At 35.3% G+C, this 61,593-nt stretch overlaps 2 protein-coding genes across 5 annotated transcripts in view; both read right to left on the reverse strand.

The window, feature by feature from the left end:
- Positions 1–7,320, reverse strand: part of INVS (inversin) — a 44,702-nt gene extending 37,382 nt beyond the window's left edge. Inside the window, exons 1-2 of one of the 2 annotated variants that reach the window (XM_026843039.1) lie at positions 7,219–7,320; positions 3,559–3,668 (exon numbers count right to left, since the gene is read on the reverse strand). In XM_026843039.1, the coding sequence (XP_026698840.1) occupies positions 3,559–3,581 (23 nt within the window). In that variant the 5' untranslated portion in view covers positions 3,582–3,668; positions 7,219–7,320. The remainder of the gene's footprint in view (positions 1–3,558; positions 3,669–7,218) is intronic. The other variant, XM_026843040.1, reaches the window with a different exon arrangement.
- A 2,755-nt stretch (positions 7,321–10,075) lies between these two features.
- On the reverse strand, positions 10,076–58,676 carry LOC113476993 (inversin-like). Of its 3 annotated transcripts, none has more exons than XM_026843046.1 (7): positions 58,603–58,676; positions 56,595–56,764; positions 48,788–48,954; positions 18,159–18,332; positions 13,466–13,633; positions 11,049–11,108; positions 10,076–10,212 (listed from the first exon to the last, which is right to left on the reverse strand). In XM_026843046.1, the coding sequence occupies exons 2-7, from the start codon at positions 56,698–56,700 to the stop codon at positions 10,189–10,191; spliced, it is 699 nt and encodes a 232-aa protein (XP_026698847.1). In that variant the 5' UTR covers positions 56,701–56,764; positions 58,603–58,676; the 3' UTR covers positions 10,076–10,188. The 3 variants fall into 3 exon arrangements, with proteins under 3 accessions (XP_026698847.1, XP_026698848.1, XP_026698849.1); XM_026843047.1 differs by lacking the exon at positions 58,603–58,676 and adding an exon at positions 57,032–57,191; XM_026843048.1 differs by lacking the exons at positions 11,049–11,108; positions 58,603–58,676 and having other exon boundaries at positions 56,595–56,721.
- Between the last annotated feature and the right edge of the window lie 2,917 nt (positions 58,677–61,593).

The following is a 61,593-nucleotide window of genomic DNA, read 5'->3' on the forward strand; positions in this document are numbered from 1 at the left end:
TGAAAAAAGCAGGTTTGGTTATCTTATTTTATTTTTATATTTTAGTATTGACTCTTTTTTTAGTTTCCCCATGTGACCCCAAAATAGCTCTATCACTGCTCTGGTAGGATGAGAATTCCTTGGGTATAAGGAATCAAAAGCTTATAATCACAAAGGTGCCTAAATACCTACAGTCCTATTGATTAGTTTGGATTTTTTTTTTTAACTACTACTTATTCATCCCCCTAAAGAAATAGGAAATTTCTCATTTTTCTTATGTTAATGTGACCTAAGATCCTAAGTGCTTCGTGAATTTGGGATCATATCTGAATTATCATTTTATAATAAAAAGGTCCAGCCAGAAATAATGAGGAATGGAAGCATTAAGACTTCCTCACAAACCAGCATGTGTTTATAGCTTTGTGTACTCACACTGACCACCACTACATCTCAGACACAAACGGCTACTCATTAGGCCAGCAACTCAGCACCCTACCAGTACTCTTCACTGCTTGAAATCCTGCAAAGTGAAAAGCAGTATGAAGGCTGGACCTTTTCAATACTAAGGCACACATCCTACAAACATAAATAAGTAATTTTATTTTTCCATTAAGTTTTAGTAAAGCAATGTTTCTTTCAACCATTCTTTTTTTTTCTAGAGTTTTTAATGGGAAAAAGTGGAATAAAATCTATTAATGCTATATGAGTTATTTTCCAAAATGAAGTTATCACAACTTGAAAACAAAATGAAATTAAATTAGAACAGGATGAAACCAGAAAACAGAAGTATTAATCAGTTTAATTCTGTAAATATTTTGTCATGGAAAAATCACACCTATTTTATCTCCATTAAAAAAAAAAAAAAGTGGAGAAAACAAAATAAAAAACAACAAAGCTGAAAAACAACAGTAAAGGAGAGAAGTAAGTTGGATCATTTCATTCTGTACTATCAAGAAATTCTGAAAAATACTAAATATTATTTTTGAACATTCAAAAATAAGGCAGGGGTATCTACATTTCATATACTAGATCATTCTATACAAGTATGTGAAATGGAAGTACACTGTCTTGGACATCTCTGGGAAATTTCAGAAAAAAATTATATATATTTAGTCCTGCATTCTGCATACTAAAATCAAGAATAATAGAGCATCTGCCTTCACACAGGAAGTTCAAAAATTTTAAAAGGATATTTATTTGGATCTTCTGTGGAATATATTAACCATCTAAATTTCAGGCAATCTATTTGGGTGGTTATATTAGGTAACTTCTAGAACTTTTCTTTCTATAATAATCGGGGATAAACTAGTCTTAGAGACAAAAACATCATATTAAAGTAACACACAAAAACAGAGCAAGAAAACAAGATACTCAGTTAAGTAAAACTGAATGCAATGCAAATATTCATAATAAACACAAAAGAACAAACTTTTTTCTTCTCATTAAGGTCTAAGATACATCGCATTTTAAGTGAGAAATATACTATGCCTATCCAGACTTGGGTGGACTGAACAGAATGTGGCTCTCAAACCATAGATATATAGATGCTACTGCCAAAACAAACAGGGATGTGTCTCCACTCCGTTGTTTCACTATGTATAAGGAATGCAGTGGTGGGAATTATGCAAGGATTTGTATGTAATAGAGAAAAAAAAAGCAAATAGTGGTGCTCAGAAACAACTGGAATTGTAAAAAAGAGAGAAGCTCTGGACATAATTTAGGCATGCATGAACAGGGGCTCTTGGATACATTGTCAGCTAAAAGAGGATTTCAGATCTAAATGAGAATCTCCTGTTTGATTCTTCCTGTAAGATGGGAAACAGTACATTCATTGTGAGTAAATAAGATTACAAAATAATTTCCCCATGAAAACCTAAACAATATCATAGTTTGACTGACAGATGGGATCAAAAAGCAGCAAAATAATGAAGATGTTTCATACAACTGAATCAAGCCTCAAGAAAGAAAGCCAGTATGAAAAATCATTTTTTAGGAATATATCAATATAGAAAAGGAAAAAAAAAAGATAAAAGCATGTGGAGATAATCACCAGATTGTAAATAAAAACATTCTTTCTCATGAGTCTGACTCAAACTAGAAAGGCTTTTACAACATAAATATTTTAGGCATGTGAATCAGATCCAAACTGTACATACCACATAAAGGACAATAATCAGCATCAAAAAACAATTTGCTAAAAAGGTGAAATTATATACAGACAAACGCTCCAATGAAATCCTGAATTTAAAAAGAGATCTGTATGGTCATACTAAAACCACTTCAAAAAAACTCCACCAAAACCTCAAAACTCACTCTCAGAAGGAAACAGAAGGTGACAGTTGTGACATTAATACACTCTGGTCAGTTCCCTCTGTCAATAGTACTTTTGGATTTAACTTGAGTGGTTCTTAAGGGCATTAAAATTTTACTTGTTTTATGAAAATTAACATGTTGGCAAGAAAGACCCAAATTAGTATTCCTGTTAAGAAAATGCTGTGATATGCACTACATAACTACGTTAATTAGGCACTAAATAACCCTTTTTGTAAAGGGAGGTTATGAATAATACAACTGAAGAAAACAGAGATGGGAGCTCTCAGTTTACTGTGCATGGCATAATTCAACTATGAGAGTGTGGCATGAAAAAAGCCTTCTTAAATTCCAGTGCTTGAGAACTACTTCTATAATAACATCTATGACCAACAATCATTAAACTGCTGAGTTTTATACTGAGCTTTACCACATCTGATCTTGCTCTGGAAAAAAAATTATCTATTCTACCAAAATATAAGAATTAGGCTGCTTGAGAAACCAATTTTCTTGGTTGTCTGGATTTAAAAAAAAAAATTTTTAAATACTAAAAATGTTTAAAAACTTTAAAATATATGGTATTCATGAAGAATTGTGACAAAAGGTGGAACAGGTTGCCCGGAGATGCCCCACTCCTGGAAACACTCGAGGTCGGGTTGGACGGGGCTCTGAGCAACGTGATCTAGTTGAGGATGTCCCTGCTCATTGCAGGGGGGTTGCACTAGATGACCTTTAAAGGTCCCTTCAAACCCAAACCATTCTATGATTCTAAGGTACTCGCTCTTTAGGCATGCTTTATGAGACAACAGCTCATTCATAATAGCAAATACTCATAAGTTAATCACCTTCTTGAAGGCAAAGACTAGTTTGACTGGTACTGAAGCAGCTGTGTAAATACTCATAGAGGTGATCTTACTCTAGATACCTCATAACTGCTTAAATTTTGCTATAATAAGTCTTAAAAGGTGAAAGCACTGTAAAATAGTAGGTGCCACTCTGCTTTCTAGTGAAGTACCTAAATGACTATTGTGTGTTCTGATGCAAACATCTAGATCAAAGGGCCTTTCTCTGTACAGGAATTTGGGGGTTTTTAAATTTATTTTTAATACTTTGAAATTAACCACATTTATATCACATAATATAGGAAAATTCTGAATTAAGTTTGTGCAGACAACACTGTGTTTATATGATTTTAGAAACAATTCAAACACTTTGTTACATTAGAAATATTTCAGAAAAATATATTTACTTCACATATGTGCTACTTACAGCAAAGTTGCTCTGTGCTGCATAATGTAGGGGTGTTGCACCTTGACTATCAGATGGGATAGTTCCAAACTTATTTCTTTCTAATAAGAGGTGGACAATCTGTGCATGACCTGAGAAAAATATTATAAAACCAGATATGTATTGAATTCTAAAGTTAAACACTTCCCTATTTACCAATAGTGTTTCAGTTGACACTCTGTATCCTTATTTTTGATGAGCATCTGTAAATCAGAATGACCCATGAATAGGAACATGTGGAAAGATTTCCTATTTCTTTTAAAAGGCATCACTAGAGCATTTCCTTAAACAAGGAAACCAGCAGTAGCTGGTCAGACAACTGTGATATTAACTTCGCAGTGAATGAGTTGAACATTTCCAGAAAAAAAATCTGATAATTCAGTTGAGATGCTGCACTTGAGTGAGAGGTCAGTCAGAAGCAGTAAAGTGAACACAGACTGATGATCATGAGCATTTGTCTATCTACATTAAAAGGTAGGCTAAACCAACATTGAAAATTTCATCCCACATCACACTGTTCTACAGAAATTAAGTGTAAATTCTTTACTTAGGTTTCATTCAATCAAAATTTCAGCTGAAGAGGTATAGCAGAATCTGGAGGCTAGTCTACTACCTGCTGCTGTATCTGCAATAAGTAACAAACTGACACATGCAACTCCTTCCATCAAAAAATATTAAGAGTGTTTTTAGATTAAAATCACAACATTTGGGGGAGATGGGTAAACGTTACATCTGCTTCACAGAGAGGAAAACAAAGACATAATATAGGATACTGCTACTAAAGATCCTTTCATATGCCCTTTCATATGCTTTCTTTTGTAGGCATATGCAGCTCACATAATATCTTTGGTGTTTTAGGAGATACTATAAGGCATAAGTCCATAAAATCACTCTGATTTTACAGGAGAAATCTCCCAGTATCTTGCATGTGGGGAAAGCAATCAATTTTGCAGCTTGTTACTTTGGCACAGTTGACTTGAATTATTTTAGAATAAATGAAAAAAAAAAAAAAAAGAAAAAAAAAAAAAAAAGTAGGTAAACCTTTCTACTAGCAGTAGACTTTTTTTTAATGGAAACACTGACAATTACAGAATTAAGTTGTGTAACAGTTATGGTCTGTAGCTTTCAAAAAACCTAAGAGATAAGGGACTAGGCAAGCCTTTTGTCAAATGGCATTTTCAATCTTTATATGTATAGTAGTACTAGAAACAAGATAAAATGGTCAACTTGGGCCAAAAAGGATGAACAGCTGTGCAGAGATTATATTAATTTAGGGGCTTTAGGGTGTACAGGAAGGCTCTTCTTTCAGCCATTAAAACAAGCCTGAACCCAGAACATAACATTCTGCCCCTTCCTATCAGAAAACCACTAAAAAGAAGGGATGTAATGTTGCTATGCTCTTCCCATCTCAAGACTGTAAGAAGTGAATTGAGGTGCACCAGAAGAAGTTGATTCTGAGTGCAATTCTAAGAGAAAAAAACATAGGAGTACCATAGGAGTACTGCACCTGGAAAAAATGTTGCCTGAACTTTCAGGAGACACAAATAGGGAAAGGGTATCTGAACTCTTATCAGGAGAGGAAGCCTAGCTAAATTATCAATGAGAACGAATGCTTGAGGGAGTTGGAAAAAAAAATCAGTATTGGGTGCAACAGTAAATAAATTTGTGCAAATATGGATCTCACTTGGACACTAATGTAAACGTTAAAACTCAATTTTTGAGGTCAGAAACTGTCCTTTCTGTAATAATTCTTATTAGAAGAGATGTAACTTGGCTGAGACTTATATCTACACCAAAGAAAAAGGTAACAGGAGCAACAAAGCCCTAAGATGCAGTCACGTACAACCCATCACTTTTAACAAATTATTTGTGGCTGTATTCATGCAATACTTAAAACCTCCTACTGTTAATCCATTTAGCAACATTTTGAATTCTTCAAAATCTATATACAGCATCCAGTATCTAAAATAAAACCAGAACACTAAAAATTAACCATGATTTACCAATCAGAAATTCCCCATGGGCATATGCCACCTAGAGACCTCATCAAATTCACAAAGGATTCTGAAGGTCTTGGAATGTCTTTCCCCTTTATTCCACACTGATTAGACAATGCATTTTTCCAACAGACAAAACTACTCTCTTCAATACAATCAATTTCAAAACATGATAAATTTTGCTTCTTGGACAGAACTAAGTGATAATAACTATTTCTTTGGTAGACCGATCCTATGACACTTATAAAGTTTCACAATTTCTCTGTGAAAATTCAATATTCCTACTTCAATGTAAACCTGAGAACACTCTTTCTTTTTTTTTTCTTTTTTTTTTTTTTAATAAACATAATCAACCTACATTTATATCGTCATTGGAGTTGCAGTAATTCACTCCAGTGAGCAATCTGATTCTCTTATTAGCATGCTTTGTCTGCAGTGTCCCAGAGGGTCATGGGGACAAAGCCTGTTAAAAGGGGAGAGAGAGTGTTTGAAGATTCTTTCTTTTGATCTGGCACATGGTGTTTATTTTTTCCGCCTGCACATAGGAGAATAGAAAACAGGAGGTCAATTTTCTCAATCACATTATTTTTGTGCCTGTCATTTTATGAGTTGAACTTCCTTGTATTTATGTATTTATTGTATATATATTTTTAAATATATTTATATATATATATGAATTTAATAAGATTTTCACCTGGTTTGCAAAGGTCCAGTTTTTTAACCTGTAAAATCAAATCATGAAGAATTCACATATGCAAGATTATAATTTACAGAGCATCTGTATCTCAGGGTAGCAATCTGAACAGAAAAAAACTTTATCTGAATAAAGCTTCTTGTCAGATCTGATTAGATTGTCATAATATGTCTGATTAAGAGCTTGTACTAGGAGTAGGAGAAGTGTCAGCTCTGCCATCTTCTTGCTGTTCACGTGTGCTGGCATTATCAGATTATCTATGTTTTCTCTGCAGGAATCTTTTTAAGTCACTTGTCTATTTTAGTAAAAAATAGATAATATAATCCTTAAATATACTTAACCAGGCACATGTAAACTGTAATATGTCACAACAGTGAACAAAGGAGTGATGATGTCACTGTCAACCCTCTGTGTTTTGGAGCACTCATTTCTCTCAAACACCTCGCAAACCCTATGTGACCATCTCACATATGGACCAAGTGAGGGTGCTAGCATCAATCTGTATATTAAATATTAGTAAAGTTTTCTTTTTTTTTCAGATAAAAAATAAACAGAAGTTCTGATATTTTCTTCATACACCACAATGGATTGTCTTTCATACATGCTGGGGTGTGCACACCCCACTCCGGACACCACTGCTCTAGAGTACCAGGTTTTCTTTAACCTATGAACAAAGAACATATGCAAGAACATCTCAATATGCTTTAATTGTTCTTAAATTATGAGCACATATAGCCTGCTTAAGTAATGCATTTTACAATGCTTTGGAGAATCTAAAGCTAAAGAAACCCAGTCTACACACAAACTTCTAATCCTGGTCTAGCAAAAACTATTATTGTTCCAAAAAATTAGTTAGCATAACACCAGGATAGAATTAAATAAAAAACAGAGACAAAAATTAAACACTACAGTCAATTAATTATTAAATTACTTCAGTATTGTCCAGTTTACCAAGTAAGGCTGCCCAGTGAAGGGGAGTTCGAAACAAGTTGTCATAAGATGTCACGTTGCAGCCTTCGTAGGAGGTTAGGACATCAACAACTGCTACATTCCTTAAAAAAAAAAAAAAAAAAAAAAAAAAGTTGAAGAGAAAAACTGTTTTGTTTTTTTTTTAGTCTTAAGGAGATAAACTGTTGGGTTTTTTTTTTAGTCTTAAGGAGATAAACTGTCCTTGTTCAGTATAATATAGCTCTACAACCAAATACTTTTGTTACAGTATAGGCTATTTTCAAGTATTTCTGACGGAATTTTTTTATACTTACTTGATTACTGTACAAGACCTGATTTTTGATACATATCGTGTAGTTTTATCAGTCTGTTGTACAAGTGGCTCCTTACGCAGTTCTTTAAAAGACTAACTCAGGCTCTTGTGAAAATAACTAGATCTTCTTACTTGATTTTCTAAGTCTGAACACAACATACATATCTTCATATTTTTCTCCTAGGACACTCCCCTTTTTGCACAAGTTTATATGTCTTTCATGAATATTTTTTTAGCATTTTAAAACCACGAGTCTATCAGAGTATTTCTAAAGGAGATGTCAAGGTCTCTGACAGGGTAGAAGTGAGTTAGAGAGTACTTCTGATGAATGCACCTACTTGTAATGAGTTTAATTTTGAATTAAAAAAAAATCTTTTAAAGTATCATGATTAGTCATGTGATTATATAACATAGACATTTATAGATACAACTTGACTTTTCATCACATTTTCTTAAAAAGCATGCTAAAATACTTTCACATAAGGCCCCTAGCTATATAGCTTTGTATTACGATAATTCCCTCATCAACTTTTTTCGAGACAGATTTCTCTTTGTGACTTTCTTTCTCAAGCAAAGGAATAAAACAGGTACAAATGAACACCACCTTGGCATTGCAGAGATCTCCAAATGGCAAATACCATAAAGGCCCATGCAATACAAACTTTAAACTTTCCTGAAAAAACAACTATCTCTAAAGAAAATGGTAAACAATAAAACAGTAGAAAGTCAGGGACACCAGACATCTAGAGCAGAAGCAGAATGTCAAAATCATAGCTTAAATAAACTATAGAGAGTAAGTCTGCTGTTCTGTCTCCCAACAATTCAGAACAATTCACTGAAGTCATGGGAACCTTGTGCAAAAGAAAAAGAAATGTCGTGCTGAGATTTTTAACTTCCAACACGCGAGTGGATTTTAACTCATGATAACTGAGAAAAACAATTCTCCTGAAAATACAGAGTCACACTATATCTTATAATATACTTATGAAAGAGGGCTGAGAGACTGTGATCAGGTGCAGCTTATTAACATTTAAAGCAAGTTCAAGATCCCTTTCTCACTAAAATAACTGCAGTTTTTCCTATTCACTAGGTACTCAAACAGGCCATGAAATCACTTATATTTGCATTATTTGAAATGCAGTAACTAGTACATAGAAAATGAATATCTTAAACATTGAGAACAATAAATCAAGAAGCAGGAAGTCAGGAAATTCCGGAGTTATGGGTTCTATCCAAATGTTAATTGACCAATGTTATATATTCTATATGTTCTATTTAATAGATAAAACCCCAAATACATTTAGAGTTATATTTAACCATACTTCCTAAATACAATCTGGCTAAATTAATACTGCAGTAGTAGCCCCAACTCTGCAATGGCCCAATTCTTTGTTTCTTACTGTCTTACTTTCTAACAGTGTCAACTCAAACCTCCTAATAGCTGATTAATGTAAGTTTGCTAAAGTTAAACATTTACATACTTTACATACTGTATGTAAATGCTAATTAAGTTGCCTGTCTCATATAAAAATCTGCATCAGTTTTAGATATCAGTAGTTAGCCATGTTTTGCTAAAGAAAAAAATAAACATACATTAATCATACTGTATTTCATTACTATATCTATCCACTAGTTCAATAACAGACAATCTATTTAAAACATAAAAAATTGATAAATATGAATCTCTTAACTAAAAATACAAAGTTAATATTGTTACATGTACAAACCACAATAATCAAAGCACAAATAACACTTCTTTTAATAAACATTCAAAAGCATATATCTGAGCCATTACAGTGAAAAGTGAAGTTTTATGTTCTTCCTTAGCTTTAATAATTCTCAAGAGAAAGCTAACTGGTAATAGGCTTACTTTCTGTCTATTCAAAGAGCTCAGCAGGGGGAGTATACTGCCCACTGCAAAAATTCAGAAGTGATCTTTATGAGAATCACTCTTAAGAATGACTAAAAATCAATATTGACATGCACAGAAGTTATTACTGAAATTCTAACTTCATCAAAGGAAAACCTGTTTGAACAAAATGGACAAACAAGAAAACAAATGTTTCTTCACTTTACCTATAATTTATTAATCTAATCTGGAAAACTCATTTTCAAGCCTTCTAGACACACAAAAACATCTTCAATAAATGACTCGTAAAACTCCTGCCTCAAAGTCACTGATGTTCCCCGGAACATATGCCCATAATCACAAGTGTTACTTTTGCAGAATGGTAGAGAATCTTTTAATGACAAAGGCACTATTTATATTCTAGTCTCAATGTATTCATGTGTTTTGAAATTTTTGACCATTTAAACTAAATTTTTCTAGGCCTCTTTCTGCCTACATTCAAGAGTATAATTTCTTTGGATTTTAAGTGGGTTTTGTGTAAAACTAGCTGTAATTAAACTGTCATAGTATATTAATATTTTAAGCACAATACACAGAAGAAACAGAAGCTAAGCATTTTTCTGCAGCAATTAGAACAATGGAATTGTAGGCAATAATGGAAAGTGTTGTATAAATAAATGTCATGTCTCTTACCATGAGGAATAAATAAAGAGAAGAGATACAAAATAGACAGACAGTACTAAGCAGTTGCTTCCATCATATTAATGGAACCTTATTCTGTTCTTTTCTCCTTAAATCTTCCCAACGTTTGTCATGTAACCAAGCACTGCTGAATCTGGAAAGGTGGAAAAGGAAGTTGACCATGAGAGGATCTCCAGATTAGAGTTTCTCTCTACTTCACATGTTTACTTTTGAAATATGTCACAAGTTCCATTTTTGCTGGATTTCAATATTAGATATAACCAATTTGTGCATAACTGCCAGCCCTGCAAACCCAACCTGCTTCTTCGGAATTCAGTTGAGCTCTCTTCATTATTGTTTATTTTGACAATCCCAATGAGCTAAGTACTGTACAAACATCAAACAGAAAGATGATCCCTAATTTTATGAATTTATAAACAGAAGACAACAAATGGACACATCCAGATGGTAGAGCACAGAAAAACAAGACAGTATTTTTCAATATCATAGACTGTGGTCTCAATAAAACCAGCAGCTTTTGTCAAGTTTTTGTAAAGCAACACCCGAGAATTCCAAGTAGGACACTAGAAACAAACGGGGGGAAAAAGATATATTAAAAACTAGAAAAAAAAATTTCTAGGGAATTCTTCCAGAGTGTTAAATACAGCATGAGAGAAAAACCAGCAATGTTTTTCATAACTTAGTCAGCAGGCAATAAAGGCTGCCAACGCAGATTGACCAGCAGTAGATAACATATCTGACTGCTATCTGAGCACTGGCACATAGCTTACAGCTTATAGCCCTCTATCATGAGGGCAAAGACAAATAGTTTCTGTTGGATGTGATATAAAAAATGGAGAGGCAACAACGACACAGTCGTATACATTTTGCTCTGTTATCACTACAAGACAATATTCTCATGAACTTAGAAATGCAATTATGTAAGTTAAGACACAAGATGACAGAAATTTTAACTGTATGGGTACGTACATTAGAAATATCATGCAGAAAACTTTCTAGCTTTTCACACTCTAACCTGGATGTGAAGACCTAGAGAGGAATGAGAATCAAAGGTGATGCTTGGGCACTAGATCTGGAACTGGGTAATATGGCAAACAGTAGCTAAGAAAGGAAGGGAAGATTGTGAGCTCTGCTAGGTAGATATCTATCAAGACAAGAAAGTACAACACTTTAGTTTGGAAAGAAGACAAGGATTAAACTCAGAGGTACCAGCACAAAACAGTATTTATATCCAGCAACAGATTCCATCAACAGATTGATTACCTAGTTAACAATGTTTCTGTATCATCAACTTTTATAACATATTCTGTAAGCCAAAATACTATTTCATTTAAACTTGTTTTTATCTTACTCCAACAATAACCATATATAAGTATAACTATTTGAATATAAACGATTCAGCTGATGTATAAAAAAGCCTAGATGGAATCAAGAATACCCTCCTTTAATTGTCAGAGTTAAAAAAAACAAACAAACAAACAAACAAAAAACCAACCAAAACCCCTGGACATGAACATGATTCTGTATTACTTAAAGAAAATCTTTGAGAACAACTTCTGTAAGGAGACACGAATTTTTGACCTTTTGTAGTGCATCTGGCTGGGATGGAGTTAATTTTCCTCACAGCAGAAGGTATGGTTCTGGGCTTTGTATTGATGATTAAAATAGTTGATAACACTGCCATGTTTTGGCTATTGCTATACAAGCTATTAGTGCTTGTACAGCATCAAGGATTTATCTTTATCATGCTCCTCCCTCTTCCCCTGCTCACCACAGTAAGTAGGCTGGGAGTAGGCAAGAGACTGGGAGGGGACAAAGCTGAGACAGCTGACCTGAATAAACCCAAGCAATATTCCATGCAATGTCATGCTCAGCAAAAAAAGCTCAGGGAAAGGAGGCAGCAGGGGGGATGCTCATGGCTACACTGTTTGGCTTCCCAAGCAACAATTAAACACGCTGAAGTTCTTTTTCCACCTTCCTGGGAGTGGCTAACATCTGCCTGCTGCTTTCCATACTAAACTGTCATTAACTTCATCCACAAGTCTTCCTACCTTCCTTCTATTTTCTCACAAGAAGGGAGTGAGCAAGTGGCTGTGCAGGTGTTAGGCTATTGGCTGGGGCCAACCCACCTCAACTTTTAAAAATATTTACCTTGACTATCTAATGTTTGAAAAAAGTCTGTATTTGAATACAGCAATCCTTACCTACTTTTCAGCAAATTTATTTCTCTAGCATGGCACAAAAGTAGATAGTACATATGAAATAAAACTTTGTGACAAAGTTCTGCTTGTGATAAATTATTTCACAACTGAGTCCAAATTACAAATGTCTTGAATAAATAGAAGTAACACGGAAATAAAATTATGTATTTTAATAAATTCTCTATTTTAATAAAAACATTAATTTAACACTGGAAAGTTCTCAAAAACTATTTTTATAGTAGAAAAAAAGTATCAGTAACCGTATGATTATCAATGTGATTTGGAGAAAAGCAAAGCAAATTTTCATATGCCACACATACGTTCTCAACTTGCAAGCTAATCAGGCAAACAGACTTAAGTCACTGTAGCTAGCTTACAATCAATATTTGTCTAGTTCTGAAAGACCTTTCAAAGACAAAGATATAAAGATATTGTTGTAATATGAGAGGAAAATTCAACTGAGACTTCTCTATCTTTCCATGCTAGTGAAGTTCAGAGATTTCCACAGAATAAAAATCAAGGTAAAAATCATACTGAGTCCATTATTTATTGTACTCATTTACCTGTCAGTATAGAAAATGAAGTTGAAATACTGCAGAAAAAGAAAATATGCCATCAAGGGAAAATTAAATCCGTACACAAAAATATTTGGAAAGTCTCTCAATAAACTGATTGTGGGTTGACTGGTAATTGAAATATTTACCAGAATTCTGACTTGAACAACCAAATTAAATTAGACTTTTCAGTACAGTTGACTAGAAGGAAACTTTCAAATAATGAAGAAAAGACACACAACAAAGAAATCAGTGTACAAGATGAAACTGAGATGAGTAATATGATGGGCCATTTTAATTAGGTGAACTTGCAAGCCCTTTCTCCCTCCCTTATCACCCAAACAAATAGTTACACACATCAAACTAATTAATAGAATATAGAGTCCATGAATTAGAGCAAAGATATTCACCCACAGAACTCAGAAGAAACCTCAAGAGAGCTCAAGAGAGAAAAAAATATTAAAGGTGACTTCCTACGAAATTCGGGATATTAGGAAAAGCAAACAATTTCATTCTCGAAAAGTCAGTGGACTAACATGAAAAATTTCAAGAGAATAAAAAACATTTCTATCAGAGAAGTTGATACAGAAAGTATTTTTATATATATATATATAAAAATAGAGTTTCTTACCAGAATACATTTCACTGTGTGAATTGCACTAGGGTCCTTGTTGTTAGCTGCCCAATGAAGTGGGATTTTTCCTTCAATATCAGGGATTCCGATATTTGAATCATGTTTTATGAGAAGTTTCACATGCTCTGGGTTATTGTAGTAGGCACTCCAATGCAATGCAGTTTGCTGGAACACAGTATTCACAAGTTTTACAAACACGTTGAAAAAATAATACAAAATGAAAATTAAAGAACCTGAAATATGATTTAACTATGTTTACACAGAATGAAAGAGACCACATAGTACAACTCTTCTGCTCAAAGTAGGGCCAATTAGAACAGGTTGATCAGGAGGATATTGTCCAGTCAGATTTTTAGTTATCTCCACACCATCTTACATGAGACCCACACTGAGAAGCCCTTATTATTGGAATATAAGTATTTCTGGTAGGAGCTTAGTTGCTTGGTATCTTCATATAAGGATTTCTTGAACTATGGCAGAAGAATGCTGTTCATGCTACTTAGCCAGACAAGAGAGCAATGCCATCAGATGCAGCAATTTTAGACTTGAAGAAAACTTTTGAGCTCGGTATTAAGCAATCAAGTCCAAGTTAGAATGATCATCTGAAGCAGGCCTCAGCACCACAGCTGCACTACAGAACAAATGCAGTAATTAGTTTGGTCCCTCTTAAATGTGAAAATCTTTTGGAATAACACAAATTAATGGAGAAGCATTTAAGAAGATTACTCTCCAGTAGTGGAAGATGGCACTGAGTACTGACACTGGACTTGGACCTATCTTGAGCAAAGGTTTTGACTTTCTGTACTGTCCTTGATCACCCAGAATTCTGAGGTTGGATATTACTGAATCTAAAGCCCACTGACTAACCCATGGCAGTCCAATAAAACAACAAAAGGCAATCCATGCTCCTATTGCCAATTCCTGACCGCCAGTAGCATTTTTATGGGAATTACTGATGTTCATAATTACAAAAGCAAACCAATGTCTGTGGGGTTTTTAAACAGCAAAGTGTTGGTACATTAACAAGTATTTTATTTATCAGGCACACATCTCCCAACTGCCAGGTAGCAGAGGGTTGTAAGACACAGAATGAATTTTATTTCCCATCTCTCTGCAAAATTTTACAAGTCACTTTTCTTTGAAAACTGAGAGAAATAACTGCTGTGGGACATTTTTGTATAAACCTATGATACCCTGGATTAACATTCCTGAATAGTGAGATAGAACGTGTGAGTTCACTATCATATCCTTAATGTCTCTGTAAAGGAGGGAAGCAAAAAGGAGCTTATTTGTTGCTTTAAGCTGTTAGTTTAGTACCATGGTAACATAATATGATAGGACAACCTTTTTATCTATTTGGTAGTTCACTGAAGAAGAGCTCATTCTAAAACACAACTAGAGGGGCTGCAAGGAAAGGTCTGATAACTGGCACCATGACATACAGCCTAGCACCATAAAGCAAGTTCAAACCATCACAGCCTGTCGGAATTTGAAGTGGAAAAACTTCTAGCAGTAGAAATCTGTAATAGATTAACAAATGTTATTTCTTAAGTGGAGTTGACAAATATCCCTAGAAACTGACAGATGCAATGAAAGCGAAAACTTTTGATTACCAGGAGGCCAATGCAGCCTTGGCTACCGGCTTTTCTCACCTACAACCTGCTTTTCAGTCAGTTACATCTACTTCCATGTAGGCAAAAGACAGTTGTTCTCCCTCATGTTCAGGAATTATATTCGACAATCTTGATGCGCACAGTTGCAGTAAGGGAAACAAATAAAGTATGTGCCCAAGTGGGTCAAACGTGTTGGGCTCTGTCCCCGAGACCACTTTTCATCAACCTGAATTCCATTTTTGCTACTGTGACTACTCATGACATGAACGGCAATAAAAGTGCTCTACACTTTGTGGGAAATCTGGCAATGCTTTAATACTGCCTTGGAAATCTGCTAAACAACAGGCAAGGTTCCTAAAAGGTTTTGGCTGATTTCCATATACCTTTGTTAATTAATTAACATGGTCAGGAAGTCAGCATGACCTCTCCAGAATGACTGCTGTAATTATAGTCAGGGTTTCCATGATACATGTTAGAGTATCCTGGAAGGCAAACAGCTGATTGCTAGGGCACAGGCTGGCTCAACTCCATTGTTCAGAAGGGACAGAAGATTCATTTGATGGAAACTGGGCTTGCAGCTGCTTCCTAGATGATAAAATCAGATAACAATTTCAGGGTTTAAGCAGTTATATCTCTAGAAAGTCCAGTCCCCTTCTCTTACTATGTCCTCTTGTGGTAGAATGAAATTCCACTACATGAGATACAGAATGATGATTTCCACTAAGACCAACCTTGCCAAGCTAGTACATTGGTTAGCAGCTGATCCAAATAGATTTGATCAGAGCAGTCACATTTGAATCAGTGGTAGATTAGTGCCTGGTTGGAAAGAGTTTCTTCAACAATTCCAAGATCACTTACAAATCGTAAGAAAGAGACCTTCCTTCTCAATGCTTAAAAAGCCTCCATCATCAGTAACAGTTACACTTATATTCAAATACCATGCTTACCTTAACAATGGTAGTTACAGAAAATTGTTTTTCAGTCTTCCTTTTGCTATCTACATTCACAGTGTCTCACTTTTTGTTACTATATCCTTGCAGAAAAAGTTAGGCTTTGGGAGAATTCATATCTCTGGGTTCTTTGAAATAAGTGTTTTTCAGATTTCACAATACACAAACTGCTCAAGCACATGAAATTTAAACCAGATATTCCCAGATTAAGAGGTCTGCAATAATTACAAGAAATCTGTCTACTAAAGGCAATGTGGTCATCTCCCAAACGGAACACGCATTAAGCATGCCAGCAAGAGGGATGAATCTGTTCTGTTCAAAATGTGTGTGGAAACACAAGAAATCCTTTACCTAGAATATCTGTCAGGACTGTGTCAAAGTTCCATGCCTCCTCATACCCTACTATTAATGCTAATGGAAGCAACTGTTTGATATCAGTTCTAAATCAAGCATTGCTAAGCACTCAAACTTAAGAACAACACTAATCTGAGCACCTCAAAAAAATATGGTTACCATATGCTAAATAATCATCCCTTCTTTTAAAATGGATTAGTGTGCTATTACTGTGGACTCTTTGTATGAAGAGTAATAGTAAATGAGAACTGTACAGCATTTCCCTGCTAAGATCCATCATCTCTTCTGGATGGTCACTTTAACGATAAGTCATTTTTAACAAACATCAGTAGATTATTTCCTGAGGCTCTTCGAAGTCATTGTGCTTCTGAAGCAGGCTGGTAATTTTATTGATGTGGTGGACCACGATGTGACTTTGCAAAGGGACATGAGACAACTCATGATGACATATGCAATACATGATATACCTGGAGATGTCCTGGCCTTTCTAGCAACTGTTGTCACTACAGATACAGAAAATTATTCTGAACAACTTTATTCTAAGAAGATAGTAACATAAAGCTCTGAAGATGTTAAGATCACATTTTCTCCCGAGGAAGTCTTCGGTTTCACAAAACAGATGTCAAAGTAACTAACTGGTGCTCTGCTTCAAATGAAAGTCTCATGCCAGAATGTCAATCAAGTTCATCATCACATCCCTCTCACTAAATGATGCACTCATGGAAGCAACAGTACATGCGTATTGATAGCAGACCTTCTACTGCCAACTGGTCCATTTAATGATGATAATAATAATATCAACAATAACTTGATACTTTTCATTGTCCCTGTTAGAAAATCTTCTTGACAAATGGCATCACATTCTATCCCAGGCCAAAATAGTCACGTAGACTAGTAGACTCTAGAAATTGTCCCTTTTTACTTACAGAGATACAGACAAAAGGACAACCAGAGAGATTTAGTCTATGGTTATTTTTACCCTTGGACCAGCCTTGTGGATGGATGTGAAGGAGTGGAAGTGAAGGAGTAAAGTTGAGCCAGGAAAAAAGGGGATGGTGGTGGTTTAAAGGTGTTCTAATTTTTGTCTCCATTTCTCACTACACAAAACTATTTTAATTGGCAACAAATGAAACTCATTTTCTTTAAGTTGAGTCTGTTTTGCCTGTGACCGTAACTGGTGATCAATCTTCTTGTCTTTATCTCAACCCATGAGATTTTAAATCTATTTTCTCCATCTGTCTCGTTGAGGAAGGTGAGTGAGAGAGCAGCTGGGTGGGCATTTGGCTGCTTGCCAAAGCCAGCTCACCACACATTTCTAAAGGGTAGCACCTACGGACAGCTAATATTGACAAACACCGTGAAAGCCTTTTGCACAAAGTTTTCTAGTGACTCTTATCATTAAACAATTCTAAATGTAGAGTTTTTCCAATGAAGAAAAGCAAGATATGCACATGCTATCCAGATTCTAACAAAGATCACAATGTTACAGAAAGACTTAGACCTTAAAATCAGTGGGTTTTGAATCCTCTATCATTCTAGGTACTCTCAACAAGAATGTCAATGAATTCATTGCAATGAACTTTTACATCATTACTGTCAGGAAAATACTAGTATTTCTAAAGGTGATCATTATAATGCCGGTGTTAGCCACTATTTTAAAGACTCAGAAAAAGTTTGTTATGACTGAAATATTTTTTCACACACAACTGTTTGATGTAACACCAGTCTCTAAAGCTGCGACAAGTACTGTCTTAAAATAAGCAGTATCTTTACCTTGTTTCTGTCCTGGGTATCCACTTCTCCAGGTGCCATATGTTTTAGCAACAAAGCTAAACATTTTGGGCTTTTGTGACGTGTAGTTAAATGTAATGGTGTCATATCTTCTAAGTCCTTCTGCATCCAGTTCCCTCTACGAGCCAGTAAAAGTTTCATGAATCGGTAGTTTCCCTGGGTAAAGAAAAATACCAAAAATTTATTCCAGTTTATCAAACCAAATGATATTGTTTAGATATATATACTGTTGTATTACAGTGCTTAAAAATCCAGACCAAAACAGCTCTAAGCTTTGGAAACACCTAATGAAGATTTTTTTGTTAAAAAACATTAACTCTTGTTATTTTAAGTCTGTTTTGCCACTTGGTATTAGATATATATCTTCCATTAGTGGAGTACATAAAATGGTTCAGTAATATCAAAAATTCTGCAATATTTCCAGTGTTTCTTGACAGTTTATCCTCAATAAACATCAAGTAAAAACTGAAATAAGACCACTACAGGCTGTTTTCAGCAAGGTAGATAGTTATCAGATGAGGAATAAAATTAAACATGAAGATGACAATTTTCAGAATGAAAGTAAGAAAAATCAAGAGGGAATGATTCAGAGAAATAAAGCGTACTCATGTGAATGGTAAATATACATTTTTTAATTGGGGACTGTATATGAGTTTTGCTCTACTGTATGCATGATAAATTGATGGGACAGCTAGCTTTGTAACACATTTAAAATACTTAATACTCTGGACTTAGTAGGTTTTCAAAGAAATAATGTAGAAATGCTCCTGTGACTAATAACTGAGGGTGGATCCCAAAGAAAACAATCTGGTTTAACTTTGCAAATCATTAAAGAAGCCAAAAATTAAAAGATATAATCATGTAGTCATTAAGACGCTGTAGTGACTTAACATATAGCCAGACTTGACTTGCTACTGCCCCTTGCTTGGAGGTTATTTTCCATATAACAGAGATGCCACATATGACATTTTGATGCTTCCAGTTCAATACAAAGTCTGTTGGGTTTTTCAAACCATCTTCAGCAGGTAAGCTTCAGTCAAGGACCAGTAACACCTGGAGCAATAACCCATAAAAGCAAACCATCTGGAACCATCTTATGTAATCATGTGTTAAACATTCTTATTTTTTTCCCACTCTAACTTTTAACCTTTCCTAAAGTGAGTGTGCTGTCTTCCAATGTTTCCCAAAATATTAGTTTTTGCCAATTTCACAGTTTAAGTAAAAGTATCAATTACCTATAAATATAATGAAAATAGAAAGCTCAGTAAGTACTGACTCCCCCCACTCAGGGAAAAGCTGCAGCATTTGATGAAGCTTTATTAGACAACGCACACAGGAAAGGTGACACAAATCAATAGAAGTCATGCCTTTGGATTCTTCCACTTACGGAGCTACCTGCAAATTAACATATTCAATTCTGCTACAACTCTTTTATAAATCCTGTATGTTAACTCATTCCCTTTAGGCTGTCTTCAGAAAAAACAATAAAAAAAAGGTAACCATGTAGACAAGTGCAAGCAGTACTAATGAACGGGGGCACTTCTGTGTATCATAAGACTCAGAATTGCAAATTGCTTTGTCAGCAGAAAGGTAGGGTGGAGATGGGCGAAAGGATTCCAGAGGCCCCCACAGTATCCAGTGCCAGGGCATAAAAAGATTCCAGTTTCCTTTTTCATCGCAGCTATAAACATTGGAAGGGCAGATTTTACATATATTACTGTTCTGCTCTTTGTCTAATGAAAATGGAAGAGTTGAGCTTTATGTGGCAGAATGGATTTCACCAAGTATGTCTGAAGTAAACGAATGTGATTTCTTTTCTCTGTTACACTATTTTATTTTAAAATACAAAACAGGAAAGGCAAATCATGAGTGAGCTCAGACAAAATAACCTCTTCCTACTTCTACAGTTTACTGTCATCAGTCCTTGCTCTTCAATGAAAGCCTGCAAGAAGTCTGCCAAAAACCTTACCATAAGCCTGCCTGAAAATGCAAACTTCTCTTGTCAGAGGCAGCATGGCTACTTGTGCTCTTCAACAGCATTCACGGCAAGTAGTGACTAACCTCTTTCTTCTGCTGGATGTCAGGGAAAGCATAACCTTAGGACATTTTCCCTTTAATACACAGACATGTATCAAGGCATACAATGAAGTACAGAGGCAGAACAGCATAATGTCTGCACAGCTACTAATCCACGCAGAACACACTCAGACTGAATTCATGGTAAGTTTGGGAATGAGTTAGGGATAAGAAAACTTAATGCCATTATATTTTACAGGTAAATAAAAGAAGAATGTGCAAAACTCATTAAAAAAGAAAAAAACTAGCAGAAAATCACAAAGTATCATGATGTGTTTGGGAATTAGATCGGGGGAAGACAACATTAAATAACTTTAGAGAATATTAGTCTCGGAAGAAATAGAGCTGCTTTTCTCCATCACAGAGGATAATGTATTTGGTTTGTTTTCAGTATTTCCTGCTCAATGTGCATGCATACACATGAAAGGGAAAAAAAAATTCTCTTGTTGATGGATACTTATTGGAAGATTTACAAATATATTGTGCTTTTTGAATGAATTCAGTGAAGAGTCAAAGTTAAAATAATACATAAAACTAAGGAAAAATGCAGGTTTATTATTAGATTTTCTTTCCCTATACTGTATTTTACTTCTGCTGTTACACATTTTTCCACCAGTTACTACTATATTATTCTGTTGCATGCTTAACCACCAACAAATCCATCTCCTTAGGAAATGAATCTGTAATAAATCCCCTCATTCTGAAATACAAAAGATTCTGTTTCTTCCAACTGATTTAAGATTTATTTTTTAAACACCACCACAGAAATCACCTGTACTTACACTACTTATTTTTAGTGATCTTATTTATGCTCTTACTTCTGACTGCTGTTCTTTTCTTTAGTAATACCATGAATGTTGCTGTGTTACTTTCACTTGTTAGAAAATAATACCATCCCTATTAATGACAAAGGAAAAATTCCCCACCTTCAATGGATTAGTGCTTAAATTTGTAAATATGCAATGTATCAACATGTCTCAAAGGCAGATTTAATTTAGGTCTTTACTAGGTAAAGAGGGGGAAAAGTATGCTTAATCTGAAAAGCAGTTACTAGCCAAATTCCTTGTAAAATTTTTCTGTATAACAAGTCTTTAAGCTTTCTGGTTTTTACTCATAGAAAATGCATTTGATTGGTCTAAAGATTCCTGGGCATCATGAAGTGCTTTGGTTAGTCCATGGTTTCTTAACATTGACCATGTCTCTAAAATGATTCTGTTATACTGGGAAAACATGATGAGCAAACAGGATTAAACACTGGTAAGAAAACTCAGTTCCTAGTAGCCAAAATTTACTATTCCAATGCTGATTGTAAAAATTCCTTTATATTCTACGGAAATTATTTTTAGCCAAAAGACTCAACTCTGTATTCAAACTACAGCACAGTTTCAGAGAACAGCTGACAATTAGCTTCAGCATAAACAAAATAAATACGCTATAACAAAATTTCAGCTACATATACTAACTGCAATGGAGTATAACACATTTTTTGGTAGACAGTTCAATAAACAATCATTGTTCTGTCATCAAGTAATGACTTTGAAGAAAGTCCTGGGCCCCAAGATTAACTGCTAAGCAGTCAGAAAACCTCTCTTTTTCTGAATGCTTCAAAAGAGAAAAGAGTGATGGGAGAAGTATCTTAGTCGGAATCAATGAATTTGCCAGAATTCAGGTTATCCCCAAAACTGAAAAAGTTATCCCCAAAATTGCAAATTCACTCAGAATAAAACCCAACTGTGTAGTATTTTCAATGTGACTCTATTGCCAGGAACAGGTTCCAGTGGAAAATTGCCAATAAAGCCTTTTCTACATACTTTTTTGGGCCTACAAGATAATGTGTTTATTTCTTCATTCATCTAAACCAGCTTTTTCAACCTATTTTCTCCCCCTGGCCTGTTGAGGAAGGGGAGAGAGCAAGCAGCTGGGTGGGTATCTGGCAACCAGCCAAGGTCAATACACCACATATGGTCACCTAAGTGAAAGGCTAAAGAAAAAATGAGCTCTGTACTGGTAACAGTGTTGTTATGATTCTAATCACAGGTTGATACTGAAATTACTGATGGCTGTATTACCAATGCACTAAAAAGATTAGCCTCACACTTCACCTCACGCCACTCTACACAACCTGACACAGTCCTGCTCTAAGCTTCCCAGCTATCCTGTGCCTCAGTTTCAAACACTTCCTCGGAACTTGGCCCACAGTACCTTCACTCAGCAGTGGGAAGATCGGGGAAAGAACATTTCTTTTTCCTTTCCTTGGACCAGTGGCAGTCCTCTTCCCTAGCAAACTAATGGAGAACAAGAGATCTAGTGTGTGACTGAACCTAACATGCATATGGCTAGAAGGAAAGACAGGGATTCAAACATCACTGTAAAGCCCTGCTGGTTTCAGCCTTCCCACAAACAAATAGGCAGACATAGGTTCCTACTGGTCCATTGTTCCCTGGAGTCAGAGAGGGTTTAGACTGGATATTAGGAAGTATTTCTTTACAGAACAGGTTCTTAGGCGTTGGAATGGGCTGCCCAGGGAGGTGGTGGAGTCCCCATCCCTGGAGGTGTTTGTTTAAGAGTCAGGTTGACATAGCGCTGAGGGATATGGTGTAGTTGGGAACTGTCAGTGTTAGGTAAATGGTTGGACTGGATGATCTTCAAGGTCTTTTCCAACCTAGATGATTCTGATTATCCAAAACAGTTCAATTGTACTGCAACATTTAGAGCAATCATTTTTGTATTACTGTTGGGAACGCTTAAATAATGTTATGTGCCTCTACTAGTTGGCAGCACAACAGACCAACAAACCTAACACGGAAAACATGGCCATAAAAATACAGCTGTGCAAATATTCCAGCACCCAAAATGAAAAAGAGGTCTTGGTAGACCTTTCTGTTCCCCACATGATATCTAGCAGTATAAGAAAGATTCAGAGTTAATAGCTTTTTTTTTTTAATTTACCTTTTCAATACATGTAGTTAATTTAATACATTCCAAGACACATTGTTAAAGCTTGAATCTTAGACTACCACAGAGCTAGCAACAAATTGCTGTAGTTAATCCTTTTTCTTGTGAAAGGTTTTATTCTTCATGTAAGCAAAATTCTTCCAAAAATTTCTTAGCATAGATGACTGTTAACCTCCTTAACAGGTGACAGGCTATTCTCTCCTCAAGTGTGAGACCTCACGCATGTTCCTTCCGAGACCCAGACAGCTTAATTTGCCAGCAGAGAGGTCATGTACAGAGCTCTGCTACATTCAGTAGGAGCCTGGCAATGGCAGCTGGGATCACTGCTCCACTATTAGAGATAAAAGAAGAACAGCTGCAATTAATACTTACTAGGAACATCTCACTCCCTCTCCTCTTAGCTGGCTAAAATCTGATGCTCTTCTGATTCAAAACTGAAAAGAAACTGAGTACAGTTTCTGTAAAACGTATAAAATTTTCTTTCTGTGAACTGGAAGTCAAAGCCTGTAACAGCAACAGGAACATTTAAAAGTAACAGCATATAAAATATATAAATGTAAAAACCTGGATTAGTGACTGTTGTTATGCAAAATAAAACACCATCTGAAATGGAGGAGTCATTATCATCTTAATAGCGAGTGTGCATGTATTCAAATTAAGTTTCATCACAGATGTCTCCTGGGGAGTCATTAATTAGATAAGGGTCCAAACACTTTTCCAAACTATAGATAACACCAAAAGACAGTAGACAAGTACACTTATTAATAGAACAAGAACTAACCACCTTAATCTGTTAATATTATTTCTCCTTATATTACTTCCATTTTATACAGCTAAAGCCTCAGTAAATCGATATCCCTCTTCTGTACCAGATGTGGTTCTAGAAGAAATGGGAAGGATAAAGGGAAACAGAAAAAAAGAACTATTTCACCTAAATCCTAAATGAATGACAGTATATCAATTTCACTGTAGTCCAGACTGCCATTTATTATGCACCAACAATCAGGAAGATTTTGCAGAATCCCAAAGAAAATTCTCCTGGGCACACAATGATGAATGACACTTAAGTATTTTGCATAGCAAACTTTTAAGTATTTCAGAGACATATAAGCTTGCTTTAAAGATCTCGCCTGGGTTCTAGAAACATTCTGTTGATGTGCAACAGAGCTGTGTGAACATTTATTTCCCTTCTCATCCCTCTATTTCTTGATGAGTTAACTTGTTCATTACATAACCATGCGCTTCTATGCTCTAACCACTTCTCCTACCCTGTAGTGTGGATATACCTCTGAGGTTGCACCTTTCATCTTCAGATTTTAAAAACATACTACAAAGGTAGATAAATATAACACCATTTTACAAAGGGAGCAACTGAGCTGTACAAGATAAGGCTAAGAGAGGAATATGTGCACCTCTCCAAGCAACAAAAGCACATCCATAGATAGGCTACCATTACCTTGTCATCAGTGAGTTAAAAAGGGCCAATATAAATAGAGAAAAATTGCTTATTTCCTTATTAATTTCTGAGGCCACATTTTCAAAAAAGCATAACAATTCTAGTCCATCTGAAATATTTAACAGGACTTGAAAGAGTGATTTGTAATGATTTATAATTTAGTGCACATGAGCTGACTACTGACTGTTACAGCACAGCTACACTTGGTTTTCGGAATACCTACAATAGGCTTGTGAAGGGTTGCTAGAGAACTAGGAAAAAGGCAGCCCAGCATCTCTATATAACCTCCTGGTAAACACAGCAGGGGTCATTAAACAGAATGCCAAGCTGTTAAACCATGAAGACGCTACTTTGGCTCCAATTCAAAATCACATACCTGCTTTCCCTGTACTGGGCACAGACAGATCAAAAGAACATAAAACAATTTAAAAGTGATCCTTAAACAGGAAGTGGTTTTTAAGGGCTCTTCATTGCTGACAGTCATAAGCACTGAAGATACAGTCAGGGCAGATACTCACAGCAGAATAGAAAGCCTTATAAATATTTACAGATAAACCACAAATTAGAACTGAAAGTTAAAATTGACCTTCTAGGTTACAAAATTCAATCCTCCAGCACCCTAGGGAGTAAGGACATCTAATCCCTCTCAAAAAATTCCTAGAGATTTCTTTTAAGTGGAATTGTGGTGTTCAGGATTTTTTTTCTCCTTGTTTCTCTCAGTTTCAGGCTGAGTTTTTTTAGGGTTTGGTTTGGGGTTTTTTTAAGACACACACACACACACACTTTGCTCCTCCTACCCATGAAAGTACAGTACAAGTTTTAAACCCAAAACAAGCATTGGTCTTTTTATCTCAATAACAAAGAATAAAACCTACATTACCCCCAAAATACCGTCAGTTCTCTGCATTCATTCTAGTTTGAACTGGTTTGTTTTGAACACAAGCAAGCAAAGATTACAGAGTGTAATAGAAGAGGTCCCACTAAGCCTACTGAACAGCAATGATACATGTCTATCGCTAGTGCAAGTATCTTGTCAGATACACCAAAATCTGCATTTTTCTCATCAATTAAGTACATTCTGCAACCAATTAGCACACTGATGGCCTCAGTCATTTTCAAGTCATAACTTCATAATACAGAAAAAGGTTTCACGCACAGGTTTGCATATTTCATTATCGTATTTCTGACCATTTCAATTACTTTCACTATTCTCATACTTGTATCCCAGACACTCCAATCCTGTCTTTGACAGACAACAACTCCTAATCTTGCATCTCTCTGACATAATATAATTCTTTCTTACAGAAAGTACTACCTGTGATGCTAAGTTTGTTAATGAAAAAAATTGACTAATACTAGATTCAAGTGCAACTGGTTCAGGAATTCTAATATACTCCTGATTTTACAGTTCGTATTTCAAATATGTTTATTTTCAGTTCATTACCAAATTCTTTACCATACCCTTGCACTTTGTGTTCTAATTTGCCATATAACCTGCAATTTTCCATCTAGCACTACAGTAAATATTTTTGTACAGGCCTAAAAATGCAATCTATTGATTTTTAGAAAATAGCCAGCAAAATATCCAGTTAGTCTTGAAGAACCTTCTGCTGACACCGTGATGCACATTTTACGCAATTTTCTATTGATGTTTACGTATTTATCCCTTAGAAACTAATTTTAAATTCTTGCATGCTACTGAGGTCCAATAGACTACTTCTCTCAGCTAATTTTCTTCCGATTTAAAACATTACTTACCTCTATTCAAAAATGTCATTGAATCCCCCAAATTCTGTAATGTTACGATTACCAAAGAATGTTTCATTAATTAAAACTCTTTGCACCTTGTCCCTTGCTGTTTCTGTACTGTTAAGATGAAATTTATCAAAATCAGGCATTAACCACTGACCACAGCCCCTAACAGAGAGAACTGCAGTAGCTAAGCCTGGTCAGCAAGTGCACTGAAGACTGCAGGCAAGTGGTAAAATAAAAGTCACCACAGAATCAGAAGCATGAAGGTCAACCAGTTTAAAGGGGTGCGTTTGAAGACAACAGAGAAGGAGTAACAGTGCAGCAAGTCCACCATCCATGACAGTAGGGATTTTGGAGATCTGATAATTATACATCCCACCATAGTTTAATAATTGATTAGCTTATTAAATTTTGATTTTTGAAATATATTCATTATTAATTAAGCAGCTCTTATGTAAGATGGTTCAGTACAATTTTCTCAGTTTTCTTTTGTGAAAAGAGAGAATATTTAATAATCAATAACTCTTCTTCAGAGTAATATAATATATAATTCAGATACTTTTACTCTTTTGCAAACAGACCACCACAAAATTATTGTAGTTAAATTAATTGCAAAGATAAAACGGGTCTGCTTTTTCTAATACTACACCCATTGTAGCATGGGCAGTGATTATACTTTTACTGTCTTTAAGTATTACTCATGTTACAATTTTCCTTTTTAAACTCATAAATCATATTTAAGAAAGTATGGCTGGATACATAACAACAACTTGAGAGCAGAAAACCAAATTGTATCACGGGTTATTACCTATATATTCACTTATGTACACTATTCCTTTGATTTAGACCCAGTTTGGGGCTAAACGAGAACTGGAAAGGTGCATGGAAATTTAGCATATCAGGCCACTGATCTCCTTTTCCAGAGAAGCACATTCTGCCCCAAATATACCAGTTCTTAGTCCAAGATAACAAAAAAGTGAATTAGATGGCTCTGATGTTTTTAGCAGTCGGATTAGGTATTAAACCTTTTAAACCCAAGACTCCCGAAAAGTTGAAGTTAAGATTTAATCATTGATCATGTCTGAAACACCAAATTGTCTATATTTTTTAGTAGTGACATGTGAGGTTCTAAGGTCAGTATAAATCTATACATTGACAAATAATAAATTTTATTGTGCACTCATTCACTGGGGTAAAATATGAACTTTAAAGTCATTTAGTTGTTAGCTTAAAACCCAAGCAGAATACAGCAGCCACTTTGCACTACATTAACACGCTTTGTCGATAAATTGCTACCTCCAAAATTGAGAACAGCTCTTTGCTGTCAGATGCCTTCAAGAAGCAGTGAAAGTCAAAAAACTTGAACTCCTTAATTGCTAAGCCTTTAAAAGATAAACATACCCATGAGCTTTCCCTTTAAAACACAAAGGGCAAGTGATTTTGACTGATTATGGTCGCAGGGTAGAAACTGCTTCACCTCACAGATCAACTTGGTCACAGATTTTCAAAACTCAAGAATTTTAATAATTTTGAAAGAAAAGGGGCTGTTCATGTGGTTTCTTTAGAGACCTTATCATCTATCAGTATCCCTTTGAGAAGGTTTTCAGAACACCAGAAGCAACTTAGAATGATGTGGAGCATATGAAGAACTTTCTGTCACCAACACCCGCCAGTTTTAGTAGCTTTTGAAGGAACAAACTAAGCACTTACTAAAACAGAAGCTGTGATATCATACTTCTGATTTGATATATATAGGAACAGAATAGTGTTCCAAAAGCAACTGAAATCCATACATCATAAGGAGCATTTTGATACACTTATATTATCAGCTAACTGCTAGAATCTGACAAAGATTCTTCAGAAGAGAAGGTATTAAATAGAGACTAGCAAGCAAATATATTAATTGAATTGCAAATAAGAATTATTTAGATTTATAAATTAACAACACATGTTTTGAAAAATCATCTATGCGTGGAATAGTGAAACTGATTTCTAATACACTGAAGCTGAATTATTATTGCCTGGTTACAACAGCTACAAGCTCTGTAAGAGCTACCCTTTAAACATATATGACTGCACTATTCTTACACTCCTTGAGTGATTTTGTTTTAACAGTTCCTAAAAAAAATAATTAAATCAATACTTAGAACCTCAATTTCTAGTTAAAATGAATAAATCTGCCATCAAAATAGCAGGCTGTCTCTCTGGTTATCATGTTCTATATAGCCATACAAGTTCAACACACAGAATTCTTATTTGAGCAAACAAGCTCATGACAAAGTTTATATAGAATTTTTAATATGTTTAACTTTAATATATTTTATATTTCAAATGCTATATCAAGAATATACAAAATTAAAATCACATACAAGCTCCCGATAATGTTTTCCCCCATTTATGCCATAATAAATAGGATTTTCATATGTAAGCCATGAATAGTAAAGGAAATTCTATTTTATCCATAAATCTTAACTGCTGGATTAATCATTCTTCACTAAAACAGAGCAGGTGCAAAAATATTGTCACTGTTGAATGAAATCACACCAAAAGAGGGGTGAATACATCAAATTATTTCACAAATTTGAAGTAAGGTGATCGTATTCATCAATCTGATTATGAAGCCCTACAGAACAAATACACTGAAGTGTTTCTATTTAACACAGCAGTTATAATGACATTCACAATGTTTCAAATACTCCCCTCAATCTTTGGGACAGACACTTTGTACACCGGGCAAGAATCAGACACCAAAGATTAAAATTCTTAGCTCATTTTTCTGCATATTGTTTACTCACCACAATAGTCTATACTAACTACATTATAAACAAAGTCAGCAGAGGTAGCAAACTACTCCTTCCTGTTCTGTAAACTCCCTTGTCAGCCAGCAGTCAGAAGACTTATTTCCACATGCATCTTCAGTAAAGCTGCTGCAGAGTGAATAGAAACAACCCATCTCTGAACTGATAAAATATAATAATGTAAATTTTATTAATTACAGGGAGTTTAATCAGTTTTTCTGCTAGGTCTGGAACAACTTCAGTTTCAGCTGGACCAGTTTAACTCAAGAAAACATGATATCAAGCATTCAGGTAGTTTTTAATTTGACCAAAATTAAGCAGTTAACTCCTTGATTAAAAATGTAACTGAAAAATAAAAGTAAGTAAAACAAAATCTTTAGGATGATTGTTTTAAACATAACCCTTAACAGTCATTCACTGAACTAAAGTTTTGACAATTCTGTAAGCTATTTATTACCTCTGAGTGGACAAGGATGATGCCATGTCTTCTATCTAACAAATCACTGGTGGATTTAAATATGTGATGTTTTGATAATCCTTTCAAGTCAACCATGGCAAAAACATCACTGATTTTGACATTGGGTTTAATCTGACAAAGTACCCTTTTAACAACTTTGTTAGCAGCATCCCAGACTCAAAAGTAAAACACTTAACTGGAGAGAACCTCTCAGACAGCTGAATAGAACCTTATTTACCAGTTTCCAAGCTGAGAGCATTCATCTGTCTGGCAGAGGATTTTAGGCAATACATCAGCCAAAGAACATCAGTACGACTTGAGGCCAGTTCTGACTATCAGACATTTTGACTGAAAGCAAGGCGGTGTCTGAACTCAGAGCACTTCTCCCTAAAGCCTCTTGCAAGACTGGTTTCAGTGTCTTCGTTTCCATAGGAATAGACAGAACTATCAACTGGCACACAGTCAAAGAATACAATAGAGAAGACAACTGACTAGTTCTGTACAAGCCAAGGTAAAACTGTTTCCCAGCATCAGTTGAAGGAAAATAGGTGTTCATACCTTACAGCCTTTGACCTTATTTATCCATGGTCTGTACCTTCTGTTTCTGTGTAGTGTTCTCAGCTCTTCAGCTCTAAATGTTACAGTCTACCTATAGAAATTAGTGGCTTTCATGTAAAAAGCACTTCAAGGATGAAAATGCAATTAGCATTCTCACTTCCAGTTGATCTCTTCTACTGTTACCGAACTTGTTTTCCTGTAGTGTTCTCTTGAAGTCATTCAGGCAGAAGTACCCACAACACACAATCTCTTGGGATTTACCAGATAACCTGAGACACATCATCCATCACCTGTACTTACAGGATCACTGCCCACCTCTTAATAAAGAATCAAAGACTAAGTTTTTTAAAAAATACTGTATTTCAAAAACTATTGTGATTTGAAAGATTTGGAAGCAAGTACTGACCCCCTCCTCCCAAAATTACAATACTTACTACATTCATCTTCTTCATCTTAATGGCTTTAAGTTGAACAGTCTTAAACTAATAGTACTGTTAAAAAACCTAAGAAAATATATCCTTGAAATATATGTCTGTTTTTTTAAAAATGACATTTTCATATATTCACATTTTTCTCGAATCCTAGTGAAGTTTTGATTTATGTCCATATTAATAATGTTCTTTGCATTTTCAGTAATTATCTGTATACCTCACGTAAATGATGTTTTGGAGATGTCCCAGTCTTTTATTTCTTAGTTATACATAAATATAACCTAATGCCACCTAAACTTCTCCCCCCTCCTCCAGAAATATAAGGCAAGTTAGGACGGTCTCTCAGAAGCACTTTAGCAAGACAAAAAAATCTTCCATAATCTGCTTACACACATAAATGTTTAAATTGCATAAGCTCATACTTGAAAAGGACAAACCTACATTTAGACAGACTTCATACGATTTTCCATTCTTCTAGATATGTTTCTATGCAATGTCCAGATTTCTGTTTAAAATCTAATAAAAATATTATAAAGAACAGTACTATCTATGACAGAATTCTACCTGAAAAACAAGTCTGAATGACAGCAATCAGTCCAGTCAAAGTCCTCACTTTTTATCCTAAATTTGTGAAGTACCATTTCATTTGGAGGCAAACTAATTGCCATTGCTACTCAGCATCGCTCTGACCAGTAGCGTCACTACTTCCTTGTACTTCTTAATTGCACCCCTCTAAGGGCTTGTGCATGTGATGTCCTTACAGACTGCTGGAAGCAACAATGCTTGCAAAATTAAAACCTTGCATATATACTCATTTTTGAGCGTATTTTCCCAGAAATTTTTGTTAATATTTTAGCTGCTCTTTTATCTGAAAATAAATCCATGTCTTTTAATTGATTTTTATATATATATTAAACATCTTAAGTCCTATAACAAAACACTGAAACAATTACAAAAATACATATAAAATTCTATTCTTTGAGACAAGTTCTCCAGCCACAGATAAGTTTCCAGAACTGCTACAGAAGTAGACAGACAACCCATAAGGAAAATAACCAGCAATAAATGTAGGTTTACCCTTACTGTAAATAACTGACACCTGAGGCTACTTTTATATACTGCAATATTTTATAGCTTCTATAGACACTACAGTGATGTTTGAGATTTAAAATGAAGTCAGAATCTACTTACAGTACTGGTAAATAAATCCTTAGTAAGCTACTAAGCTAAACTATGTCCTAGAAGCAACAAAAGTACTAATTTATTTCTCTTTGTTCAGACTATGGGCAGTTTAAAATAACAATTCAAGTTTGGTGTTTCTTAAAGTCTACCTAAATCTATACCATATTAACAGAACATTGAAAAAACATGTCTTCTGTGTGTGTCTGTATATATATATATGTATGTTTAAATGTTCCCATCAGAAGGCTGAACATATACAGATGATATTCATAACATAAATCACTTAATAATTCAATAGAAATCATTCCTCATTAATAAAAATTGGTAGCATTCTTCACTAATTCTTCACTCTTTATCAATAAAAATTGTGTAATAAAAAAGGATTCCAAACTGCTCTACAAAGAGACCAAAAAATGATAATGTTAAGAATTAATTTTGTATTTTATGAAACAATTACATTAGCTTTTGCCTTCCAGGAAACAACAGAATTTTCTTATGTAGTTTATACATATCCATTTTGACTTCAGTGTGATTCACCTAATTCTCTTTAATCAACAATTTAACTAACTGTTTACAGACAAAGAGAGAGACAAATGAAAGATTAGTGCTCCTGGAGCTTGTGGCTGGCCATAAGATCTGAATTTATTTTTCAAATACCTTCTATAGCAATAGCCTTGCATGCTGAATACATCCTATCTAGTATACTATTGATTCAAATGACAAGCCTGAGCATCAGATTAAGGACATGTCAGACACCTGATAGAAGATTCCTGGAGAATTCAACAGAATGGTGTCCTGTTTCAAAATGATCTATTGCTTGTACTACATTAATTGAAGTGTATTGTGGCAACATTTAACACAAAACTAATTCACTTAAAATTAGAATAACATTTATAATCAGTGAAAACAAATACCTTCACTTTTTACTACAGAATACTCAGAAAAAGTCACCTCATTCAAACAGAAATCACCGAACAGCTCACAAAACTGAACTAAACCAAACTGATGAGCTAATAGTAGTGATAGTCCTGTTTTAATTTGTCAGTGCCAAATCCAGACACAAACAAGTAAGCAGTTTCTCAGTCGCAACAACAATATTTCTTCTTGTAACCATTAAAGATCAGCTGTGAGGTCAGCTGCAGAGGGGCAATTAATGCAAGAATGATGTTTTAGAAAGGACACTCAAACAGGGAGATGTCTTTGCCTGTAAAGGTATTTTTTAAGGAATAGACTTGGCAGCAGACATCAATGTCCTGGGAGAAGAGCTGGGCAAGTCTCTTGCGCATCAAGGGATGCCACAGTGCTAAACACACTAAAGGAACAGCAAGAAGTGAAACAAAATTAAATCTATTCAGATCTGAACCGTAGCAGTCCAAGTATAGTAAGTACCATGTTTAAAAACAATCCTGTTTTTAAGATGCAACCATTATTTTCAAGTTCAAATGCTAGAGAAATTTTCACCAATCCTTCAAATAAAGCAAAATGATAGAGAGAGGACAGCCATTTGGCAATAGTATGTACAAGAGAGCTAGCAGTTGAAAACCAGGATAATTAAGTCAACTCAAACCAGCCAAACATCAAACAATATGGAATAATGTTCTGTAGAAAAAGCACTGCTTGTGCCTGTGCAAAGTACTTGCCTTCACTGCGCAAAACTGTCCTAAAGCATGTCTATCCTTTTCAGTTCTAGTGCGTCTTCCCAAAAAAATCTCGGAGTTGAAGTTATGCATCAGTATCTTTTTAGCCTTAAGTCCTCACTTAAGAATTTATTTTTTTTTTTAGAACAGATTCAGTTTACCTTCTTATTCTTGGTAAGTGATATTGTTCATAAACTAATAAAAAATATTTTATTCATTGCTAACAGCCTGAAAAATTATTGCTATGGCAAAGGACTTTAAAAAAGCTCAGAAAAAGTAACAATGGTAAGTCATCAGCCCGGAAGCTCTTCCAAATTTTACTCATAAAAATATGACCGTGAATTTGATAGAGGAAAATAAAGTAATTCTACCAGCTGGCTGTACAGATATTTAAGATATCATTCCATATGCTATGCAGAATTAGTTCCTTTTCACTGAGAAACACAACAGAAGCAGAGTTTCTCTATATGTTCTGCCACCATGGCTTGCACTTGATTCATATTTTCAAAATCTTTTAGAAAATCACTGCAGTTGGAGACATTTCTTATTATTTTTAATGACATTTCAAATGCTTGAGATCAAGACTGCTCAACAGAGGCACCAGTATAATAATACAATCTATGTTTTGCACCTGACAATATCCTCTTTGGCAATTTGGATCACAAAAGCTTATTTCAAGCCCAGGAAACATGGTAGAAGATATAATGCCAAATGGAGGAAAGAAGGAGAGTTAGCAGAGGAAGAAACAGGGCAAGAAGCAGAGAAGTGAAATGACATCGTGCTTGAAAATGAGAGAGAATAGTTTGTACAATGAAAATAAGTCAATTAGGTTAATGAAAATAGCTGTGACATTGCTGGAGGAAAAGAGAAAGAAAACATCACCAATAGTGATATTCTAGCTAGACTAAGAAGGGGAGAAAACAGGGAAACCACAGATCATTGCCATGGCAAGGAAATTGTCTGGAAAAAGAAACAGGGCAAGGATTTTGGTAGCAAGAGTTAGGTAAAGCTCTAGAAATTAAGATACTGAATTATGGCACATTTCTTATCACAATGAATAAAAATAAAGCAAAAACTTGACAAAAAATAATGTTTCATAAGAACAGATAGATTTTAAATAAGCTAAAAACATAATTTTAAAATATTTTAATAATAAATAATAAATGGACTTCTTTTATTACCAGGAAAAAGCTCATTTTCTCACAGTGCTTCTATAGTGCAGACTACAATACACAGTAAAAATACTGGGTCAGCTTCATGGATATTATGGATACTGAAGCCAAGCTGGCCACAGCAGTGTAATACTTATTTTGCAGCTTGGCAATCTCAGCTCTTTTCAACACACTTAAAGCCTCAAGAGCAGGCCATGATCTCAGTTCTTCATCTGTCCTTTTGATAGCTCACACCAGAAGGTTAAATGTGATTAAATCAGATTATACAGACTCAAAAATAAATGTCAAGATCATAAAGTAAGAGTTGAGGAAGCAATGAAACAAAACACATTGAGAAAGATGAGGCAGGAGAACTAAATAATGAGAAAAGTTTGAAGTTTAGTTCTGATAAAGCCTAGACTAGAAATGACAGAAGAACAATACCTGTTGGATAAGGGACTGAAAAAGCAAAAAGGATTCAAGAGCCATGAATCCAGACTCACACAAAGATTTGTCTTTGAGAGAATGGCAGTCAATCTCTAAGGGGAAAAAAGCCACTATTTCTAACACTTTAGCCACTGAAACATGATAGCAGAGAATCTGTTCAAGATTTCTGCTTCTGAAATACTCACACCATTGTGCTAGCCTACAAAGATAAACCTAAGATTAAGGATGGATTTGACAGTATTTACAGCAGACCACCAGTAAATACGATGTCATGAGTCCAAATGGCCATCAATAAGTGGTGCAGAAGAGAAGGGAGCAGCAGGGGAATCAATCCAAACTGAAACACCAATAGTAAAAACACTAGTTTAGAATAAATGGTCAAACCTTGGGAAAAAAAAAAATCTATGAGATTTAAAAAAAAAAAAATCTACAAGCTTATAAAAAGCAAGAAAAACATAGATTTGTCTTTTGTTTAATTAGCTGATACAATATAAAGGGCTTTTTTTACCCCCCTCTCTAAAAACTTTGTTATTTCAAGGTCATCAGCAGCTAAGGATGATAGCTCCTTGTAAGAGGTAGCTAGTTACATTGGTAACTTTGGCCAAGTACTATAGATCTCAGGGAAAACTTGTTATTTAGAGAAAGAAAATGCTGGTATGGTTACAGTTAAGACTTGCATTGACAAGAGTGATAAAATAAGAAACTACTATTTTAGTAATTTTACAAACAAACAAATCTTCCTTTAAAATCTAGTCCTATTATTTATTCTGGTAAGGTAAATATTAGTACTGTAGGCCTTCTGAGACATTAATCTGAAAAAAAAATATTTGTTCTACTAGCATAATGGCTCTTTCATTGGATTTATCTTCTTTGTAATAACACAAATCTTTCTCCAAGAAACAGGCAGAGAGCAAGGGTTCAAAAGCAACAGTAAGAAAATACAGACAAAATTCAGCTGACAATTTTACTGTCCAATGCAGGACTAGAACATAGTACTTTTTCTACTTACAGCAACATTGAAACAACTGCTTGTATCTCAAAAAACATATTGGTACTATGAGGCTATCAAATCTTTACAACAAACTAATACAATAAAATATTCAGTTTCTTCATAGTTTCTGCTAAGTAATTCCTTCCACTGGTGGCATTTTCCTCTTCTATATCATAATCTTTTGCATTTATACTCCGCATCTAAATAGTTAACTGTTTTTTTCTCAAAACATAGAACAAGGCTGATTTGGTATCACACTGCCAAATGTTTCACACAAATTCTGTCTGTCTGTGTGTGTGCGTGTGTGCGTGAGAGAAAGAGAGAGAGAGAAATACAGAGAGAGCACACACCACGCATCCTCATTAACTGGAGAGCTATATAATTAAACATGAAGGGGTTAAAGCGTACATTAGTCTATTCTACTTCTCTATCTACTACTTTTTTTAAAAAGCTTTCATATATCTTCTTTCTTGTTTCTGAAAGCTAACCATCCCTTCTTCCTTTCAGGAAGGCTGACATTTGACAGCTTAACATAGCTGACAGGGTTGCCCAACAGCCCACCCTCCCTATTCTCAATCCAATTAGACCTCTAATCCTCCAGATGAAAGGCCCAACTACTCACGTTCCTCATGACAACGACAGCTATTGATTATTTGTCACTACAGCTAACACCTTCTCTGTCGAGGCCACTCTGACAGAAGCAAACCTACCAAATTAGACAGCACTTTATCTGCCCTGGAGGCCAAATGGCACAACAAGTAAAGGCTAATAAATGGTATAAAAATGAACAAATCATAACATTATGACAGGTTGATCGTTGCCAGCAGCTTCACAGCTCAAGCTTGATGTTCTGTTAGACCCGTTCCTTCTCTTTTCTCTTCCACTCATGCTCCAACTTTGACTGAATTAAAGGCCAGAACAATTAAGGCATTTGACCAGCAAAGATAAGCTAGGATAGAAGTATCATCAAGGGACACAAATGTCAATAGCAGACTACCGTTTGTCAATAAAAACATTCCAGAGATGCAAATGCTCATGACTCTGCTCTCCACTAGGCTGTACTGACTCCCTTTGTACAGAGCTCTTCTCAAGCCCAGGCAGAAACTCCAGGAAAATTAACCCCAGAAAAACAAACTTGAGCTGGGAAGTGTTCTTATCAGGCAAGGATTTGCATCATTAAAAAAGGAATCCCAATTCCGAGCTACTTGACAGACAGATGTTATGGCTGTTATTCTATTTAATAGCTACAAAATTTTCCTTTCTATTTAGTGGAGTGATATAAACCGGGACTACATAATTTGAATTTATGATTATAAATTTTCTTCAATTGTTTCTCAAGAAAAAAAAAGTCTGTTTCTAGGACAACATGCAGTATCCAGTAGCATAGGACCTCACAAGTCACAACACTCTAGGGCAAACCAAAAAGCAGCAACAACATTTATTATTTTTACAGTATCCAAAAACATTAACGTGAGACAAGAGGCACAGTCCCTGAACTGAGGCTGTTTAATGCAACAAATGACAGGAAGACACCATTAAAAAAACCCAAAACAAGTAAAACACCACAATCATAGGAATATTTTTAAGATCAATCAGAAGAATAATGTGAGTAAAAATACACGAGTTGTTGAAACAGTTAAAAAGCAATTAGTACTGCCCTGCCATAATTAATTAGTTGATTTCTTAACTATGCCAAAAAGAATGTATTTTCCAGCGACAGATTCCTACGCTTCTGAAATCACTTACTAACAATAAAATAATATTAAATCAAATACATTTAAACTTAAATAGAATAAAATTTTCTTTAAAGATGATAAAAGACATGAATAACCACTATCCTACTTTGGAAAAATCTACAGTTTAACAGAGAATAATGTTCCTGTGTAACAGCTAGGTCATATAGATTTAGGAAACTACATGCAAGTGCAACAGAAATCTATTTTAAAAAATCTAAAATCTGTAAAAAGATCTATTTAATAAACAAAATAAAAATTGTGTAGTATTTTTCCTCAGACTGTTTTAAATTCTGAGGTTTACAAAACAGTCTTGGGGATGCACACATATTTATTAATCGTTTCAATCAAACACAGATGATTCAACTCTTCAAAAGATGGGGATTTCAGTATAATGTTACCACAAAGTGCAGATATTTAAATTAATATTCTGGCAAACAGAATCCTTAAGATTACTATTGCTTGAATAAAAACTAAATCTACAGGACATTTGGGTAAGCTGGGTCTCAAAACTCAAGCAAAGAGGTAAAAAAATCCCCAAAGTTAAAATTTTATATGATATTTCAAGGAATAAATTTAAATTATTACTATACTGCTCTAAAATGTACTCCAAATATAATAAATCACTGCAAAGAGGAGACAACTATGTTAATTTTCCAATAACTTAGTGTACCATTTAGTAGATTATATATTTTTATTTACAGTGATGAAAACCTGGTTTTAGTATCATTCTGTCCTTTCCAAAACAGGATTAGTTCCAAACTCTCAGCACTGGGCCCTCACAGAAGCCTCTGTGCTAAAGGAGAGCTCTAGTGGCACATCAGCCCCACCCTCCGCAGGGGGGAGAACTGCCCAAATTAATTCCAAACTCTCATTCACCCAAAGACATTTATGCCTACACTGGCGACAGTGAGTCCACAGCGTTCTCAGGAGCTGTTCAGGTTTTCCAGCATAAAGAAATCTCTTAATGTTTACATTTATAAACCTCCTACTTATCCTAGGTTATATTCACTGCTATGGTCTGTTCTTATTTAGCAGATTCTAATTCTTTTTAACACACACCTTGTTTACAGAGGAAAGGAATACATACTGTTCTTTCAGTTTGGTTTTTCCTAGTTCATTAAGAGTATTCTCATTTGGGCTTTCCCTCCCCCTTTTATTATCTTAAGTGCTTTTCCTTTTAAAAAAAATCTTTAACTATGAAGACTAAAAAACAATGTTATACTAGAGGACTAGCTGATGCCAAGCAGTGAAGAAAAATTACTGTTCTTCATTTCTAATCATATCAGCAAAATAAGTGCCTTTATATAAGAATTAGACTCATTAACCCAATAAGTTGTCTCCCTCATTATTATTCCTGAGTTTTCTTCTGCAATACTTATTTACAATATTTGATTTGATCACTACTCTTGACAAGTGTGACTCTTTTCTGTCATTACAGGTCAGAATCAGAAATCATATACCACTATGTTTTTCAGGTTGTGTTCCAGATGTGCCTCCCTGACAATCATATCCAAACATCCTTTACACATAGCAAGAGCTAATCCATTCATCTTCACAACCCCCTTAGATGTATTTGTTCTTTGTTCTACTTTTAAATTAGGTTTGTAACCCTCACAATTAAAACAAAATCCTTCAAAATGTGGATACGACAATGACGGCTGCCAGTCATCAACTGCCCCAGGCAACTGAAGATCACAACTTCATGTGCACATAAAAGACAAGGCACTACACTTGGTCCATCCCTTTCCACACAAATATACTCTACTGTACAATATTTGTCTAAATACACCACAAGTGCTCCTGCTGCAAATCCTCTCTTTAAACCTCCCCCATTCACCTTCAGCTTTTGCTTCTACTATTCTAAATGGGGAAAACCAGTATTTTGCTATTACAAGTGGAAGTAGATAGAAGCATTCTGTCTACAGCAGGCTATAGAGCAAACTCATCAGATATTTATAGTATAATGCATTTTAGTGCCTCAGCCAGCTTTATTTGTTCTCTTTCACAATCCAATCCTACCCAAAGACAGTAACAGACACCATATTTTTTGTTTAGCCATGTTCTAATCCCTTTGATGCTCAAAATGACTGCTGGAAAGTACGTATATTCAGGGAGTGAGCCACAGATTGCAAGTCGTATTTCCAAATATGTCTTATTAGAGTAAGTAAGTTTAGTAGCCAGCAGTTATTAAAATAATTTAAAAGTCAATTTTACATGTGACATAGACATTCATACCATATTTATCAGTGTAGTCTGTATAGAGACAAAGTCTGACCTTTAGCTACTCTGAAATTCTGATCTTGAACTTGGAGTCAGAAGAACTACTTCGGCACGTAAATTTTTGCATAACCTTGTCTTGAAATGTGGTTTCATCCTAGCATAAAACCAGTGAGAAATCAGATTCAGATGCCTTAGTGTCTGCTGTGCAACAGAAACTTGACTTGTCGAACAGTATTTCCACAATTTTGTCTTCTGCAGACAAAAGAACTGGCTGGATTTTAACCCACAGCTTGACAGTAGAGACAGATGATTGCTGGATACCAAATGACTCTAGTGATTTAACACTTCATGAGCAACCAACAACGTGCATGTTCTTGCCTTGTTACGAGGCACGAAGTGTGTACGCTGAAAATGCATTGCCTGAAAATATGAGAATAACATATGTGCCCAGATGACGCTCTCCATACCAACAAAATTGTTGTCAAGCTTTCTGTTTCAATGATGCTGCTCTATAATGTTTACTGTAACTGACTTGGAAAGCCTTACCTCTCCTTCACATATGCCTGTTTGCATAATATCTAGTGTTGCTTGATTCCCCAGAACCTTTGCAGACAAATCATTTATCTCTCTAGATACATGTAGAAGAGCTTACCTAACACTGGTCTCCACAAGAGGCTTTATCTTGTAGTATTTTTTGTGTACAATCATGTTCCAAAGCTGCTCTGTACATTTCAGTGGAGAAATAGTGAAATTTAAGATGCTCTGGAGCTACATTGGAATGCTGAACTTCATAAGAGGAGACCAATAATTTGGTTTCAAGATCACCTTTTTATACTTTAATATTTTGCTCACTGATCACTAAATCAAGACAGATTAATGCAGAGGCAAATGGAAGTACTAATGAAATCTAAAGAATAGTCTGAAGCAGATCCTGAAAGAAAGCCACAGCTATTGTTTATCACAAAAAAAACAAACAAACAAAAAAAAACCACCTTCAGAAGGGTTCCCTTGTCCTCCCCTCAACTCAAATGGAATGCTGCTAAATTCTTACCTAAGGTTTAAGAATATTTTTCATGATGTCAGAGTTCATCTAGTAAGTTCCAGCCCTACAAAATCTCTTCTTTATTATTCTTCCCCAGCGGTGAAAGTACAACTGTCACAATATTGTAAATCAGGTCTCTGTGACATTGAGTTTTTTCTTCCTACAGTTTTCCTGTAGTTATTTTTAACCATTTCAATAGGGCTTACAGCACAGATCAACAGTAGTATCAGCACAACCAATAGCAAAAAGCATTTGGGAGCATGACTACTTCTGCTAAACAGGCAGAAAATTAATCGTTATTTTGTAGAGTTCATTCTCTGTAAACTCACTGAACAGTGAGCAGTTGTGAAAAGGGGTCACAGGAAGGCCATGAACAGGACCAACCCTTTGGTAGCTCAATCAGCTTATCTTTAATACAACACACACAAATCACATAGGAGGAACTGTGCCTTCTGCCCTTGAGCATCTTCAGGCTGTGTTCACTGGAGAGAACCCTTTGTTCAGGAAAGTAAACAGTTGTATCACAGTTATTGTCTGTGGCTTTAAACACAGAAGAAATTATAGTCCTGCATGTAAAAAGATTACCTTTTCTGGATGGTCAGCCAACATTTCTGTTTCACACCTTGGTTTGTCTAGATTTTTCACATTTAGTCAAATCGTATGTTCACATGAAAGTATGACAGAATGAATGTAAACCTCATTCACACTTCATGAACCTATATGCACTGAATTAATATTACTCATTATGAGCTTGCACTTAAGAGGAAACATCATAAAAGGTTACCAGCCTAGAAAAAAAAAGAACATGAACTGACCACCATCATCTCTGAAAGGCACTTATTGTTCTGATACAGACTGAGAAAGAAAGAAGCACATGCTCTTTTATGTAGTTTAAATAATGCCTGATGAATTATTTGAGAGACTACAGCTCCGGGAAATATATCTTGAAAAAGGTAGTGAGGGAAAAATGTGTAAGTTTGCTCCCAGGCAAATTTTATTCAGGAGCTTTTAATACAAACATCTTTTACTTGGACAAGAAAGGGGAAATAATGTTCTGGGTTTGGGGCTCTTGGACTACCTTGACTGTACTCCTTAAATAAGATTTAGGAATTAGCTTTCCTAAAATCAGTGAACTGAAGACTACCTTCTGTTTATAACTTTCTGCTATGTCTTATGCTTGCCAGAGGCTGTTTTTTTCTTACTTCTGTCTTTACCTGTATGGTTACTGGTGAGTACATAGGAACAACCATTTTTTCTAGTTTAAGAAACAATTAAAGACCATTAAAATACACTCTCTTACTTTACATAGATTTCCTAACTGCATCCTGGATGCACTGTTATTTGTCAATAACTGTGTCAGCAAAGAATATAAGCTACAGAATATATCATGCCTCTAGATAATGAAAGCCAAATTTTCCCACTGGAGTGGTATCAATCTTCTTGAAACCAAAATTAATATCCTTCTGACAGTTAAACATCCTAATACTTATTTTAAGTGCATATTGTTAACATTCAACAACAAAACTATTGAATTTTTTCTTCTATCCCTATTAACACAAAAGACTGTGCTTGGGGTATTCATAGAGATCGTTACTTTCCCAGAGTAAACATTGCTACTAAGTGAGCATCCTCTGTGAGAAATTCTGAAAAAAGCAGGCCTGTTTTTTTTCCTTATACTAAATTGGAATTACTTAATGAAAGATAAATGAAAAAATCATATACAGGTAATTTGGGTATGTAGAAACATTTCCATTTAGAAGTATCACATGTGGGTGTTTAACCAAGTTGCAATTTAAGACTAGAAGCAAATTGCTACCAGAATGCTTACAAGTGAAAATTAATGTCTGTAGTTAAACTGCAATCTCAGTACTCCTATCTGTCTCCATAGCATGTTTATCTCACAACAATCTAAATTCTACCATCTTAAATGATCTGTACCTACATAGTAATACAATTCCTCAGTATGAAATCACCGGCAAATTATGTTAATGATTTTACTTCTGTTGCAATCAGTCACTGTTTCAGCTCCCAGTAAATTACATCCATGTTCATGAAGTCACAATTGTCCTCTGAAACTCCTATGCAATCTTCACAGGTGCACTCCTGCAATAATTTGTATCATTTTCTGGTGGGTTTCGATTTTTGGGTCTTTTTGTTTGATTGGTTTTTAATTTAATTTTTCTGAACTCAATGACTCTTTTTTTTTTTTTTTTTAGGGTCTGCACCCTTTCAAAACTGCTTAGGAGACCTGTCCATTTAATGAGAGACACCAAAACATTCTACCTTTATAGTGGACAGAAGAAAACCCACAAAGAAAAATCAAGTAACTTCATTTCACACAGCCTTCTATCTACAAAGACTGAAACATTTCCATCATATGGCTGATGAAGACAAGACAGATCCTACAAAAGATGATGTCAATGAAGATTCTAAAAAGATGACCTGGCAAAAAAATATATGCATTGGGTGAGATTCAGTTGTTACAATTTAGGCATCGACAACATCAAAACTTACATCAGTCGGATACCTAAAAGTATGACTGAGTTAGTCAGCATGTCCTAAGGTACTCATCTATACTTTAGGGTTAATGAACTGCACCCTAAAGTGCATTAACTTTAAAAGTGATCTAGATTACTTGCTCAGATGTAGATGTTTACAATGTAAATTTCTACAGTTACATGAGATTATTCTAACCCTATGGTCTCACATTGCATTGTGCTATATTTTTAATATTTCCATCAAATAATATATTTGTTACATTTAAGCAAAGAGTTTAACTTTTTAGCTCCTTATTTATGCAAAAAAATCTTTGAGATCAACAGATGTCTAAAGCTTAAAAGCTGTAATACAAAGGATGTCTATCACCAAATGGAAGACTTACCCTAACGAACATAATTATTATCATTAAGCAACCACTCAGAGGTTATCATATCATTGTGTAACTGCAGTTATTTTCAAAAAGCATTGCTATTTCAAGTATTATTAACAGCTGAAATTTCTGACCTTATTTTATTAACTTCAGGAACTTTCTGCAAAGAAAAAGGTGAGAACATTTATGCTTAATCTGCTATCGAAGAAAGGTGTCTAGGTGGACCAATAAGTAAAAGAATATCCTAACTCTTACTTCTTGCAAATAGTCCAGAATGTCATTAATGAAGACACAGAGATTACAAGAACCCATTTGTTGAGACTCTGATACATCTTTCCAGGTAACTACTGCTTTGTAGACATGCTCCAGTGACAAAAGTCATTTGGACAAAGCATGGCAAGACAAGGACGACATAGCAACTTTGAGTTCTGAGACCTCAGTTTCCTCGTTAACTGGCAAAGATAACCTAGATATTAAAACTGCATTAGACAGGGTTACTGAAATCAGATCACCTTCACTTTTTACCTATGTTGAAACCCTTGGAACTGAAAGAACATGGGACAGCACGGGTTAGTCTGCCTAGCTATGATATCAGAAATATTTTTGGCAGAGACTGTGAACAGCATTTATATCAAGTGCAGAAATTTTGGTATTGTTTATTGATATCCAAAGCAAAGTAGAGCTATTTTGACAACTCACAGTTCTGATAGGACACTTGTGAGACAACAAGCAAAAGCACTTGAGTGCACCAGAATATCTGGTAAGAGATCAACTACACAACTGTAACTTTGTTACTACAAAGTAACTACTTAAAAAGGAGTTAGAGGTGCCGTTAGGAAAAGATGAAGGATTAAGGAAATACTGATAGACGGTCTGTAACTTCAGATAATGTTTTGTATGACCATATGAGTAATGCTATAATCTCTACCTATAATGTAGGAAGAACTCTCTATTATCTGCAAAAGAGACTTTAAGTTTTGAACACTGGATGTGATTGTTCGCACTTTGAAGGACTGGAAGAAACACTTTTACAAAATAAAATCCTTATGCAACAGTAATAACAAACATGACAAGCAAATGTTGTCTGTTAATTCTGCAGACAACAGCTGGAAGTATAAAACTTGCAAAGAGATGGAAGTTAAAAATAAAATATAAGAGAGAACTGGTATGTACATGTATATGTATACACCCACCAAGTATAGCCAGGTTTATAAACCACAGGTGTAGTCAGAAGCTAGTTAAGCAAGTGTTAATAAAACGATGTTACAGCTATTATTTAAGTCCTATCCAATCAGAAACCCATCCTAGAGAAGAAAGGCAATTAGAGTCCTAATTCATTTACTTAATACTGATTTATGACTGAATTCAGGGCTATGCCACATGAATGTTTTCTCTATAATGGGGATCAAAAAACACAAATAAGCTATTTTACTAGGACTGAAAGACATGAATTGGTAGTCCTTTCATCAGTCAATTCTCCAGACAGAAAAACAGGAATAGTTTCATCTCAACTGACCAATACCTTAGCAGAGTTATTTGATACTGGAGAGAAAAGAACCTTACACTGGCTGCAGTTTTAGCTGATACTGAGGGAAAGAAGCAAGATTGTCTGCATCCTGCAGAGAATGAAACCAATTTTTCTTTCGATAACCAGGATTACTAATGGGACAGTCACCATCTTGAATCTAAACATATGAAGACATTCAGCTTCCTCTGTCCAAGATGGCTAACTCATTCTTTCTCTTTGACATTAGAAGAGTATCTTCTCACAAATCCTTTGCCTCCAAGACAGTTCTGTGGCTCCCAAATATAGCAGAGACCAATTTTAGTCAAATCAACTGCAAGATGTTTCAGAGGAGCACCTGCAAAGGGACATGTAAAAGAAGGCTGTAGAATGATAACCTAAAGAGACTCAAATATGCTGGCAACAAACTCTGGCCCTCACGATGTCTGCTGCGATCTGATGAGTAAGGTGTTTCAAAAGCACTCCCAAGAGACAGTAAAAAATGGCAAAAGTAATCCTAGAGAGGAAGGTTCCTACTCGGGAAGCCTTAATTCATTTTACATCCATCTTCTTTAGTTGAGAACACATGTGTGGAAAAGTGTCTTCTCTTTCTTGCCTCTTCACTGATTGAATGCAAAGGTCTGAGCATTAATCTTAACTTCTCTCTCCAAAGAAAATGAAAATTAGGAGGCAACTCAAGTGCAATTTCAGAATCTGAATCTCCAAGCACCATTATTCTAAACAACTTGTAGTTGTGACTACAAATGAATGTAGATTTGGAAAGTCCTTTAAAGCTGATTTGATGAAGCACAGGACAGTGACTGACTCACAATCTTGAACACAACAAAAACTATACACTGGTCCTGGTAAATATGTAGATTCATGATCAACCAACACAGCTTTCTTCCGTTTCTATCTGAAAATCAACTTTCAGTACTGGTTATGCAGGAATTATTTTTTTTTACTTTGGAATAAAAAAAAAAAAATAAAATTAGAATATAAACCAAAATTATCAGAGAGGAATAAGAAGAATACAAAACATTATTTAAACAGCCAAAACTGCAGGGAACATGAAGTTATTTTGAATTTATTTTTATATATTTTGCAGAAGGCATTCATGACAGAAATGCAGATCTTAAAATGTTAACAAGGAAAGACTGAAGACAAAATTTTACACACGTGAAATGTTAATTTTGTAACCTGACATCAATACTGAGTAACTGCTCAGAAGACACAGAGTGCAGTTTTACAGGACAGCTAAGCCAGCCAAATGCAAAGCAGCTGCAAGGCTCTCTCCTGACCACTTTCTGCCACCCCAGCACTATGATGGTACAAGCACTTACGTGGCCTGTGGGATGAATCACATCTATCTAGTACATTACACAAAAAGTGGGTGACTGAATAAAACCTTCTGCTAAAACAGCACGGGGTAAAGACAGTACCTTTTTTTTTTTTTTTTTTCTTCAGCTGCACTGTCAACGGAAACCACATCTAAGATGGTCCAAGTATCACATAGTACAAACTGCCCTTTCATGATTGCAGTGAGACATAAAGGAAATGGAGAGCACATGCAGTTAATGGTTATAATGCCAAGGCAAAATATCTCTTGCCTTGAACAGTTGCATTATAAATTCTTGTTTAAATCTTTATCTGCATGTTCATTTTATGGATATTTATACTGGTTTCATCTGTTAAAATGTATTTTTAAATGCTGGGGAAAATCTAATCTTTAAAATTAAGTTTTTAATATGATTAAAATGTTAATCTGCCTATCAGGTCATAAAATCCAAAGCCTGTATGAACACCAGGCAAGTATAGCATTTTAGAGCAATTTAAGTCTCTCGCATTGTTATGTTTATGAAATACCTATCTTTGAAACAACAACTTTCACAGTAAGCTGATCACTTAGAAATATAAGAAATAGAAGAAATAGAAGTTAACCCTGGTACACTGGAGACAAGGTTATGATGATGACTAGAATATTTCACCAGGGTGTTGTGGTATATAACCAAATAAATGAATTTGCCTGTTTCAATTCAACTATAACCTACTGTAACTAATTACGATGGTAGTCAATTAATGTAGTGCATTACTGTACACATTTCAAGAATGCATTCACACTAGTTCTTAATAGTTAACATTTTTACCTGAGGAATTTGTAAAATTAAAAAATGAATATTTAATGCTCAATAAGGGATGTACTAACACAGACCACACAGTACCTAAGGTTTCCCATGCAAGTGTAGCTGAAGAATGTCACCTTATTGTAATCTTCTCAAGCAATTCTCTATTCAGTTGCTCCTACTAAATACTGTGACCATACTATAGCTCCCTTTATGTAAACCTAACTCAAGTAAAACAAAAAAACACCTTGCAGAGTGTATTAAAAAGTATATAAGCTATTTGAACAATGTGAATGATTATGAACAGGTGACAATTTTTTATAAAAAATATGGTTTGCTATGAAAATCATGGTAGGCACTCTAACTGGTACCAAAGCTTACATAGCCAACACAACTCTAACTTTTGAGCAGTTACAGTTTTACACTTAGTATAAGAAGTAAAATAGTAAGTAAAAAGCTGTTGCTTTCAGTTTGAGCTTTTAATCTTCTCTGTGGAGTCTTTTTCACAGTTTATGAACTCAAACATCCTGGTTAGCTAGCCAACCACACCTTTTTTCTTCTCCCATCAGCAGTTTTCTTGGTCTCCTGTAACTGTGGACACTTCCCTCAGCCCTAAACATGCTCAAAATTTATTGCAGCTCTGAATTTATGCTTTAAGTTACTTTTATTTTATTGTTGAATACTTCCTTTAGCACTTTTCCAGTGGGACAATTTAACTAGACAGTATTATAAACTGAAATTGTAGAAGGAAAAACAGACAGTAATGCATTTCCCTCCTGGTCCTGGAAATGATTTGGTATTCCATATCCTTGAAATTCTCAGACAGGGCATTAATAATTAACAATGTATGGCCTGAATTCCACTGAAATTAATGGTAACAACATAAGGAATATCAGTGTACAAAATGTAGTCTTTACTTAGAACTGGCTATCCCAAAATAGACAAGGACTATTTTTCCTACAAAGGAAAAATTCTTAAAACAGCAACAAATTGCACTGTCTATGCAGGCAGCTACAAATGTACTCAGCAAAAATGCTAAAACCCAAAAAAATAAGCCTCCAAAGATTTACTTCAGGATTGGCCAAGTTTTCAAAAAACTCATAGATTATTTGCCTCTAAAATAGTGAAAGCCTCTAAAAATAAAATATCCTTACTCAATACAAGAAAATCATTATAACCTTTATAAATGCCACAAATTTATACAATGGCTAAGTACTTGTAATTACCTTTTGTGCAGCAAGATGGAGAGCGGTTCTTCGGCTACGATCAGCTCTGTTCACATCAGCTCCAGCCTTCAGCAATGCCTCTGCACAGTCCAGTCTGTCAGCCAATACACAGTACATAAGGGGCGTTCTTCCAAACTGGTCCTCTTTATCTTTCAGCTCACCGTTTCCTAAAAATAAAGAACCCCAAACCACATAAAATGGTTGTCTGTGGCTATCAAACTAAAAGTAGTAATTTTTATTAAAAGGTTATATTATAAATGAACATGGTAGTGAAAGCAATGCAGTATAAGATAACGTCAAAGCTATTACTTTTTACCCTATTTTTACTGACATTTATAGGACATTTCAAAATATATTTACAGCAAAAAGTACATTCAGAAAACATTAGTTCCACAAATACACCTACCACAAATAACATTCTGCAGTGGCATAATTATAAATAATTTTAAAATAGTTATACAAATCTTGGCTGAAAAGATTACTTTAAAAAAAATCAACAGCACATAAATCAAATAATTCTTCTGAAACCTGTAAACACTGTAACTAAAACAAGCTTTGAAGCCTACTCACAGCAATGTTTATTTAAAAAACATAAACGTGTCTATTACATCAATACCATTTACTTCATAGCGCCTTACAATATGGAAACCACTAAAATACTTCCTGGGCTTTCTTGAACTGATAAAGTAAGTAAGGCAGCAATTAAGCTAAATAAGTTGTCTGGGGTCCTACAAAAAAATCCCAAACCACTGTATTCCTATTCACAGTCAAAGAAAAAACCCAAGCACCCTACACTTTAAAGTTTCATATTTCTATTATGTCACCACAGAGAAACTAGCACCTATAGATTCATGGGTATCAACTATCCTACACATCTCAACTCTAAATACCTCTTCCATGTAGCAACATTGTCTAGAATTACTCAAGGAACATTGAATTTTAACAGGTAAGTTAATTTTTCAATATTCCTTTGTTTGCATGATTGATGCTTCAAAATAACTCCAGCAGAGGCATGCTTCTCCTTTGCAAACACAACCCTCACTCTCTCCCAGCATATTATCATTATCTATGTATCCAGTAATTATATTCTTAATTATCAATTTCTATTGATTCACCTAGCAGAAGTGTCAAGCAGATTAAATGGGAATCAAGGGGAATATCAAGAATTAAAATTCATTTCCTACCAACCAAGCCTCTCACAAAAAGCACTATTAAGCAGGATATTCGAAGTTAGAGCAATCATTTGCTCACTCACTCCATTTTGAAGTTCCTTTAAAACTGCTGAGTGAATACCATGTCATTCTCATGATTTATTCTGTAACACCTTCTCCTGCTTAGAAATTTTCATTTGCATTAAAAAAACTCTTTCTGCTCTGTAAAAAAAAAAAAAAGAGTTTAGGAACCCTTCTGAACTCTTCTGTGAATGCAGATATAGAAAATTTCTTTTTGTTCTTAATCCATGACCTTGTCTCCTTTGACTACACCTCCACCTTGACAACTATTAGTTTTAGTGGATTGGTGTTTGAAGAATGACTTGCTTTTTCACACCCACTTTCACACTGCTGTTTAGCCATGCTCACTTCTCTTTCACCTTCCTAAACTTTTTCTTTTTGCTTCACATTATAAGCAAGGAGTTTACTCTTTAGACTCACCTTTAGATGCTTCGTAGCAAGTGTTTTCATTTTAATTCCCTTCACCATATTTGAAGTACAAAACTATAGCTGGCTGCTTTGCTTATGCATGTATACTCTGGTCAAGAGTTACAAAATCTCACTTAGTAACACGGATTTAGGTCCTGCACAGCAGTCAAGAGTAACTCAAGAGTTGGTTCTGTTCTGGATTCACCAAAATTTCTGTTGGCAGACCATTACCGATTTCTAACAATCTAATTTTAGGATCATATCCTCAGTAGTAATTTACACAAAACATATGAAAGTAGCCTTTTTTATTATTGTGTTTCCTATCAGTTCAGACTCTCTGATCTCCCTTAGCATGTCACACATATCACCATCTGGTCAGATGAACAATAATAAAATGTTGGTATTATAGTTTCTTATTTAGACCTGTAAATGCAATCATTAAGCATTTTTTTTGGTGTTTAAGATTGATTTATATGGTCATTTGTTAATCTCATTGGAATCCAAGTCTTGTTTTCTGCTTTGGTTTCTAATATATCACCACTCCTTCACCTACATGGCTTTCATGGATATTTCACAATACTAAGTATACAGAAAAAGCATTGTCGACATTGATGCCTTCCCTTCCACAAATTTTACATTCTCACCATATGACAAATAGCCTCATTTAACACATGACATCCTAGTTTTTCTGTCTAATTTTTACAGACTTCCATGTATGTAGAAAAATGTGTACGTTTCTTTTGGTTTCTGTACAACTTCAACCAGACTGCATAGGATGCTATCTTTTCCTACTGTATGATTGCATAAATGAAGATACAGAACAGCTACAACTCCACCTTCTGTAGATAAGCCACTGGGAACTGCACTTACCCTTGTCAGCTTTTCCCCATTTTTCCATTAGAAATCTTCTTATAATGAGCATAGCAGCTGAGTCTCAGAGTTTTTTCAATAAATAAATGACCAAAGTACATTTTTATACAGAAGAAAGATCAAATAATAAAACAACAGAAAATTTGAAAATTTACACAAGTGATTTTATTCGGCGTGGCTTTGCATAAAACCTGCGTAAGAATCTGGTCTGAACTTTGCTTAGAATGGGAGACGGTAAAGTACTGGCTATATCTTACTCATTATTCTTAAAAAGAGATATCGAAACCGCTTAATTTTATGGTAGTATTTTTTAAAGTAATCTTTAAGACTTAAAAAAAATAATTTGTAATGTTTCTAAAGGGGAGTTACAAGCTGTGTAAGTTCAAATATTTTTGGATTATTATTTATGTCCTGTTATATCCAACTACGTTTTGATGTAAAAAAAATAAATGTAATGTGCTTTTTACTAACACTATTTACATATTTCATACTGTTTTAAAATTCCAATTTTAACACTTTTGAGAAAAAAGCTCGTGTATTGTCTTTAAATATTCATTTAACTGTCATCTTATTTTCATTATTGAAGACTGTAATTATTTCTGCTCATAATTACAAATTGTAATATTTACTAAGTGCATTAAAAAGTAGTATACAGGAAAAAAAAAAAGTTATGTCACTTGTTTAATTAATTCCATGGCCATCAGAAAATAATTAAAAATGTAACATATGAGTTAAACAGGGAAATCCAAAAGTTTTGTTTTCCCTAACTTGTAAAAAATCTTTGCTAGACTTTCTTTTCACAGCATTAAAATTTCATTGCAAACTGGATGCAGTTGCAAGATAAATCTTTCTTTTACTATTAGAAAAAATATTTTAAAAGTTATATGTACATATTGTGAAGCTGTTGGTGTCTTACATCTCAATATTTAGGTAACAATAAATGTTTTTTCCAGTCAATGGAGTATAGTATAGAAACATCAAAGCTAGTTATGAACAACCACGCAGTCCTGTGCAGCAACACATAAATACTGAGGTCCAAAGCGTAATTTAACATGACACTGCTCTCAGCCAACAAGCCAGTTACTCTAATTATTTAAGTACAGTCAGGTGCTCTTCCAGTATTAGTTCAGCCTGGTAATTTAGACATCACTAAACCATATTTCACCATTCAATGTTAACACAGCCTCAACAGTGTCTTACATTTTTTGAAGCTGATGGGCCTTGCGCAATATATTTTTAAAAATAAATACATAAACATGCATTTCTCCCAGTAAGACACACACACATGGTTTATGCTCAGATAATACTTGTTCTTAAATCAGCAATGTGCAAAACTAGGCCCCCTCCCTCAAATTCCAAGTTCCTTTCTGCTATATAATGTTAGAAGATATACATAATTTAGAGACTAAAAGAAAGAAATGGGTAAGATCAAGATGAACAAAAATGGCCTAAAGCCCAAGCACAACCCAACTAAGCAGAGCAACAGACATCTATTTTCATTTACAGCTCCCAAAGAGTGATATAGCTGATGACTGAGTTTCCATGACTTGCATACAGTCTGAGTGATAAATGAACATTCAAAACTTGATGCCAGTAATTTGCCTGAAGATGCTGTATTGGTTTTTAAGGTAAAGGAACTATCTTCAGCTAGCAATAGGTTTCTTGTTATTATTTTGTTTGCTTACAACACTTAAAATGGTTAAAGTCCTGCGGGCATTTCCCTAAAAGGGTGTCTCTGTGCTCAGGCTATGAGACAGGACAAGGACTAGGAGCTACTATATCACCATGAGGTGCTAAGGGGGACTATGTTGATGAAATTCACTAACTGCAACACCTTGTGGACTTCACAGTTGCAGTAAAATATTATTTTCTGCAATCAAGAAAGCACAGGTAGCCTTCAAAACATTCACATATTAGCATATCTAAAATGTGCCATGGCAAAATTAAATTCTCTTTCCCAAGAAAGGAAGTTTGCTTGATCCTCCCCTTTCAGGATCAACATCCTCACCCTCCAGATTATGCATTCCATAAACTTGTTGCCCACAGAGTCACAAACACCACAGAATCAAGTGGCCCAATTCCCAAATTTAACCTTCATATTCATACCTCATCACTTCCTCAGTCTATGCAAGCAGTCACATTAGACTCTAACATTTCTACCCATTTTTCAAACCAGAAGAAGAGAAAGAGCAGGAGGAGGACATGAATTCTGCTTAGTTATTAAAAGACAGGCCATCTCTTATTACTTGCAAGAATCCTGCCTTCTGTAATACTTGATTTGAGTTTTATTCAACCTCCTATATTGCAGAATGTGGAAGAGAAACAGAAAGGAGAACCAAACAAAAACATGCAACTGCATATTTGCAACCCAGACTTTATAGTTAACATTTACAATGAAACATCGTATCAGAGATTTAGAAGCATTAGCATACAAGCAATACATAAGAGGTTTAGAATGAGGATCTGGACTGAACAGACACTTCAGTATAACGACTATTAAACACATTATTTTGTTTTTATAAGTAATTAAAATAATTAGATGCATCTTCCCAAAACTCTACATAAAAGCATTAAAGGCAAAACAATCCTTCAAACACAAAATTAATTTTTGCTTCCTTTTATTTGCCTAGGATTAAAATCATACAGCTGGGTTTTAACACTGAAGAACCGTTAATTAAAGACATGTTCAATGTTGTATAAAACATAGAAAACAAAATACTGTGAGTATTCCCCAAAGCCTGAGATCATACCATTCTAAAACAATGTGATACAGTACTAGGCAATTCACTGAGATGCAAACAATTAGCACAATTTTGTTAGAGCATTGCTTATACAATAAACATTTGGCACATATTGTACTTTATGGTATTCAACCCAGAAGCCACTTAGAAAATCCTGTAATTAAGCATGAGCAGTGGTTAACATACAGGGACACTTTGTTCCAAAACCCACTTTCTCTATACAGATTTTCTACTTACCTGTGATTCTGTGTAGCCATGCCTCTTATTGGCAGGGGATGTCCAAAAGCAACATAGTATCCAGAACACACTGTATTATTTCAAACACCTGTTCCTTTAAAATCACAGGCTATTGGGCAGCAGATTAGACATGCGTCCATACTCATGAATTATATGCAAATACAACGTTTATGTTTTTATAAAGTCACACACATTCCATCAAACTGCAGACAGGAAAAGGAATCATCACCAAACAGGTTAGAGGGCTGCTCTGAGAGACTGTTTAACCAGCCTCTATGCCCCTCGTCTGTTAATAACTGAATAGGAAAAACTCAAAGAAGCAAGTAATAATTAATTTAGGGGTTAAAAGCCCTCCCTAAAAGGAGAAAGACGGACTTTATGTTACTGCATATACCACTAGCTACACAATCAAGACGTAAAGCTTGGATGTGTTCGGAGAATGTTGTTAAGCAATCCAGCATACACACACCTAACACTGAAGTACTGTCCTGAATTAGATGTTGCTGCTAAGTGCAGTCATGAAGTTCAGTGAGTAATATCAATTGCTCAATTTACTTCTGGCATCGAGTTATACTTTCAACAGTGCCTTGTAAACAGCTAAAAATATTACTCTGATGCATTCTTCTTCTGCTAGGCAATACTTTTTTTTTTTTTTTTTTTCCAGTCCTGTCCTGGCAAAAGTAAGGTCTGTGTCATATCCTGTCAAAACACGACAAAGCAGAAAAGCCAAATTTTGCTATTACAGCAAAGGCTGTAAGTATTATGCAGTTTTCTCTCCCATGTAAAAATAACACACAGCATTTTCATTTTGTTGCTGCATGATCAACATAAACAGAACAGTGATTTCCTTATCTGGTTCTAAGGGCTGTTTTGTGGTATATTTGACAAGGTGTACCAGCAACACAGAAGTACCTGTTCCTCTGTGTTTTCAAAATACATCTTTTGGCTGGGAGATTAACAAAAACTGAACTAAAACCAAAGTTAGCAAAAACTCTATGCTGTTGCTTCTCATTGTTAGCCAGGATTTGAAAGCTCAGACTTTTTTTTCCCCCTCCACATGCAAGCAGGTTTTTTTAAAAAAAACAAGGTATTTAAAGCTACTTTGTGGTTGCATCCCACTGATTTCTAGAAGCATCGCCACATCAACTGCTCATCCATTGTTCATAAAATGTTCTACGAAAGAGCGAACAGATAGCATTAAATGCAAACAGTGTATTCTGGAGCAATCATATGACAAAATAAAGTTGAAGGCCCAACAAAAAATAGTTTATTTCAACCACTGGAGCCTCTAATAAACAACACCCTCAAATTTTTTCTCCTGTTTTGAGTCAAATCACTTCTAACTGTCTTTTGATTTACTGCTTTCTGTACAGCTGAGAGAATAGATCCACATAGCTTAATGTCTTGTCTTAAACCCAGGTCAGCAGAAGATGCAGAAAGAAATCTGACTGTTGGTTTAATGTGATTACCATTAAATCCTCTACACCCATTAAAATTGACAGTTAATGGCAGAAATATAGACTAAGACTATTTCACAGTTCTTCACCCTTACGAAGCTCCAGGAATAGGATTTTCAAAAAAATAAAATAAAACCTCTACAGTATCAGCTGGAATTGCATTTAATCAGAAACTCTGAAAATCAAAGTCTTCACCTACCATATGCCAGCCTTCCAAATGCGTGTAAGATTGGTTTTGGAACACAGAATATATGTTGCTTTTGAAAACTACTAACCTGGAATGCCATACAGTTCTTGGTCAGAGAGAAAAGGCAAAATCCTGGGCTTTTTAATGAATGGGATTTTTTTTTTTTTACTTCAACCTCAGTAGGACCAGACTCTCTCATTACCTTTAACTTGTCTTGAGAAACTTTGTTAGTGTATCAGAATCAAAGTAATACATAGTGCTGGCTCACTTTGTCCCCAAATACTACACAGTAACAAGACCTCATTAACTATAATAAATGATCTGTAAAAACAAGTTTACCAAATTTCCCACAAAAGCAATTCCAAAAATAAGGAATTGCAGTCAAAATATTTCAGCCCAAAACAGTTCTCCAGAATTTCAAATTTTCTGAAACAGGAGTTCTGAATAAATCTTCTGGTTGTATCACCAACTTTCTATTTTACTTCACACAGAAGTACTAATCAAAGGCAACAGGAAATAAAAAGTTTAAAAAATCGTATTTCCAGGATTACATTTATTATAGAAATACACACAATCAATAACTGAAAACGTATCATAAAGATCAAAGCAGTCAGTCAAAACCGAAAAGCTTCAGTTCTGAAGTAATCCAAATACATCTGCAATGAAAACATTTACCTGCTATTAGCTTTTGGAGGGTACTCTTATCTCCATTAACAGCAGCAGCATGCACTTCAGATGCTAAGGAGGAACCACTGACGAGGCAGTTTGCTGAAATATTCATACTCTTTCAAGGTATTACCATGGGTCAGATGTGCACCACCACCATTTTTTGCAGGAATTCAATTCTAGAAGAATTCAATAAAATAGAATTAATTTTATAATGAATCATTAAAACAACTCAATCAATGCTAAAGCTAATAAACTGTTCTGTTAAAAACAGAAAAGAAAAACACTTTTTTTTTTTATTTCGTGGGTTAAATCTGCCTCTAGCCAAAATTCAAACAGAAATGCCTACATTAATGAGATATACACATATATAATCATTTCATTGCCTTTAACATAAATTTCAATCAATAAGCTTTACAAAAGTCTGCAAATAGGAGAGTGTTTACCTACAAATCAACAGACTGTTCTTCAGTGTTGCTACGCATGCTTCAATTCAGTAACCAATTTAGTTTGTTATCAAGTATAAATTTGATATATTCCTCCAGTACTTGATATCTGGTGGTATTTTACCATGATGGTCTATGGACATATGCAGGACAAGGTTTACAAGTTGAAGTAACATATTTTATTTCACCAACTAACATAACTGAAATAATCCGATCAGCTTTCTAGATTACAAGTGTTCTTCAAACCTGAACAAGTTTGAAAATGTGTGTGTAAGAAAAACCACAATGAATTAGACCAGAAGTCCAGATTTAAATCCTGTCTCAAACTGGCCAATGGTAGATGCCAAAGAACAGAGCAAATATATACATATATAAAAAATTATTATATATATGAATATGATTTTGTACCCCTCTTCAAAATACTCTTCAAATGTACACTTATTTCTAGTTCAATCACTTCCTGAGGTGCACTTGGTTTCTGTGTATTTAGTACTCTGCAAATTCTGCTAATTGTTTCAATTTATTTCTCTACTATAAACGTGTCCAGTCTCCTTTTAAGATTATGCAAATCTGTAGCATCCACAACATCCACTGGCAAGGAATTTCAGATCACAACCAAACACTGTATGGACAAAGCGCTTGCTTTCATCTGTCCTGTCCTGGCTCTTGCCATCTGAGGGTCCTTAATCCTTGTACTGGAAGGAAGAGTAAATAAAGAATTCTTATCTGTCAGTAATTATTCTACAGATTTTTAACATATCTTCATAGCTAACTTAGCTGTCACCCAAGCAGATACTTTTCTGTATGCATGACCATTTTAACTGCCCTTTTTGGACCTTTTCACAGTTCTGTTCTAACCCTTTTGACATGGAAAGTAAACTCCACTAGTTATTCAAGATGTAGGCAAAATGTGGATTTATGCAGTGCTATAATGGTATTCTCTTCTTTCTTCTCTATTTCTTTCCTAAATCACATCTACCGCTACAGTTGCCTTCCTAGCCTCTTCTGAAATGGAACCGGTACCTTCGCTGAGCTACCACTGCCTCAAGATCTTCACAATAATCAGCTCAGGTCCATACACTATTTGGGAAATGAAAAAGGGTCTGCATGCTTGAAAACTTGTTGATATTCTCCAAAAGTATCAAATATTGAACTTCTACTTTCAACTCTTACCACATTGCATATTTGGAATGGAAAACAAACTGAGGAAAATAGCTTTCTCTTGCTGTTTTCTAACTGTACTATGGTGTAAATGTGGGACAAAAGGAGGTATTGCTGAGCTGTCTACTGAATTCTGGGAATTTTTCACCTCATCTTCTGCTCCATGCTAATTTAAATATACTCCTTTTGTCCCACATTTACACCATAGTACAGTTAGAAAACAGCAAGAGAAAGCTATTTTGCTTCAATTGTTATTTTCAACCATCTTAGTTTTATCTGTTCTATAAATTTCATATGTTGCTAAACAGCATCTGTTGTTATTAAATATAATTGCAGATGCATACATATGTTGGAGGGAAATATTAAAATTTGTTGGAGGGAAATTATTACAATACCAGAAAAACATTCACTTTTATGTAAAATGAAATGAAAACTTCTACAGCAGATATGAAGCATGAAGTAATAGAAGTAAAGGCTTTTACCTGCAAACAAAAAAGAAAATCAAATACAACTTAATACATTAATGTAATTGTAGACTCTTCTTCACAAGCTTCAAACTTCCGTGGAGAGCTAAGAAAACCAATACAGGAAGCTTCATGGCAAATATAATCAGTTACTCAAAGAACACCTGCACAATCATGATATCAGTTCATACCACATCTCTGCAATAAACACAAATATGGAACCATGAGGCTGTGCTCAACAACACATCAATATACTGCATCCAGTCTGCATGAAAATGCTCAGGTGTAACTCTGTGCTTAAAGTATACCATGTGATAACTGCAGACAAAACTTTTAACACACTACTGTCAAAATTGCTGCTTCTCCACTTTGTCCTCAGACAGCCAAGTGCATGCTACGCTGCTCTTAAAATGGCTAACCGCACCACTGAACACTCCTTTCCTGAAGTCTGTCTGGTTGAGTTTTCATAAGCCATGAAAGTGGGTTCACCTTACCTTCCAATCTTTCTCCCATACAAAAACTAGTAAAGGTGTGACTAGAAAGGCATGAGATGCTGGTTTCCTTGAGTACATATACTATGCAGAAGCTGATTGCAGCCATCTGAGGTAAACAAAGGAAAAAACCCAGGGTACAGTTATGCTAACAAAGAACTGTTATGTTAACAAAGAGAGAAAGTGAGGTACATTATAACTTTGTGTATGATAAAGGAACAGCCCTGGGAGAAAAACAGGTTCAGAAGAGGGAAGATGTTGTGACATGCCTGAGATGCCACAAGGGGCTGGGATATTATAATGTAGCCTTTTACATGTATCCAATAGATTTGTGAGTAGTATGCATGATTATTGTAGAGTGCTTATATAAGGTGTGATTTCTTTCAATAAAGTTGAAGCTTGCTCTATCATTCACATTGAATCGGCTGCTTGCTTCCTCCGCCCGCCGCATACTAGAACTCCTCACTACAAGAACGTTTCCTCGCTTGTGTTCACAGATTTCCCTTTGCCGTCTGTCAGTCACTTCAGAACCAGGAGTAAGTATGGTATTGCCTAACTACCACTCCTTAGAGGATGTATGTTACAGAAACATGCAATGACTCACTACATTTTAACAAAGCAAGCAATTTTCCCAAACCCAACTTTTGTTTCAGGCACCCTTATAAAATTATTTCAGAAATCATCCTAGTCACCCAACAACCAATTTGCCAACACCAAGCATGTATGGCATTTGCACCTGTCTGAGATAACCCATTAACAGAGCACAATAGTTACTTGCTCCTACACCAGCACTGGTGCACGCCATTGAGAACGCTGGTGCAGAAGCGTGAGGACCAGCTCCTCACGTAACTTTATGAAAGTATTCTTTCTCATTAATAGTTCTGGAGCCATTTCTGGTCATCTGAAACCTATGGAACAACATGATCCTATCCCACCACTCTCCTCTTCTTCCATGAACCTCAGAATAACATGACAATGCTGATGTTCAGTATTGCTTGGAAGTCATGAATGCTTCTATCCTTACTGAGTTTGGTGAACCTCAAAAAAGCCACTGAATGTTTTTCTGACATGCTTGTTTTACCACATAAGTAGATGATCCTTCCCATAATCAGAAGCACATCATTAAAGGATTCATGGCTTTGTTCACTTCTAGGAGCAGAGAATAGAAAGGAATTCAAAGAGTCTAATGTGACCACAGGTTAAAAACACTTACACTTTTAGAGCCATGTAAGACAGGCTAACGGTGCCATAATACACCACAACAAATTACAGAAAAGCTCAACTTGACTTGGTGCTTAAGAAAGCCAAAGAAAGTACAGATGCATACATGACAATGCTGGGTGGAAAGAGCTTACACAAGACAAACACACTTTAAAACACACAGCACAAGTGCTTTAATTTTAGTGTAACAGCTTTTCAAACATTCCCAGCTGTAGCTAGAATCATTCTTTTCTTTTAAGGAGGATAAAGAGTATCCACATCATTCAAAATACTTGCACCATTCTCTGCTTCCCAAGCATCCTCTGCTCCTCCAACAGAACTGTATTTTTGACTTATAGGACACATAATTAACATGTTTAATTCAAAGCCAAACTTTTCCTCCCAGCCTAACAGCACGATTTATGCTTTCTGGTATCTGTACATTATACTGGATAAAAGCAGATGAGACATTTCTGACTCGGGTAAACCTGAAGAAACCAAAAGGGACATGAAACTGAGTGTCAGTTACAAGCAGTTGCAGTGCCTTGCCCTACTTTTTTGTCATTTTTTTTACCAGTTATAAATATAAATTTTCCCACTACATGAAGCGAACTACAATACTCAACTACAATCTGAAGAGGAAAGAGAGAGAAGGGAAAAGGTTACAGAGATGTATCATGTGCTACATAGTTTAACATGCACTTGGCATACAAGACCACAGTAAGACTGAGCATATATGTATTCTGAAAGGTCCGAAGTTTTACTGGAAGGGGATGAAGCACTGCATTTTAGGTGGGTTTCCTTTCGGTGTTATGACAAAAAGCACGAATCTACTGAAGCGCCAAGGAATGGAACTAAACGTTGACGTTCGACTTTAACCCTATTATCAAGCTGAAACTGCTCCACCCTCCCACCAGCCGCTCTGCCCCCTCACACGGGCTGCGTTCCCCCGCCTTGCAAAGACAAGTTGCTTCCCCAACTCCGAGGACACCATGCGCGCACAGCGCCCTAACACCCCTCAGGTCCCCTACGGTCAAAGCCCTTTCGCCAGTCCCGGCGCCCGAAAGGCCGAGGCGGGACCCAGCTACGCCAAAGGGAACGTGGACAAACTTTCCGCGGCCGCCCCGGGGCTGCCCAATCCGCCCGGGCCCGGGTGGAGTGACGGAGCTGCTGCGCGCTTCCCGCCACCGGTGAGGGCTAGCAGGGACCCCTCGCCCACCCGGACAGCGCGGGCCGCGGGCCCCCG

This window comes from Athene cunicularia (genome assembly GCF_003259725.1).
Source record: "Athene cunicularia isolate RWA chromosome 2 unlocalized genomic scaffold, athCun1 chr2_part1, whole genome shotgun sequence".
Lineage (NCBI taxonomy): Eukaryota > Metazoa > Chordata > Aves > Strigiformes > Strigidae > Athene > Athene cunicularia.

Excerpts from the sequence above, each read along its gene's own strand:
- LOC113476993 (XM_026843046.1), bottom strand. The coding sequence starts at position 56,700 with ATGAATATTTCAGCAAACTGCCTCGTCAGTGGTTCCTCCTTAGCATCT. Across the intron at positions 18,333-48,787 it reads TCCATCTTGCTGCACAAAAG|GGAAACTACCGATTCATGAA; the intron begins GTAATTACAAGT and ends TTCTTTACCCAG. Across the intron at positions 13,634-18,158 it reads ATACCCAGGACAGAAACAAG|CAAACTGCATTGCATTGGAG; the intron begins GTAAAGATACTG and ends ACTGTGTTCCAG.